The 65,016-nt window shown below is 40.2% G+C and overlaps 1 protein-coding gene and 1 long non-coding RNA gene across 4 annotated transcripts; both read left to right on the forward strand.

Moving 5' to 3' along the window:
• The first annotated feature begins 8,201 nt into the window (after nt 1–8,201).
• On the forward strand, nt 8,202–11,492 carry LOC120884340 (uncharacterized). Its single transcript, XR_005726745.2, has 2 exons — nt 8,202–10,233; nt 10,457–11,492. It is a non-coding gene; the product is annotated as an uncharacterized LOC120884340 (long non-coding RNA).
• Nucleotides 11,493–18,801: 7,309 nt separating this feature from the next.
• Gpat4 (glycerol-3-phosphate acyltransferase 4) lies at nt 18,802–58,459 on the forward strand. Of its 3 annotated transcripts, none has more exons than XM_078031258.1 (13): nt 18,802–18,822; nt 35,458–36,473; nt 47,070–47,139; nt 47,977–48,277; nt 49,021–49,095; nt 49,864–49,953; nt 50,150–50,243; nt 51,046–51,161; nt 53,028–53,083; nt 53,636–53,721; nt 54,751–54,879; nt 54,969–55,048; nt 56,464–58,459. In XM_078031258.1, exons 2-13 carry the CDS (start codon nt 36,309–36,311, stop codon nt 56,570–56,572), a joined length of 1,371 nt encoding a protein of 456 aa, XP_077887384.1. In that variant the 5' UTR covers nt 18,802–18,822; nt 35,458–36,308; the 3' UTR covers nt 56,573–58,459. The 3 variants fall into 3 exon arrangements, with proteins under 3 accessions (XP_077887384.1, XP_005340376.1, XP_013220650.1); XM_005340319.5 differs by lacking the exon at nt 18,802–18,822 and adding an exon at nt 18,977–19,129; XM_013365196.4 differs by lacking the exon at nt 18,802–18,822 and adding an exon at nt 19,025–19,139.
• Nucleotides 58,460–65,016: the final 6,557 nt, after the last annotated feature.

Raw genomic sequence — 65,016 nt, forward strand, 5'->3', positions numbered from 1 at the left:
ACTGTATTTCAATATAATAGTTTTTCTTTCTATTGCTATATGTTTTATTTTAAACCATTTAAAGCATTGAGAAGGAGTTCACAGCTTCAACAGACTGCGCAAAGGGTCTATGGAATAAGAAAAGTTAAGCATTTCTAGCCTAGAGGGAGTGAGGGAGAGTGGTTGGAGTTCAGGGCCTAAAAAGGGCAAGAATTCTGGTAAACCACTTTGAATTTAGGATCAGGAAATTTAGGAGTAAAAGTAAATTAGAAGTAAACCACTGATTCCCAGTACCACCACCACCACCAAATAAATAAATAAATAAATAAATAAATAAACCAGCCCAGTTCAGTTCTTTCAGTGTAAGAAATTCAGTATATTTAGGTATCATTGTTATTCAAAGCACCTTACCTAAACATGTTGGCTTTAAATACTGTTAAGACAATTTAGCTACTTGTTTTTTTTTTTTTTTCGTGATAGTGAAGATTGAACTCAAATCATCCTACATGCTAGGCAAGTACTCTGCCATTGAGCTACCCCTTTTATTTTATTTTGAGATAGGATCTCGATAATTTGCTGAGGCTCGCCTGGGACCTGCAATCTTCCTGTCTCAACCTTTGGAGTAGCTGAGATTACAGGCATGAGCCAAGTATCTAGCTCAGATTTTTTCTTACGTAGAATTATTATTTATTCATAAAAAGTAAATGATTTGTTAAAGTTGGGGAGTAACAAAGAAAAAATATCATTCAATTACTTAAAAGTTTATATTAGCTGCTGTCATTGGCCCAATTTTGAATCATGTGGAAGGCCACGGAAACCTTAAACTTGTAAACTGGATTAAAACTATCCAGATTGCTATTGACTCCAGTCATTTGGCAGAAGTCAACTAAAATCATGTCTGAGGAAAGATAACATCCTAGGCTCCAAAGACTTCTGTAAATATTTTTTCCGCTCTAACATCTAGCATGATAACTAGGCACATAAGGAGAAGAGATAATATGAAGGAGAACCAACAGAAGCAACAGATAAGAGAAAGAGGTACTCCAGATAGTGGAATTGCTAGCAGCAGGCTATAAAACAAGCACGTTCCCGGAGATAAAAGATGAACTCAAAATTTTTAGCAAGGAAGTAGAAGCAATAAAAAGTAACTTTGGACTGGGGGTGTAGCTCAGTGGAAGAGCCTTTTCCTAGAATGCATAAGGTCCTGGGTTCCAACCCCAACACCACAAGAAAAAAAAGAAAGAAAAAGAAAAGTAACAATGCAATCCCCTTTAACAAACACAAAAGTAACATTGCTGATTTGAAAAAGAACATTAGCAATTGGCAAGTCTGAGAGGGAGATCTCAGACTGAAGGTAGGTGGGTAATTAGAGTAAGAGAGAGAAGACTCTAGGATGATATCTGATCTGTGTAACTAAAATCAATATTAATGAATACAGGGTTATATAGAAAAATAATGGTTTTTTTTTGTTGTTGTTATTGTTGTTTTGGTACTGGGGATTGCATCCAGTACAACTTTACCATTGAGCTACATTCCCAGTCCTTTTTATTGTTTTTGTTTGTTTGTTTGTTTTTGAGACAGAGAGAGAGAGACAGAATTTTTTAATATTTACTTTTTAGTTTTTGGTGGAAACATCTTTATTTTATTTTTACGTGGTGCTGAGGATATAACCCAGCACCCCGTGCATGCAAGGCGAGCGCACTACCACTTGAGCCACATCCCCAGTCCTATTATTAGTCTTGAGACAGGGTTTTGCTAAGTTGCTGAGGCTGGCCTCAAACTTTGAATCCTCCTGCTTCAACCTCTCAAGTTGCTGGGACTAAAGGCATGCATGACTGTACTCAGGTTAGAAAAACAATTTGTGAGGTGGAGATGGAATGTACAAAATGATGAGTTCTGTCAAGGATACACTGAGTTTTTTGTATTTGTGGGACAAGAAAGTGAAGATTCCTACAAGAGTCCAAATGTCTAGAACTCAGAAGATGATCCAGTTGTGGGTATAACATAACCAAAGGACAAATACAGAATGTAGAGTGAAGAGGGTTCCAGGGCTTTTGGTTGCAGGTAATGAAACTCAATCTGAAATAGCTTCAGGAAAAAGGGAGAGAGCTGGGGAAATGTGGCTTAATTGTAGAACATTTGCCTAGCATGTGAGAGGCTCCGGGTTCCTTCCTCAGCATTGCAAAAGAAAAGAACACTTATTTGTTGCAATATCTGCAAATGGCAGCTGGCCTCCAAGAACCAAATAGATCCACAGATTCCAACACCTTTGAGAGAGGTGTGTGGGTTTCCCGTTCTTGGTTTCTTCTCTAAGTCCCATGTCTCTAAAGTCCCTACAGGTGCAGCCTCAGGAAGCTCCAGGAGGCTTTACAGTTGATCCACTCCAGCTCTGTGTGGAAAGACAGCACCTCCGACCCATCTACCTGATTTAAGTTCCAATTGACTGCTCTGGTTAGAACATGTGCCCACCCCTTGAATCAATCACTAAAACTGGCCCAACCAGCCTGGGAGATCAGATATGTCACAGAAATGCAAATGGAGAAGGACCAGTCAGATAGTAACAATAGCCATTATGGCCCTCAGGAGTGTCGCTTGTATTTCTTTTTTTTATAAATTTGATGCAATGGAATCAAATCACTTGTATTTTTAAAAATAAATTTGTTATTATCACCTGTTTTCTCTAGTGACCCAAGAATTCAAGGAACTAGATTTCCCACTCACTCCCACCATTTATGGGAATAAGTAACTAGAATTCCTAAGCAGTCTACTATCATTGAACAACTTGTAAGCTTTATTGCCATTGTCCACTTCTTGGGCCATTTGATCACCAATGCTGGGCCATATTGTTCTCACTGGGCTTCACTAAGTGACTCCCTTACTTGTGAAGCAAAGAAAATTAATAATTCCTATCAATCTAACTTCATTTTTATTTTAGTTTATTTTTATTTATATATGACAGTGGAATGCATTACAATTCTTATTACATAAATACAGCACGATTTTTCCTATCTCTGGTTGTATACATAATATATTCATACCAACTCGAATCTTCATACCTGTAATTTGGATAATAATGATCATCACATTCAACCATCATTAATTACCCCATGCCCCCTCCCTTCCTTTCCCACCGCTCTGCCCAATCTAGAGTTTGTCTATTCCTCCCATGCTCCCTCTCTCTATTCCACTATGAATCAGCCTCCTTATATCAAAGAAAACATTCAGCATTTGGTTTTTTGGGATTGGCTAACTTCACTTAGCATTGTCTTCTCTAACTGCATCCATTTTACCTGCAAATGCCATGATTTTATTCTCTTTTATTGCTGAGTAATATTCCATTGTGTATATATGCCACATTTTTTATCCATTCATCTATTGGAGGGCATCTAGGTTGGTTCCATAATTTAGCTATTGTGAATTGTGCTGCTGTAAACATTGATGTGGCTGTGTCCCTGTAGAATGCTGTTTTTAAGTCCTTTGGGTATAGACCAAGTCATCTTTAGTTTTTATTATAAAAATTATAAAATATTTCAGACACAGAAAATATAACAGATAGCTTTCCCCGCTCTCCTAATAGTATATCTTCAAGATCTTCCCAGTTGGATACAAATGTTGATACTGTCCTGAGTTAGGTGTGGTGACACACTCCTGTAATTCCAGCTAATTGGGAGGTGAGGCAAGAGGATTTCAAGTTCAAGGCCAGCCTGGGCAATTTAGCAAGCCCTTGTTTCAAAATTTTAAAAAATTTCAAAGAGCTGATGGTGTAGTTCAGTAGTAGAGCTCTTGCCTAACATGTGAGAGGCCCTAGATTCAATCCCCAGTATTGGGAGGTGGGGAGAGAAAGAAAGGGAAAAAAGAAAGAAAGAAAGTGTCCTGGATATCTCTCTCTCTCTCTCTCTCTCTCTCTCTCTCTCTCTCTCTCTCTCTCTCTCTCTCTCTCTCTCTCTCTTTCTTTTAAGAATCTCATTGCCTGGATATATCATAGTTTACTTGACCAGTTACCTGAAGATGATCACTTAGATTGTTTCTAAAGTTCTGCTACTGCAATCACTGCTACATTGAACACTCTTGTATATGTGTCATTTCATTGACACAAAGATATCTACAGGATTATACATACCCACACACATATCTTATATATTGGGCATACTAATCCTTTGTTGATCTTGTGCACTGCAGATATATCTTTTTCTAAAACTAAAATTCTGTCCTTTGTTATGCATAAATAGTCAGATGAATTCAGCCAGTGTTCTTTGTCCTGTGCTTCTTATGTGCTACATGAGGAGTCTTTTCTTATACCAAGGGTATATATGAACTTTTCAATATTTTATTCTAAAACTTTAAGGTTTTGCATTTCATATTTAGGTATTTAATCCAACTAAAATTAATTGGGAGTTATGGTGTGATGCAGGAATTGAAACTTTTTCCATAAGCATCCCAGTATCTTGGGATTTGGAATCAAAAAACTAGATTCAAATCTGGAATCTGCATATTTTTTTTCTTTTTGGAATCTGCATTTTTTTATTAACTCAGGGAGCCTTGAATTATTTTTTCCTTATCTATGAAACAGGGATAATAACAATACCAACATAACAAGCGTTGGTGCAAGGAAAAAGTAATTTTTGAGAAGTCTAAAAAAACCATACATCTGTAAATTCTAAGCACATTATTATCTTCATCTACTTACTAGACAGCTATTGCTATTCCATTGGCAAATGTAAAATCTTCAGCTTTTTCATGATCACCCATAAGCAGTGTGACCAAGATAGCAAACTAGCACTTATGACTCAGAAAATCAGTTACCTTTCCCTGACCCCAGGCTGTTTGTTAGGCAAAGATATGTCCTGGCATTGAGCTCTTCAGAAGGCACCTACAAAGGCCGTGCCTGCCTAACTGTCCGGTTTCCAATTGTGTTAAGTAACACGCTTGCTTAACTTAGATCTTTTCCAATCCTAACTTTGGTTGAAAGTGTTCTTCTGATTCAAGGTCTCTTTGTGGGTAAAAGGGTTTTAGAATCTTTGAAATTTTTACATGTTTTTGTGCTTGTATGTGTGTTTTTTTTTAATTATTATTTTTTTTTAAGAATTTTTTTTTTTAGAGAGAATTTTTTTAATATTTATTTTTTTAGTTTTCGGTAGACACAACATCTTTCTTTGTATGTGGTGCTGAGGATCGAACTTGGGCCGCACGCATGCCAGGCCAGCGTGCTACAGCTTGAGCCACATCCCCAGCCCTGTTTGTGTGTTTAACTAGATTTGGAAGATGTATTTGCTAGCTTTCTGTTGCTATGGTGAAATACCTGAGAAAATTAACTTATGAGGAGAAGATTTATTTTGGCTCACAGTTTTAGAGGTTTCAGTCCATGGTCACTTGATCCCCTTGCTGTACACCTGTCATGAGGCAGAACATCATGGCAGGGGGGTGGGGTATGTGGTACAGCTAAGCTGCTCACTTTATGGTGGCTGGGAAATAGAGAGAGAAAGAGGTTAGGGATCCCAATATTCCCTTTGAACAGCCCTAATAACCCAACTTCCTTCCATTAGACCCCTCTTCTTAACAGTTCCACTTTTAGGAAGCTCCACAGCCTGGGGCCCAAGCCTTCAATACGTGGGCCTCTGGGGAAGACTTCAAATCTAAATGTTCTCCATATGCAGACCTAAGGTTTAGGATTATGAACATAATCCTGAAAAATAGAAGTGTATATAATTGAGAAAATGCTCTTTTAGTCTATATTAGCATTTGGTTTGGTAATAATGGCAGAATCATGTTGAACTAGATGCTTGGCATTAGCCAACATAAACCAAAAAAAAAAAAAAAAAACCTCTTATGCAATGGTAGCCAATTGAAAACCTAGAGTTCTTGAAAGTATCAAAAACAAAGAGAAAAGAAGAGAAATCTAGAAAAAAACACAGTTCATTACTTTTTGTTCCCACAAAATAACCACACCCTGAAAAGAAAAGTGGGCAATAGAGAAATAAACAGAGCTATGACACACTGATATTACCAAGGCAAAAATGATGTCAATAGAAAAGTTAACAAAAACTTAAAGGCAAACACATTAGGTAGAATGAAGAGGTTTATTAATCTTTAATATAAGACAAAATTACCAAGAAGATACAATAGTACTAAACTAAAAAAAAAAAAGAAAGGGAAAAAAGAAAGAAAGAAAGTACTAATAGCATTACAAAGCCTAAACTGTTAAGATATACAAGGATTACAGAAACATATAATCGTCACAGAAGAACTGGACATTCTTTTTTCAGAATTTGAGCAGTGGGTGAACCTCATTCTATCAAACTGAAAAAATTCTTTCTTTATTCTTTTCATTTCTTTTCTTTCTTTCTTCTTCTTCTTTTTTTTTTTTTTTTTTTTTTTTTTGTGTGTGTGTGTGTGTACTGGGGATTGGACCAGGGGGTGCTTTACCGCTGAACTACATCCCCAGTCCTTTCTATTTTTTTATTTCAAGACAGAGTTTTGCAAAGTTTCTGAAAGTCTCCCTAAATTGCCCAAGCTGGTCTTGAACTTGTGATCTTTCTGCCTCAGCCTCCCAGTCGCTGGAATTATTGGCATAAGCACCCAGCAAACAAAACAAAACAAAACAAAACTTTCTTTTTTCATAAAATTTGATTACATACTAACCACCAAAGAAATCTCAGTAAATTCCTCAAAATTCAGGTCATAAAGGTTATAAAGATCACATTCTCTGAAGTAAGTCAGAGAATGGTCAGCAGTGGTCAGCAGCCTTGACAGTTTTGTTCATCTTTGTACCTCAGCATTTAATATGTTGTTTTGTGCATAGTAGGGATTTCTAAGTATTTGTTATATAAGTAAATAAGTAAAGAATGAAGACCTACAGCACAATTCACAAACAGGAAGAATATATCCTCCCCCAAAGTAATCCCTTAGAAATATTAATAACACTCAATTTTTTGTTGTTGGTTTTGTTTTTGTTTTTTTAGGGGGGTTCTTTTTCTTTTGTTTTTTGTGGGTTTTTTTTTTTTTTTGTGTGTGTGTGTGTGTGGTACTGGGGATTAAAACCAGGAAAACCAGGAATGCTTAACCACTGAACCACATCGCCAGTTCAAGTGGGCAGTTAAGGGTATAACTCAGTTATACCTAGTATGTCCTTGGCCCTGGGTTCTACCTCCAGCAGAAGAAAGGAAGAAAAGAAGGGAGAGAGGAAGAAAGGAGGGGAGGGAGGAAAAAAGAGAGAGAAGAAAAGCAGTTGAGTATGGTTGCACATGCCTATAATTTCAGCAGGGAAGGCTAAAATGGGAATATCACTAGAGTTCAGGAGTTCAAAACCAGCCTGGGCTACAGAGCAAAACCCATACCCCACCCCCCAAAAAGCACTGTGGATAAACACATAGATTTTCTTTGTGGAAAATGCACAATCTTTACATGCATTTTGGGGGAGGGGGGCAGCACAAAAGATTAAAACTAAAGAAAATAGAAAAATAAAATGGGAAAATTATCAAATGAGAACAACATACTATCTAGACAACAAGGAAATCAGAATACCTAGCACATTGAATAACAAATAAATAAATAAACAAATAATCCTCAAATCTGATCATGAAAAAGTAGGAAATGAAAACGAAGAATATTAGAAATAAAATAAAGCATATTAGAGGGTGACCTTAGATTACACCACCAAGATTCATAAGCACATTCATGAAGTGAACTTTAAGAAATGTGCCCTTCAGTTACTCAGAGAAATCCAGAAATTTGCCATGAAGGAGATGGGGACTCCAGATGTGTGTGTTGATACCAGGATCAACAACGTTTTCTGAATTGAAGGAATAAGGAATGCCCCATGCAGAACCTGTGTGGGGTTGTCCTGAAAACATTATGAAGATAAAGATGACACAAACAAGCTCTATGCAGATTATGTCCCCATTACCTCTTTCAAAAATGTAGGCAGTGGATGCGGATGAGAACTAACCACTGATTTCCAAAGTTCACATATACATTGTATACCAAAAAATAATGAGGTACTTTTTTTCACCTATCATATTGGTAAGCATTTTAAAGTTTGATCATTTTGGATTATGGTGAAGACATGGGAAAAGGGAAACTCTTGAAAGCTATTGGTGAAAGTATAAATTTTTACATCTTTCTGGAAGCTTGCCTATTGGAATTTTAAAGGTGCATACATCTTTTTTTTTTTTTTTGATAGTGCTGGGGATCCAACCCAGAGCCTTATGTTTGCTAGGCAGATACCTTACCACTGAGCTACACTCCCAGTGTATCCCTTTTGAACAGCTTCATTCTAAATATGGGTCATGGAAAAGTTCTCACATGTGTACACAAATATGCATACACAAGAGTGTTTGCTGCACCATTTTATAAGCAAAAATATTTACAACCTAAATGTCTCTAATAGAGTATGGTAGACCCATACAATGAAAGACTATGTACCAGGGAAAAAATTGAACTAATCTATAATATAATAACAAGAAAATACGTCCACTCTATCTTAAGTGGAAAATGCACATTGCCTAACTATTTGTTACCATTTTTGCATGCATAACATTTTCAAACTGCTGTATAATGAACTACCTTCCAGTTTTTACCTCCTTCCTGTGTTTAATTGTTTTTTTTTTTCTTCTTCTTCTCCTCCTCCTCCTTCTTCTTCTTTTTAAATATAGGGATTGAATTTGGGAATGCTCCACTACAGACCTACATCCCCAACTCCCCCTTTTTTTAATGTTATTGTATTTTTTATACTTCTATTTATTTTTATGTGGTGCTAAAGATAAAAACCAGTGCCTCACATGTGCTAGGCTACAATTCCAGCCCCTATTCTATTTTTTACTTTGAGATAAGCTCTCACTAAGTTGTTGAGGCTGGCCTTGAACTTTTGATCCTCCTGCCTCAGACTCCTGAGTTGCTGAGATTACAGACATGTACCACCTGATTTTTTAAATTGAAATATAACATACATATGGAAAATTATCCTGGAAACACACTGGTGTTATCACCAATCAGATCAATGAAATCAAACATTACACAGGAGTGTGACGCACAGGAGAAAGGACTGGGCTAAAGACGGACTTGGGAGCTATTCACATAAGACAATAAATAATTGTTAAAATTGGGTAAAGACCTCTAATGAAGAGGTACAAAGTGAAAAAAAAATGTAAAGCCCTGAGCACTCCAGGCACATGAAAATTTCAAGATAGAGAATAAACTGGGTCTGCAAACTAAACAGAAGGATACAGATTAAAAAACACCAGCAGCTGGGCGAGGCAGTGGCACACACGTGGAATCCCAGCAACTTGGGACGGTGAGGCAGGAGCATCACAAGTTCAAGGCCAGCCTCAGCAACTTAGCAAGACCTTTAGCAATTCAGAGAGACCCTACCTCTAAAAAAGGGATGGGGATGTGGCTCAGTGGTTAAGCACTCCTGGGTTCAATTCCAGGTACAAAAAGAAAAAGAAAAAAAGAACACCAGGAAAGTTTTGGCCGTCACTGGAGACAATCAGATCATCTCCAGCACAGGCTGCAGCCCACCAGTGGCACCTAGGCATACCAGGTGGGATTCCTTACCATGAACTTTGGCATCTTACAGCCTTGTCACTGGCCACAAAAAAACTCAAGCAGATACCCAGTGCCTAAGGATCACTGGAGGAGTTCTCTCTGTCGGTGCCACTCAGTGATCCTCCTGTCTCTGGATACACCTTAGGGATATGGAGAGCACCAACTAGAAACAGACTAGGAGGCAGTGAACAAAATGTGAACAAAAATGTGAAGGAAGAGAAACCAGGAGTTTGAGAAAAGCCCCCCAAAATATTACAATTATTTTGTAATAATCCAGAAAAACAAGAGGCAGAGGAAAGAGAAGTGCCTTGAGATCCCTTGGAAATTCTACATGCAGTATGTTGGGAAACTTCTCTTTTCTCAAAAATCTGTCCACAGCTGAGAGCTGTCCATCACTGTTCCTTCCCTCCTGATCACAGATCCCCACCACAGAAGAGGAAGAGGGACCAAGGCTGCCCCCGCAGGAGTGGAGTGCTGGTAGCCCTGGGCAGAGTGTCTGAGTCACACTTTTTGTCACATCCTTTTTCTTTCCCCAGCTGACTGTTTTAGGACGTGAAAGGCTCTTCTGATTGGCTGCCTCCGAGGGGCCACTATTTCAGTTCTGCTGGTCCTTTGGAGTCAGGGCTAAATAAATAGTTCCTGCTGGGGAAAGTGGTCTCGGATTAGAGGAGCCCACGCCCCTGCCACGCACTGCTGCCTGGAGTGAAGTGGGTAAGTCCTCCGGTCTGTAGAAACTGATGGCTGTCACTTGGCTCTCAACCCACAGCATCTTTTTATCTTTTTTTTTTTTTTAATCCAGTTTCATCAGACTCTTGGGGGTGAGGGAGCCAACCGGGTGGCGGGGGAGGGAATACTGTGATGCTGGAGGGAGGCAGAGGCAGTTGAGAATGCGGGTCCGCCCTCACATCTGAACTTCCTTCCCCCTTTCTCAAAGGTCCCCTTGCTGCTCCCTGTATACCCCCATGCATCTCCGCTTCACCCACAGTCCATTTTTCGGGCGGCAGCTGCGGCCTGGCGAAGTGGAGCTGCAACCCCAGTTGTCGTTCCGCTCATGCCTGGCAGGACCTCCTGAACGCCAGAGACCCAAGAAGCAAGTGGTGTTTGCAGACACGAGAGGGCTCTCGTTGATATCCGTACACACATTTGAAGATGCTGCGGGCAGAGCCCCTGAGGAGGGCTGGTGTCCGGTGCCCAGTTTCCCTGAACCACCATCACCGGTGTCACCAGAGTCACCAACCTGCTCCCTGGACTTCTGCACCCAATGGAAGGACCCCAGGGGATTCCAGAGGCGAGTGCAGACTCAGGGAGTGTGCTTGGAGCAGTGCTCTGAGCAGAGGCCTTCCTGCGGGGCACCGAATGGGTGCAACCGCAGGGCTTGCAGGAGGTGGTGTGGATGCGGATGCACATGGCCTTCAATGCTGGGGGCTCTTTCCAAGAAGTGACCGATGTTTATGGGCCCCATCTTTGATGCAGGTGAGATGTTGCCAAGAAGTCCCCCAACCGTCGAGTATGGTTCCAGTTTTGCTTCAGTTTTGGTTTCAGTTGTGCTCAGCATTTGGGGGACAATAATCAAGGGCAAAACTACTGACCGCTTGGTGCCAGTCTCACAGTCCTGCTCATTAGAGTCAAGCTGATCCCTCTGTGATTGCTTTTACTGTCTAAGTGAAGCCTGATTTTTTTTTTTTGCCCAGATGTGCGTGTTTTCTATCTCTCCTGGAACTGTTTTCAGACTCTTCTTGACCTGAATTCATTGTGGGAGACAGGATTGACCCAACTCATAGCCCCTGCAGAAGGCCTGGAATGCCTTGCATTCTTCTCTCACGTGGGCAGGCTCACTTCCTGACCCAAGAGAGCTGTTTTCCTGTAGGAAGATTCCCAGTTGGACAACCTTTCCCATTGCTGGGAAGCCTTTGGAGCAAGCAGGAAACAGAAGATATGTAAATAAAGACTTTATATGTAATTTTTTGAAAGACCTAGCAGACAATGTTTGTAGAGACCAAGATGACCCATGAGGGCTTGGGCAAGCCTGTGTTCCAGAGGTTGGGAAAGGGTCACTTACACTGAAAGTAGGAGAAATGCCACACTGAATTGTGCAATTATACTTACCTCTCCATATGGCACCAACTAGTTTTCTGTAACCTGAAACAGTCTTGCTTTGTCAGCTTTTGCTAAAAGAAATGTTCATTGAAACATCTGCTGGGCTTCATGCAGTAAACCCTTCTTCCCCTCCTTTCTCATCTAAGAGTTGGGTAACTTTCTCTGCCTATCTTAAAACAGATGACTATAACACACACACACACACACACACACACACACTTTTCAGTCGTTTAGAACAGGGTTTTGTTGTTGTTTTGGTTTTGGGGTTTTTTTTTTGAGGGCAATTTACCTAGAACTTGGCTCCTAAGGCCCCCCAACTTTCCCTGTTGTGTACTTATTGCCCTGTAGTGAAAGTGTTTATTGAACTATTTGCCTCCCTCAGGACATGGGAAAGCTAGGACAGGACTACCTTGTACTCTATTGGTCCCCAAGCTGGTCAACCCCTTGGAGCTTAGGACAAATGTTAGATAATACATGAGTATTTGTGCCAAGTATGCCTCTAACTTAAGTGTACAATGTTCTGAGAGCTTTAGTCATGGAAAGTTTTTGACCTTTATTCAGAGATTGTTCATTCTCAGGTTATTACTCATAGATGACACATTTTAAATAAAAGTTTTTTTTAAAAAAAATCTTAATATCTGATCTTTAACTTCTTAGGCTATATTTTTTTTGTGTGTGTTAATAGCAGGCTATATAAGCGCAGTCATAGTGGTTGAGTAGGCAACATTTGCTTTATTATTTTCCCTGAAGGACCTATTCTAGCTGAGTCTCCCTGTATAAAACAGCCAGAATGTCCTGCCAGGTGGTTAACAGGGTAAAGATAGAAGCAGCCAAACCCATGGGCTTCCAGGGACAGTACGAACACAGTTGCAGCTCCCTTGTCTGATAAGGGTTGCTGTTGGAATCACGTGTGTTTCCTCCCTTTCTCGATCCCCCGCACACCTTCTAATAGCCCTTTCTTGATCCCCCGCACACCTTCTAATAGCCCTGACTTCATTAAGGGATGATTATAAACAGGGCAGGAGGATCCATAACACATGATGTCAGAATTGGGTATCATTCTCAAAGTAAAGCTAGCAAGAGGTGGAATGTAGCTCAGTGGCAGATTCCATGTTTAGTATGTGAGAGGACCCGGGTTCCATCCCAGCACCAAAAATAACAAAATAACTCCCAAAAGTGCTAGTAAGAATCCAAGAAAAAACAAGTTGCCAGCTATGACTTACTCCTACAAGGTGTGGTCAAGTGTATGTATGTGTGTGTGTATATATGTGTGTGTGTGTGTGTGTGTGTGTGTGTGTGTGTGTATGTATATACCAATCTAGAGTTTGTGAAATCTACATCTCCATAAGCATCAGAAAAAACACAATCAGTTGAGGGGGAGATACTGGAAGTCCAGTTGGATCAGGTGTCCCATTAGAGAGTCAGGATTTAGACTTTTGATATTATCTTCAAATAAAGTTATACATACAGCCACAGAAAACTAACAGGAATGAAAAAAAAGATGCTGCTCCATATTCAGCTTTATTTCTGTTGGTGGTGGTATGGGTGATTGTGAACTCAGGCCCTCCTACTCTACCACTGAGCTACACCCCCTAGCCAACACTGTTCAGCTTTGAATTTCACATTGTCAAACCACATTGCCTGGAGTGCACTTTGTTATTATTTCTTGTCTTCTTTCTTCTTACTTTAACTTGGCTTTACTTTTGCAATACTGGGGATTGAACCCAGGGACTCTCTACCACAGAGCTATATTCCCAGCCTTTTTTTTTTTTTTTTTTTTTTGAGACAAGGTCTCACTAAGTTACTAGGGCTGGTCTCAAATTTGTGATTCTCCTGCCTCAGCCTCCTGAGTTGCTGGTATTATTGGTGTGTAAAGCTGGTAGTATTACTAGTGTGCACAGTGCCTGAAGTGCACTTTGAAATAATATTTGACATTTTCATAAAGCCTTATCTTGCAAATAGCAGAAGTTTATTGACATTTTTCCATTAAAATTGTCAATTCTGTAAATATACATGTATACCATATGCCAGTTATAATCCTGCCATGCCTTTTAAAAAATGTAGTAATAATCTCAACAAACAAAAACAAGTGGTCTAGGTCTTTCTTGACCTCTGAAAGGTCCAGACTAAGATAAACAGGTTGTTATGGTTTGGATCTTAATTGTTCCCCCAAAGCTCATGTGTTAAAGCCTTGTTCCTCAGCTGATGATGCTTTTAGAGATGTGACCTGGTAGAAGGAAGTTAGGTCACTGGGGATCTGCCTTATTTAAAGGGAATATTGGAACACTGGCCCCACCAGGTCTTTGTTTTTGCTAACTCACTGCCATAGGTGAACAGTCTTCCTCTGCCACGGGCTCTTGCTGCCATAATATACTGTGTTAGCCACAGGTCCAAAGCAAGCAGACCATGAACTGACCATGAACTGAAACCTCTGAAGCTGAGATGAAGTAAATCTTTCCTCCTTATATATTGATTATCTCAGACATTTGTCCTAGTGATGGAAAACTAACACACTAGTTTATTACAAATTTTCCTATTTGGGTGATGTTATGATTTAATGAACTCTCATGTTTTTGCTCATAAGGGCCCCTTTTATTCTTTTTCCCACACACCCCAAGTATTGTCTACCAAACTTTGTGCATTAAGTACTAGTTAAGTTCATTATTTTATTAATCGAATATATGCTTAATTTGTCTAGTGCCTGGCAATCATTATGCAGTTTTCATTTATTCAGCAAACATCTATTGAGCAAATACTATATACCAGTTGGGGATAGAAGATATATGAATAAAATTATTGGCCTTTGCAAATATATCTCTGGAACCTAAGGGAACCATTTCCATTTTATTCATATATCTTCTATCCCCAACTGGCATACAGTATTTGCTCAATAGATGTTTGTTGAATAAATGAAAACTGCACAATAATTATCACACACTAGACAAATTAAGCATATATTTGATTAATAAAATAATGAATTTAACTAGTACTTAATGCACATTTCCATGAAAAGGGGAGCCAAACATACAGAGAGATAGCCAATTAGACAATGCTAGAGGTACTTAAGATTGTTAGAGAAGATGCAACTTCATGTTATGGTTGAGAAGTTAGTCCACAAGATATGAAATTACATTTCAGTCAACTTGAGTGGCTTATTGTTTCAGGTTTATGTGTGATTTCTACTAGACTTCTTGAATTATTAAATAATTTAGAAGCTCCACTTTCTTACCTTGAGAATTCCAGAAGGCAACAGTGGTTTTAATGGAAGTGATGATGGTAGTTGGAAAGGAATTTTAGAAAATGGTAAGCTAAACAAAGAGGAGTAGTTTACCATATTCACCCAAGAGGATGTTCTGTTCAGCCAACTGTTTTATTGTTGTTGATGCAGTATTGGGGATTGAACCCAGGGACATTTTAACACTGAGTTACATCCCCAGTCCTTTTTTATTTTGGGGACAGGATCTTGATAAATTGCCTAGGTTAGCCTCAAACTTGTGATCCCTTTGCCTCAGCCTCCCAAGTTGCTGGGATTACAGGTGTGTGCCATCACACCCAGCTCAGATAACTTCTTGGCAAGTTGAACTTTGTGGTGTATCAGAGGTGAAGGTGTAGCTTATTAGTAGAGAGTTTTCCCTCCATGTATGAAACCCAGGGTTCAATCCCAGCACTGGAGGGGGAAAAAAGTATATCACATTTCCAGAGTCCTTCAGACCATGCATGCCTTTTCTTCTTTTTACAAAAATTGAGGGTGTGACTCAATGATAGAGTACTTGCCTAACATACACAGGACCTGGTTTCTATCTTCAGCACCAAACATAAATAAAATGAAAAAGGAAAGAAAATATAATTATATGTGATTTTACAATTCTACTTTAGATTGTATTTGTCTAAAGTAATTGAAATCAGAATCCCAAATGTGCGTTGATAGATGAATAAAGAGGTGTGGTATATACATACAGTGGAATGTTATTCTGCATTTTTAAAAAAGGAAGTTCTGACACATGCTCCAGCATGGATGAACCTTGAGGACACTATGCTAGGAGAAATATGTCATAAAAAGACAACTACTGGGCTGGGAATGTGGCTCAGTGGTTAAGCACCCCTGGGTTCAATCCCTGGTAACAAAACAAAACAAAACAAAACACAACTTAACTACTGATTTAACTTGTATGTCAAACTCACAGTAACATGAAGCAGACTGGTAGCTACTAGGGAACAGGAGGAGGGAGATGGAAAGTTTCTATTTAATGAATACAGAGTTTCAGTATTTTTGAGATGAATAGGTTTTGAAGATTCACAACAGTGTAAATATATTTAACACTATCAAACTACACTTAGAAATGGTTAAGGCAGGGGCTGAGGGTGTAATTCAGTGATAGAGTGCTTGCTTATTATGCATGAGGCCCTGAGTTCATTCCCCAGTACCACCCCACCCCCCAATAAAAAGAAATGGTGAAGATGGTAAATCTTGTTATATTTAGTTTACCACAATTAAGATTTTTTTAAAGAGGAACATTCCTTGTGCTTTTATTTGGCTTTTTCTCTTGGCACTTGGAAAGGAGTGTTAATATTACTGGTAGTATGGTAACAATTGTGGATTTACCTTTTAACAAATCTCAAAGGCTTTGTACTTGTGAAGATAACTATGGAAGGGAGAGGGGTTATACAGCATATGGATGGTATAGGGAATATCTTTCCAAGTTCATAGCACTGTGCACATACAACAGAGAATATGTTGATTCTAGTAGTACTAGTAGTACAGTTTGGAAATGAGTTCAAAGTTAGGATACAGTTGAGATTATTAAATCTCTCACTGGGCCCTTAAACACTGTGATCCCTTTCTTCTAATTGACCATCTTTCAACCAGCTTTTAACATTCCTCAGATAGTCTCTGAAGTACAAGCATATTTACATTCTAGAATGTGAATATAACTTCAATAATAATCTAAAGACAGTCCAAATTTACACTGATAAGAAATATAATGTGGTTATAAGCCTTATCTGTGGGCAGAAGACTTTGCCACAAATAAATCTTCTTTGCGTCTAGCTTTTCAACTTTTGTCTTATTTGTATTTCTTGCATCTAGCAATGAATGTGACAAAGATCTGCCCAGATTATTGGCCTTTGCAAACATATCTCTGGAACCTAAGGGAACCATATTAACCCAGTTTCTCTTGGGAGGAAATTTGATTGCCCTCTTGCACTAAAGAAATTTAGAGAATTTCCAAGTGAATATGCGTACTCTCACAAATATGTGTTAATATTCAACAACTGAGTGTACTATTTAGTTGAGTAAAGAATCATTCAAGGCCAGGCATCATGGCTCATGCCTGTAATCCTAGCAGCTCCGGAGGCTGGGGCAGGAGGATTTCGAGTTCAAAGCCAGCCTCAATAAAAAGCAAGGCACTAAGCAACTCAGTGAGACCCTGTCTCTAAATAAAATACAAAATAAGGTTGGGGATGTGGCTGAATGGTTGAGCCATCAATATGATTGAGAATGGTTGAGAATCAATATGATTCTTGGTGAACTTCTCATATGTGTGAAATATTTTTCCATTTCAAAACTATTATATACAAAGAACTGTAATATATGTCATCTTTTCATTATTGTAAAAAATATTTATTTAACCAGAAATTTTGAAAGTCCAAGGTCATGGAGTTGGTATCAGCTCTGTGCTGGTGATAGCCTTTTTGCTGGCAGAGTCCCAAGGCTTCACATGGCAAAAGACAGGGATTACATGTGTCTGTGTCTGTGTCTGTGGGTCTAGCCTCCTAGGGGGCACTTTACCACTGTGCTACATCATCAGTCCTTTTAATTTTGAGACAGTCTCAGTAAATTGCTGAGGCTGGCCTTGAACTTGAGATGCTCTTGTCTCAGCCTCTTGAGTCACTGTGATTACCAGTGTGCACCACTGCACCCAGCTTCTGATCCTCCTCTTATAAGCCATCAGAATGTAATCATGGAGGGTGGTGCTCTGCCCAAATGACTTCATTTAAATCTAAACCCTATCATTTCTCAAAAGTCCCACCTCCATATACCATAGTCAGATTAAGTTTCTACACTCTTATTATGTTTAACATATGACTTTGGGGATTAAACTTCATGAGTTTGGGTAGATGAGCCACTTTCAAACCATAGCGGATGGGCTACTTTTAAGATCTGACTGGTTCTGTGGGGAGAAAAGGGGACCCAATGTAAGAAACCAAGAATCAATGAAGATGGGGATGGTTACTTAAAAACCCTATCTCTAACACTGTGGAGGATGCACAATGTCCAGTATCTTATAGAATTTAATAAAGCTAGAGATTAAATATGGCCAGGCATTATTCAGCTACGTATCATTGGCATGCCCCCATCCCCAAACCTGGGCATATAATGAGAACTCCATAAAGCCTTGTTAATTGAGTGGATGACATAATGAATATGTGTTAAGCCCCAAAGGAGTGTGATAACATGTAGTGGGGACTAGTGGTTCAGTGTTTTGGAGCAGAAACAGCATTCTTATAAATAGATTTTGATGTTAAAGAATGTGAATTTTGCCCTCAAGATTTTATCAGATTATTTAGCACGGACTGATGATCTGGCAGCAATATGCAGAATAAACTAGGGGCAGGGATAGGGCCTGGTACTGAAGGCAGAAAAAAATAAAAGACTTAAAGAAAAAGGGCGGCAGTGTAGCTTAGTGGTAGAGCGCCTGCCTATAAAGGGAAGCCCTGGATTCATACCCAGTGCTAACTTTAGGGGAGACGTTATAAAGCTGGATTAGGCGTTGAAATCTGAAAAGATTGTGAGAAATACAACCGCAAAATTCATCAGAACCAGCTGACTTTAATAAGACATCAGTCCTAAATCGACACTGTGAAGGAACGTGAAGGCCGTCTACACTGATATTCTTAATTCCTTGGCTTTACTATTAAGGCATATGAGACTCAGGGATGATGGTGCTGGTGGTGGTGGCGGCAGCGGCAGCTAACATTTCTTGAGCGTGCTGGGCACTAAGCTACATTCGAAATGGAGTTATCTCGTTGTATTCAAATAGCCCCGAGATGATAAAGTGACTTAGCGAGTGACTCAAGCCCCTTCTCGGTAACAGGGCTGACTTCATCCTCTTCGGCAGCTCAGAAACGTGGGGCCCCTCTTCCGGAAGCGCTCTCCAAATCAGATCAGGAATCCGGGAGGTGCGCCAGGGCCCAGGACACCAGGTACCACTCCCCTCAGCCCCAGCCCATTCGCGGGGTCGCTGCTCAGCGCGTCGAGAGGCCGCCCGCCACCAGCGGGGCAGCACTGGAGGGGTCCCCCTACTCCCTCTCCCGACCCGCCCGCGCAAAGCGCGAGAGCTGGGCGTGGGGCAGACAGTGGGAGGGCCGCGCCGGGGCGCGGGCTCACGTCAGGCGGCGTAGACAAAGGCGGGCGCGCGCACGTCCTTACGCACGCCTTGGCCAGCGGCGGCAGGCAAGGGCGGGAGGCGCTGTCTGCGGAGGATTTGGGAGCCCTGGAGCCTCGCGGTCGGTGAGTCGGGGTAAGCCGGCCCCTCGTTGAAGGTCACTGGCCTCCGGGGAGCCGAGCGTGGGGCTTGGGGTCGGGCTCCTAGCGAGGGCCTGTGGGCCAAACGCCCTGCTGATTCCACTCGGCGTCAGGAGGCACCGTGGCCGCTGCCAGGGATTCCCGGCCGGGTGGAGCGTGCCGCCCCCTGGCCCGCAGTGGAACGGTCCGCGCGCCCTCCCTGCCGCGCTGGCCACGCGGGCGCCTAGTTGCTGGTGCTCTTCCTCAGCCCCCGGTGTGGCGCAACTTTTTCGGGGAGGTGGAATGTGGGTGGTCCGTGCTGCAAGGGGCATTAGATCACGTGGGCGCCGCCTTCGCCTCTAATCTCTTTGCCTGTGTTCTCCGACTTTCCAGGGATGTGTATTTTTTCCTCTTTCCTCAAATAGTGTTCCCCATTTTTCTTTCTTTAGGCTCTCTTAATCCCCCGAAACCCCTTGCCCCTTTCCGTGTTGAGTCCACGCCCTCCAGGGCATCCCCCTACCTGAGGGTCTTGCTTATTCCTTCACTTTCCATCTTTCATAGGGCTTTAACTTTTGCAGTTCAGAAGTTATGGAAAATATACTATATGAAACATGATGTAACTATGGAAATAAGTATCAGTGTCTCTCACCACTCAAGTCCTCATTCTGATTGATAGCCTTGAAATCATTTGAAGAATTTCGTTTCTGTTACGTTTTCTTTAATGTTGGCAGAACTCTGAGAACCTCTGCTTAGTTTCGGGTCTTAGAGATTTGGTCTCAACCCAAGTGAAAAAAAAAAGCAATTATGCTTAAACAAGACTATATGGATAAAATCCTGTAAAACTACCAGTTAGATATTCTCTCTGTTGAAAGTGACTTTTTTTTTTCCAGAATTGTGTTTTGGAGAATTTAAGACATGCAAAAACAGAATAGTGAACCAGCATATATCCATCATCTGACCTTAAGAATTTACCTATGGTTAACCCTGTCCCAACCACATCCTCATCCCTTTACCTTCCCACATGTCAAAGAGAAAAATTCTTGATAGCAGATGAGCCCTCGATTGTCAAAAAGTATCTTCAGATTCACAATAAAGATCTTCTCATATAAAGTCATAAGGTACTTTTATTGTAAAAGGCTATTATACAACTAAAGAATATGTAAGTGTTGGGGATAGATCAGAAAAGGGGTTCTGAAATGATCAATCTACTAGAGAACAGATTAAAACAAAGTATTTCTGATCTGGATGAGAACTTCGAGATCACCTTGTCCAGATCCAGAGGTTGTACTGAGGCTGGAAACAGCTTCCAATTCTGCATTTGGTCTTCTTTCAACTCTTTCATAATGCTTGTCTTTACCTTGTTTTTTTCAGGGAAAAAAAATGATTGCAAGGGCTCTGATTGAAAACTCATACTCATGAAGGCCTTGCATTGGTAAACGTGTACTTTCCCACCAAATTCCAGAATAGTAAAACCTTAGAATATACCTTAAATTATTTCTTAAAATAAGTTTGGTACAAATGAGTAAAAAGAAGGAAGTTTTTCACCAAATTCTGGAATGATAAAACTGGGGAATATGCCTTAAATTATTTTTAAAATAAATTTAGGACAAATGAGAATTTCTAATCATAGTTTTTGGGAGACATGGGAGAGTCCTGACTTAGAAATGGGATACCATAGATACTAAAAACAAGCTATGAAGGATTTGGATAACATTCATAGCTATAACTAAGCTATTAACTAAGGAAGGAAAGGAAACTAAAATGGGAATACATCCTTGTTTTATTCTTAATAGCTGAGAGAAAGAACAGTGTCATTTTACCATATAGCTGTTCTTGCCATTAATTGATAAGAATGGACCATTAGTTATAAAAACATGGTATGCATTTCCTTGCAATCTTTATGCTATTTTTTGTAACAAGAACAGGTAAATTCAGAACCGTTAGGGGTCACGGAAGGAAGGACAGAATGCATTGTTGGGTAGATTTTGTTTTTGGAACATGAAAAGGGTACACTTGTGCAAACTAAGATGGTTGAGGTGTATCACTAGGTGGTATAATCTTCATGGGAACCACTGTTGTATAAGTGGTCTATTGTTAACTTTATTATGCTCATTGACCTTATGCAATGCATGACCATACTTTTACTTGTGACTCAATTTCCTTATTCATATGGTGATATTCTCCCCCTGAGAAATACTATGAACAAGCAAGTCCTTGTACATAGAGTTCTTTGACTTTGTAAGTTCAGATTGTTTATATTGTTCTGACATATTTGTAAATTTACTTTCAGGAATAACTTTTCTTGTGATTTTGTGACCATAGTAGTTGTCATGTACATCCAACTTATGGAAATACCATTGAAATAATTGTGTAGTTGTTATGACACATCATTACCCCTGAAGGTGAGAGTGGAGGAGATTGTCTGTTTTGTTTTTATTTTGTGGGTTTGTAGCATGGGGAAGAGTGCTGTGGCCGGTCTGTCAGGATTCTAATCTAATATAAGTGTTTACTGCTAAAGAGTAAATCACTATTTTCATCTGTTGTTTATCACAAAAGGTTACTTTTTATAAAGAAAATCTCTTCTTGCATTCTGGAGGTTATTTGGGCCTGGTTAAGTGTAGATTATATTGCAGAGTTGCTTCTGTAAAATAGAACCTCATTTTGTCATGTTATTTGCTTCACCCCCCTTCACATTTTTATATCGGTGTATTATAGGTGTACTCATTTACTTCTCACTGTGTTATTTAGCTTATGGGGAGGTCTCAATTGATCCATTCCATACAGCATAAGCTACATGTTAGTGCTTTTTGTAGCATGACTGATACTTCTTAAAAGAATGGAATTGGAAAGCTAAAAGGAGTGTTCTAAGTGCTTGGAGTTTTTCCTAACTCCTTTAAGGCACTTTTTCTCCTTTAAAAGCATTTTACCGTTGAGCATGCCATAGTCACTGGCTTGTTACCTTTCTTAGGGCACTCCTTATTTTACCCTGCGTAGTATATTTAGATTGCATTTTCTGCTAAACCATAAGCTCAAGATCTGCAGTTCTAGAAAAATGCTTTGTCACAAGCAGGAACATAATATATTTTTCATTTTTGTTTGTTTATTTGTTGAGAGTGCTGGGGATGGAACCTAGAGCCTTGAGCATGATTAGCATGTGCTGCACCATTGATCTACACCTCTAGCCTTTACTGACTTTTTGAATTAAAATTTTAAAAAGGTAAGGAAACTTCAATTCATGAAGCCACATTACTTTTTTGAAGTCATATAGACAAAGAGTAACAGCTGTGCTTAGAACCAGTAAGTTGTCAACATCAAAATGGAGGAAGAACACCATAAAGAAGGGGGCTATCATGCACACAAGTCTGTGATAAAACCTATTAGGAGGACTCTCTGAAAAACCTCAACTTTGCACAGAGAGTGTTAATGCGAGTATTTCTACCAACCAATTGTCTCTTCTGGTCTGATGCCACCCTTATTGAGTCCTGTAGCCAAGAATTATTACTTTAAAACAATTTATGTAATCCTCCCCATTTTACCTTTAAAAATTGGTCTTTTACCTCCTTGAATGTGCCCTGTGATCTCTGATAGCATGAATATTCCAGATTGCAGTGTTCTGCTTATTCTTGAATAAAATCATTAAGTTTTTAGAGATCCACCTTTTTGTTATTTAGCTTGAGAGACCTAGGGATGGAAAAAATATTACCTTCCTCCCTTTACCTATCTACCAACCTATTTTGTACCCTTAGCAGTTAGTGGTGGTACAGGGTATTGAACCAAGGTTTCACACATGCTATGCAAACATTTTACCACTGAGCTAGTACCTAACCCTTTTAATTTTTTTTTTTTTAAGACAGTCTGACTGAGTTGCCCAAGCTGTCCTCAAATTTGCCATCCTCATGCCTCAGCCACCCAAGACGCAAGGATTACATGTGTGCACCACCATGCCAGGCTCTCTTTAAAATGTTTTAATCAGTGCTGACTCATAGAAATTAAGCAAGTTTATTTTTTGATACTGAGAATTGAACCCAGGGGTTCTTTACCACTGAGCCACACTCTTAGTCCTTTTTTATTGTTTTATTTTATTTATTTTTATACCATTATTTTATTTATTTATCTTTATGTGGTGCTGAGGATCGAACCCAGGATCTCACATGTGCTAGGCATGCGCTCTAGCACTGAGCCACAACCTCAGCCTTTATTGCTTTATTTTGAGATAGAGTTGCTGAGGCTGGCATTGAAGTTGTAATTCTGCCTCAGCTTCCTGAGTCCACTGCGATTATGTGTGTGCAACTGCACCCAATTATGTAATTTTAAATATTGTAGTAGCTACTTAAAAAAAAGTAATAATAATAAGCACTTGTCTAGCATGTTCCAGATACTTAGGTTTCATCCCCAGAAAGTAAACTAAAAAGTGAGAGGCTAATTAAATTGACTTCATCATTCTATAATGTATACCAGAAGCATCACATTGAATCTCATCTATACAATTATTTTGCCAAGTAAATATTAAAACAACTTAAAATCTTTTTTTTTTTTTGAGTGCTTGGAATTGAACCCAGGGCCTTGAACATGGTAGGCAAGTGCTCTACCACTGAGCTATACCCTCAACCCATAAAGACTATAAAATGTAAACAAAACAAGTGAAAATTACTTTAATAATGTATTTTATTTAACCCTCTTTATCTAGATATCTGTTAATATGTAATCATTATCAAAATTATTAATGAGGGCTGAGGTTGTGGCTCAGTGGTAGAGCACTTGCCTAGCATATATGAGGTACTAGGTTCATTCAATTCTCAGCACCAGGTTCAATTCTCAGCACCACATACAAATAAATAAATAAATAAATAAATAAAGGTCTTATGCTCATTTACAACTAAAAGTTATTAATGAGATATTTTACATGCAGTTTTTCATATTAAGCCATTAAATTCCAGAGTGTTTTATATTCACAGCACATTTCCAGTTCTCGTGGTTATGTGTGTTTCAGGGTTATGTGTATTGTGGCTGCCCTGTTGGACTGTGTAGAATCAATGTCAGTGGACCATACAGATGAAGGAGTGTTTTATTTTACTTAGTAACATTCTGTTCTGAGGTTAGTTTGTGATTGTGAACATTGGGGTTTTTTTTCTTTCATGTTTTAGTGATTTTCTTTGTATAGCTAGGATTATTTTGAATTTATGGAATTAAACAAAGAAGTTTGATGCCACAGATTTTGTGCCTGTGTGATGAAATGCTTTCTTTCTTTTTTTTTTTTTTTTAAAGGGATGATCATTTCATTTTTTTCTTTAACTGTCAACTTTTTTCTTTAACTGTCAACTTTTTTTCTAGGGGATGGAACCTAGGGGTACTGAATCACATCCCCAGCCATTTTTTATTTTTTTTTTGAGATAGTCTCACTGAGTTGCTTAGGGCCTTACTAAGTTGGTGAGGCTGGCTTCATCTTCTCAAGTCACTGGATTACAGGTATGTGCCACCATGCCTGGCTTATTTGAACTATTTTTAAGTGTACAGTTTAATAGTAATGCTTTCTTACTTTAAATAAAAATACTTAGTCATTAGGCAAAAACTTAAAAAATGATCAGTAACAACTTCGATAATAACATAGTAAATGGACGAATAAAATAAAAGGCAAAAATTTTCGACACTTTACCAAAGAAGATACATGGATGGAAAATAAGCACATAAAAAGATGATCCGTATCATGATTCATTAGGAAATATAAATTAGAATTATTAGATTTCATTTCATATCCATTAGTATGTCTAAAATTAAAAAGACTGGGACATATCAAGTGTTGGGAGGTTGTAAAGCCATTGGGATTTTACTGATGCTGGGAATACAAGATGGTGCTGTCAGTTTAGAACAGTTTCATAAAAAACTAAACATACACCTCCCTTAGAATGCGTAATTCCAACTACTTGGAATTTACCCAAGAGAAATGAAAGGATATATTCATACAAAAACTTGTGAATTATAGTTTCTTTTTTTTGGGGGGGGGTCAGATCTCTATAATAGAACATTCTCAATGTCGTTCAGTAGGTAAGTAGATTAATTGTGGGATGTTCATACCAGCGAATACTACTCAGCAATAAAAGGGAATGAACTGCTGACACATGCAACAGCATGGATTATTCTCAAAATCATTAAACGGAAAAAAATAAACCCAACAAAAAAATCTTGATTAAAAAATAAAAGAAGGCGGCCAGAAAGTTGCTTCCAATTACATATATACTACCCAAATGTAGAAACACAAATTTTGAAATGGAGCAATCAATGCAATAGTAAGGTTGGGTAATGAATGAAACATCTTGGGTCTTAAAGCCCCAACAAATCAAATTGTCCTTTTCTAAAAGAATGGGGCTGAATATCAAAATTGTTTGGAGTGAACACTTGGTGTACCATGTTACTTATTATCCAGTGAGGTCAGAATGACCTTAGATAAGACCAAGACCCTGAAACTGACTACATTCTGTCTTCTTCCTAGTGAGCGGAGTATCCTTTGGTCTTTTGTATCCTGGCTCTGTCTTGGATAATTTATTTTATCTAGGATCAATGTCAACTGTTTATGTATTCATGACTCTTCAGCACTTCAGTTCACTTGAACCTAGTAACTCTTGAGTTTTTGGAAATAATTCTGAGCTGTCTTTTTGGAAAGGTGCACTTTTCCTGCTGAGCAGCAGCATTCTATTCAAACAAATTTGTTATATTTCACTACTTCTGATACACTTGACTTTAAATACAACCAGCACACATTTCCTTTATGTCTGGGCTTGAATGTTTATATCATTTGTTTACATTATGTTTGTATCTCATTGGATTGGGGCATTTGATGATAATGTGTTGGCAACAGAGAGACCTCAGGGTGGCATTCTTTGTAAACCCACTCCAAAGCAGAGGTTAGCCTGAGGAGCAGGACCACCAAACTAAGGATCATTAGTACTCCTCTAAGTTATACTTCTGCCTGTCTGTCCCTAGCCAGTTCTATAACTTGTCTGAGTCTAAAAACTTAGACTCATCCTTCCAAGGCTCAGTTATTTGAGCCATAAAACGAAGAGATTAGACAAGAGCTCTCAGTGATCAACTAATAATGATGCAGTTTATCATCATTTTATTATTGCCTCAGCTTTATGATGATTAATAGCTGTACCTTCTGTTATTGAGCACTTGTGCTGAGCATTGTACTGATCACTTGATCAGCATTATCTTCTATTTAGTCTTCACAATGATACTTCATTAGGTTTGCCAATTGCATATAAATGGAGTCATATAATATGTGATTTCTTTCATGTAGTATAATGTTTAGAAGGTTAATCCATGTTGCAGTGTGCATCAGAACTTCATTCCATTTTATGGCCAAATAACATTCCATTGTATGGATATACTACACTGTTTACCCATTCATCATTTGATGGGCATTTTGATTGTTTGCATTTTTGGACTATTTGAATAAGGCTGCTGTAAGCATTCATGCACAACTTTTTGTGTGTGTGTGTGCAGATAGTTTTTAGTTTATTCCACCTAAGAATGGAATTACTAGCTCATGTAGTAACTCTGTGTTTAACCATTTTCCAAAGATAGCTGCACCATCTAACATTCCCACCTGCAGTTTGGACTTTTTTTTTTTTTTTTTTTTTTTGCTTTTTAAAGTGCTGGGCATGGAATCTAGGGCCTTGCATGTGCTGAGTTCTACCACTGAGCTACATCTCCAATACTGAGGGTTGCGATTCTTAATATCAACTAAAATTTGCACTCTATAACTGCCTGTCATAACACCAATTCTTTTGGCTCAGGGTACTCAGAACAAAACTGCTTTTTCTAGATGACAGCCAGCTTGATTGGATCGTTTGTGTATTCCTTAATGGCAAATGACTTCTACCAGTATTCATGGTCCTATGATGTTTTATTTTATTTTTTAATTGTTAATGGACTTATTATTATTTGGTGCTGAGAATCGAATCCAGTACCTCACACATGCAAGGCAAGCGCTCTAACATTAAACTACATCCCAGCCCTCCTATGATGTTTTAGATCCTATCATCAGCTCTCTTATGAATGTGCTTAAACCTAACCTATGTCCTCTCCCTCACTTTTTTTTTTTTTTTTTTTTTTTTTTAGTTAGGAAACTTGATGCATTTTATTTACTTACGGGTATTTGTGATCAAAGATAGTGGCAGTCTTCCTTAGTTTTCACTTGTTCTTTGCTAAATTAACTGCTAATTCTTAACTCCAGCTACATGTTAAGATCAAGTCTCCTAAAAACAAAACCAGATTTGTTTCTTATATATGAATCCATTCTGCCTTGTGATTTTTTTTTTTAATCATTAGAAGTTCTATAGAGCAGGCTTGGCACGAGGGAAATTTTAATTTATTTTAGACTACTTTAAGAGATGGGAAGGTATAGTAGTTAAAGAGCATGCATCGTCTTGAAGACCAAGGCACTTGTCCTAATTCTGTTCTACCACTTACTAGTTGTGTGACCCTGGAAAATTAATTATGGAAGCCTAGTATGTTTAGTATTCGCCCTGATTTATGTCATCTAGACTGATGACCAGGCGATTGAAATGTGTATCCTGAGTGGAGAATCAGTGCACCCAATTGTGGCCAAACAAAGAATGGTTCTGGCTAGGTTTTTCAGGACCTACACTGCTCACATCCCTGTTATTTTTGTACATGAGTATTTATTTTGTGTGTGTTGTTGTGGGGGGGTTATTGGGAATTGAACCCTGGGGTGCTTACCACTAAGCTGCATCCCTATCCGTTTTTAGTTTTTATTTTGAGACAGGGTCTTAATAAATTGTGAAGGCCAGCCTTAAATTTGCAATCCTCCTGCCTCAGGCTTCTGAGTTGCTGTGATTACAGGCCTATACCACTGCAGCAGGCTGGGTATCTACTTTCTTGATTTCAGAATTGCTGTGGCAGAATCTTAGTCTTTGTTTATGCATTCACACAGTGTGCCATCTTTAAGCATCAAATTTTTTTTTGTTGTTGTTGTTTTTTCCTGATTTCTACAGGAGTCTTTTCTTCCCCCAAGTGTGTTCTGCAGACACAGGTGTAGCTTTGTTTTTCCTCCCTGTCAGACCTCATGAAGTTTCTGGTTGGGAACCTCATGCTCCAGCCACTTTAAGGGGATTCAGAACATTTTTAGGCAAGAATAATAGCAGAAAATAGATTGTGCATTAATGGCATGTCATTGCTTTTTGGGAAACACTTTCACATGCCCCTCCTCATTCATAGTGACAGGTTTAGAATAGAAATAAAAATAATCGCTTACGCATTTTAAGCATTTTCTACTATGAAAAGAGTACTGGAAAAGAACCTTATGTTTATTGTCTCATAATCTTTTTTGGAGGGGGATTTTACTATTGGGATAATATTTTTGTATATCTTTATGGGTTGCATTATGGTAATTCAGTACATGTTACAAGGTGTAATAGTCAAATCAGGGTAATAAGCATTTCCATCTCTCCAAACATTATTATTATTTTTATCAGTACTGGGGATTGAGCCCAGGGATACTTTACTACTGTGCTATACCCAGCCCTTTTTTAATTATTTATTTTGAGACAGGTTGTTTAGGTCCTCACTAAGTTGCTGAGGCTGACCTCAAACTTGGCTAGTCTCCTGCCTCAGCCTCCAGAGTTGCTGGGATTATGGGCAGGAGCCACTGTGCCCAGTACATTAATCATTTTTTGTGTTGGGACTTTTGTACTCTTCTAGTTGTTTTGAAATATATCATAGATTGTTTTAACCTGTAATGACCTTAATGGGCTAAAGAAGAACCAAAAATACTTATTCTATTCTAATTATGTTTTTATTCCCCTTTATTGAATTTCTTTCTCACCCCCTTCCCCACTGCCCTTCCCTTAGTCTCTAGTGACTGCTATTCTAATCTGTTATTTTACAATATTGCATTTTAGCTTCCACAAATGAATAAGAATATATAATATTTGTCTTTCCAAATAATCTGAATTATTTCCCTTGATAACCTCCAGTTGTATTTATGTTGCTCCAGGTGACAGGATTTCATTCATTTTTATGGCTAATATTCTATTGTGAATATATACCACATTTTCTTTATCTATTCATCCACCAAGGTCATGTAGGTTGATGCCATGTTTTAGCTATTGTGAATAGTGCTGCAGTAAACATGAGAGTGCAAGTAACTTTGGCATAATGGTTTTATAATACCTTTAGATTTATACCCAGTGGTGGAATTACTGGATTATATGGTAGTCCTGATTTTAGTTTTTTGAAGACTTTCCATACTGTTCTCTATACTGGCAGTATTGATTTACGTACCCACCAACAGTGTTTTTTTATGGTGCTGGGGATTGAATCCCAGAGCCTCATGTGAAGCTGAACAAACAAGTGCTCTGGCACTGAACTATACCCCTGCACTGAACTGTACTCCCAGTCCTCATTGTCTCTTTCTTTTTTAACAGATGAATAATATTCCATTGTATCTTATACTCCTGGATATCTGTGTTTCTTTAGATGGTATAAGTAGTTACAGTCAGTAACCTAGCACCTACTTTTCTTTTGCAAATGAAAAAGGGGTTTTTCAGTTTCAGCCCTTGGAGTCCGTCCGCGGCCAAGTCTTTGTTGTGGGGCCTTGTCCTGTGCATTTCAGGATGTTTGGTATCTTCTCAGCCCTCTATACGCTAGAAGCTGGTAACATCCCATTTTTAGTTTTTATAACCAGATAATTGGTGGCAACGCAAACATTGCCAGCTTTTCTCATCAGGGTCAAAAATAACACCTGATTGAGAACATTGTTTTAATTTGTTCTTAGGGTAAGTTTTTTTTACAAATGAAATAACTGGATCTAAGGTTAGGTGAATTTAGAATTCTTATGGCAATTGCTAAACTTTTCTTTATTAAGAGGCTGTACCATTTTATGCTTCAACCAGCTGTATTCAAGGATATTTTCTCATTCTCACCAGTATAGTGGTTTATCCATGGCCAACAAATATATGAAAAAATTTTCAACATATCTGTTGGAGAAATGCAAATAAAAGCTACATTAAGATTCCATGTCACTTCAGTCAGAATGGCAATTATCAAGAATACAAATAGTAATAAATTCTGGTGAAGGTGTGAGGAAAGAGGTACGCTCACATTGTTGGTGGGACTGCAAATTAGTACAATTCACTTTGGAAAGCAGTATGGAAGTTTCTTAAAAAAAAAAAAAACCTAAGAATGGAACCACCATATGACCTAGCTAATCCCGCTCCTTCGTATTTATACAAAAGAACTAATCAGCATACTATAGCAATACAGCCATTTAAATATTTATAGTAGCACAGTTCACAGTAGCCAAATTATGGAATCAGCACATATGCCTGTCAATAGACAAATGGATTAAGAAAATATGGTGTATATATACAATAGAGTTATATTCAGCCATAAATAATGAAATTATGGCATTTGCCAGTAAAGGGAGGAAATGAAAAACATCATGCTAAGTGAAATAAGGCAGACTCAAAAAATCAGGGGTCAAATGTTTTTTCTCATGTGGCAGCTAGAGCAAAATAAGGGAAATAAGGTAGTGGGGAATTGAACATCAAAAAAGATAACAAGGAGTAGGTGGAGGTGGTCTGGAGGGAACAGGTAAGGAGAGGAAATGTGGAATGAATAATAACAAAATCATGTCATGTGTAAATAGGTATATACCGCAGGGCATTTCCCCTTTGTGTAGAAAAGCAGCAATCAAAAATGAATAAAAGAGCAAAAAAGGAAGATAAGTAGAGGGTGGGGGGTGGTGGAAAACTGGGACTGAAATGGAGTAGATCAAATCCAATGCATGTATGATTTGGTCAAAATGAACGCAACTACTACATATAACTAATGCTCTGATTTAAAAAAATTTTTTTTGCCGTATTTCTGTTATAGCTAACTTTTTTAAATGATCACTTGCTACTTTTACGCATGTAGCATTTTTTGGATTATGGATTTTGTGTTCTACTTTGAAATAATCTCTAAAGCTTTCTGAAAGTTTGGTATCTAGAACTGAAGATAGTCCACTGGGTTTCTTCTGATCCTAATGAAATAATACGTACTGTTTATTTGTATCTAATATGTGACAGACATTATACTTGGTGTGCTTTAAAAATGCACGTGTGTTATCCTTTTGTTCCTGTGACCAAAATACCTGACAAGAACAATTTAGAGGAGGAAAAGCTTCTTTTGACTTATAGTTTCAGAGGTTTAGTCTATGGTAGGCCAACTCCATTTCTCTGGGCCCAAGGTGAGGCAGAACATCATGGCAGAAGGACATGGTAGAAGAGTGCAGTTCCACTCATGGCTACCAGGAAGCAGGGGTGAGGAAAGGGGGCTGCAGGGAACACTTAGTGACCTGCCTCCTTAGCCACACCCCCTACAGTTACCACCTAGTTAGTCCATTTAAGTTAGGATTAGGTAAGACCTCTTATAATCCAATCATTTCATGTCTGAATATTCCTACATGAACATAGGATCTTTGTGGGGGCATTACTTTATATCCAGTCCATAACAGTATATATTCCTGTGTAGTCTTAAGCATTTATTTTTAATGAAATGGCATTTTTTTTTAACCTTTCAGATTGGTACTTGGCATCTCTGGACATATTCTGACAGTCATGGTTTCCTGAATTAGAATGTGTCTCAAAGAGTTAGCTGGGAAGTATTTGATCCTGCAGTTAGGAGAGATAACAGTTTCTACCACATACTTGATGAAGGGGGTGTAGAGGCCCTAATTATTTATTTATGAATGTCACTGGGAATTGAACCCAGGAGCACACTACCACTGAGCTACATTCTCAGCCTTTTTTTTTTTTTTCCCCTATAACAAGGCCTCAAACTTGTTCTGCCTCAGCCTCCTGAGTCACTAGGATTAGAGGGTACACCCCCAAGCTCAGCTTTGAGGTCCTGATTTCCATTAAGTTTCCTCTAATTTTTCCTCTTGGACTGTTTTTTTCCTTCTTCAAAATCTTGAAAATTGGGCAGGGGATAGATATCACTCAGTAATAGAACACTTCACGAGAATGTGTGAAACCCTGAGTTCAATCCCCAGTAGTGCAAAAGTACACAGAAACAAAAATCATGAAAATTTGTTGTGACTTTATATATGTTTACTTGCTTGATTGTTATCTCTAGGAATATTTGTTCAACAATAATATCTAACCCTGTAATAAATATCTGGCACATGGTGTGTGCTCAGTGAATATTTGTTGAATTGAAGAACTAGTCACTCCAAGAACTGAGGCCATTTGGAGGCCTCCAGGCTTAGATTTGCCATTCAGCATGTTGAATAGTTTAGTTGGCCTGGAGATGGGCTCTGTTGCCTTCCTAAAAGGTTCATAGTTAGTTGGCCCTTATGTTTCTCTCTGGAACATTTGAGCTTTTGAGGCAACTTTGGTCCAAATGATTCTTTGTGAGTTTGGCTGGAATCCAGATTTGGAACTTAAGTTATTTCTAGGAATTAATGTTTTCCACTACTTCACACTTTTAAGTAGTCATGGTTATATTTACCTGAGTTAAAATAATATCCTCTCCTAAATCAGCAGTTATCCAGAAATTGTACTTTGATTGAATTCTTTTCAGATGTGAGTAGTGTTTTGATATTTCCAGATATCAAAGTCTGTATTAAGGGGTCCATGAGACACCAGATACCTCTGGCTTTAATTATTTTTATTACTAATTCCCCAAGTTGTTTGGAAGCTTATTTGATAACCAGTCCCAGTTTTCTTGCTGTTTCCTCTACTTCTGAGAATTTATGTGAAGATTAATGTTGGCTGGATAACTTGTTTGGCTAGTTTCCTGTTCTCTGAGAGGCTGGCACTCACAAATGTGAACTCAGGGTGAGGCGGGACAACGTGGGGAGAGGTCACTACCTCTGGGGAAGGAAGGATCAACTCTGTCATGGGTTGCAAACTTTCTGTAAAGGGGCAGATAGTAAATATTTTAGGCTTTCTAGGCTGTGGTCTTTGTTATAATCTTTTTAAAATTCTCTCATCTCTTTAAAGACGTGAAAACCATACCTATCTCAAGGTAAGATGTGGATCTATCTCAAGATCCATATAAAACAGGCCATAGCTAGAGTTGGCCCACACATTGTGATTTGCCAACCCCTGAACTAGGTGAAGAAATTAGTTTGTTGCTACATGTATTTATTGTTTTGGAGACATTAACCCAGAATAACATTGGGAATTCTAAATTGATTGTGATTCAAAGAAGCGCCATCAAAACTTTGGCATGTGGGGTCAAAGTCGCCCTAATGACAGTCACCCTGGGTCCCTGAAACTCAGAGTAACCTTGGCCAGTGGGACAGAGGTTTCTTGCTGCATCTTTCTCATGGGCAGGTTGAGATGAAAGACTGGAGTGGAGGTACAGCTGTAGAATTAGGCAGGGATCTGACAGGTAAAAGGAACACAGTGACGCAGATTCCTCAGCTGCTTTGGAATATAGTTAGAAATCTGGCATGCACATTTAGTTTGGCCAGTTTATAAAAATGAAAGAGCATGTCTGTACTTTGGATTCTGAGAAGAACATCAAATCTTGATAAGTGAATCCAGATCTGCTTTGTGGTTTTTCTCTAATCACAAGAAGTTCTGTAGAGAAGGCCTGGCGTGAAAGAATTATTTCAGGATAGTTGGTGAGATAGGAAGAGGTCAGAGACAAAGGCACTTGTCCTTATCCTATTCTACCACTGTGAATAATCTCCTAAGTCTCAGTATTCTTGCCTGTAAATGGCCTTGATAATAATAATTCTTCCAGAGTTGTGAGAACTAAGTGAGAACAATATATGTAAAGTGCTTATTACTCAGTGCCAGTCATCTTGTAAGCATTCAGTAAATGTTAGCAATAATAATGAGGTAAAAGTAGAAGAAAATGAGGGAACATGGGGATCAAAAATGGGAACTTTTGCTGGTGATATAGCTCAGTTGGTAGAGTATTTGCTTTGCTTGCACAAGGCCCTGGGTTCAATCCCTAGCACCAAAAGAACAAAAAAAATGGGAACTTTTATTTGTGACTCATTGTCACTGAACTGTCATGTCCTTGTTGAGTATTTGATCACTGTGTGGAAAAGTGTTGGAGCTGTATAGAAATGGATCTATGTCTACCTCTCTTCATTTCCTTATTTAGAAAATGGAATAATACATGTTGACAAATTCAAGGTAACGAAATGCGGTAACATGTTTGAGTTTATAAAGCATTGGACAAAATTTAAAATGAAGTCAGTACCTGTTCAATTCTTGAATTTCTAAATGTTTTAGGACAGAGCTAGATGATGATTTGTGAGAAGCCAAAATCTTTTTGCCAGGGACTCGAGTTGTAGCGAGTGCCTAGCACGTGTGAGGCCCTGAGTTCGGTCTCTACACCATGAGGTACAGGAGATGTTTTGCCTAAAAGACTTGATAGGATACTCCCAGGTTCAGGACTTGATAATTTGTGATATGAAATGAGTACTGTAAAATTGTAATGTTTTTGTGAGATATTCGAAATAGTGGAATTTTAAAATGAGTAGCCAGGGTAGGAAGATAGACTGCAGGGGTTTAATCTCTATGGAGGAAATAAAACACTGTTTTGCAATGTATTTCCTTTTCTCCTGCAATTCTGTTCTAGGAATTTATCCTAGAAATATATTCACCATGTGCATTTTATGTACTAAATCTCACATGCATATGGTTATTCATTACATTTTTATAAAAAATAAAATGGAACTACTAGGAGTCTCTAGCTTTAGGAGATTGGTAACCTAGGTCCTGGTGTATTCTTAACAGTTGAAAACTATATATACCTGCAAAGAGTGCAGCAGCTCTGCATGTGCTGATGGAACTATTTCCAGGATATGTTAAGCTAAAACCAAATAAAAAGCAAGGTGAAGAACAATGTTTGTTGTATGCCATTGTTGTTGCTGCCAGGCCTGGGCAGAGGAACAACTATGACTTCCTTGTATAAGCAGAGACTATCAAGGGCAGATTATGAAGCTGGTACTATGGTTGAGACTTGGAGAATTTTGGGTAACAGGACAGGTAGGAGGGAGATTTACATTTCATAATATACCCTTTTGGTCTTTTGAAATGTGTCTTTTTGACGTGCATGTTCTGTTCAGAAAGTTTGAGTGACCACAATTCCTATCATTGGAGTTGAAACTAGATGGAATATTTGTTTTCCTCTCATCAGTGTCTGCCATATGTGGCCCTGCCTGGTTCCTCTGTCTTCAGTGGCTTGAGAAGCTGGCTCTGACGATAAGCTCATGGTGAAACAACCCTCCCTGCCCGTACACAAAGCACATTGACATTTCTCCTCTTGATTTGTGTAACTGACAGTGTTTCTCTTTCCACCCCTAGATCTGGCAGCATGTAAACAACTTTTTGCCAAGAACCCAGGTCACCGCTGAAAAGGGGGCCTTAAGGGAGAAGAATATCGAGAGTACATCAATGCCAGGCGCGTCTGGAATTACACTCACCACAGGCAGCATGACACATTCAGTGCCAGCATCTGTGTCCTACTGGAGAAGGTTGGGACTCTCCACGTAGGAGGGTCCTCGGGGCAGCAAGCACCAAGAGCCTCTCTAGAGGGAGAATGGGGCCAGATACGAACTCTCTACAATGAACTTGATTTTCAGCTTATGAAGGAATTTTAAGTAAAACGATTATTTAATTTCCACATATTCACGTTCAAAAAGCCTTCTGGGTGAAGTACTAGCAGTCACCCTCCTCTACGGGAGTTTTCAGGATTTTTCTGGCACCAAGGTGAACTCTTCTTGGTACTTCTGGCAATACAGATCTGCAGGACAGATTTATCTACTGAATGCTCTGGAGCAGGAAAAGAAAGAAAACCTCTGGAAGCAGGAAAAGGATAGCAGAGCAGAGACCCCTCCCTCGGTACTCACTTGCACAGAAACTCAGTCTGGACTTGGATGTTTTAAATAAAAACTTATCCTTCCGCATTCACTGTGAAGTCTCTCTATTCTGGGGAAACCTGGCATTCTTGGGCTGCCTCCTGTGGCCCTTTTGTACTGTCATTCTGCCCCCAACCCTTCTATACAAGCAGTTGAATGATGTGAACTTTGGAATGGAGTATTTTACTCTTGGAGGACTGACTTCCTTTCATAGGCTGCTGGTGTCAGAAAGGACCATCTGAAGGCAGTTATTTGTGCTTGGGGAGGAGGGCACTGGCCTGGCCTGAATCCTCCACCATGTTTCTGTTGCTGCCTTTTGATAGCCTGATAGTCAACCTTCTGGGCATCTCCCTGACAGTCCTCTTCACCCTCCTGCTTGTTTTCATCATAGTCCCCGCCATTTTTGGAGTCTCTTTTGGTATCCGAAAGCTCTACATGAAAACTTTGTTAAAAATCTTTGCGGTAAGTTGAACTGTTACAGTAAGTTTGTTTCACAGAGGAAGGAAGGGGACATGCTTTTAGGCTAAAGAGTTCTTACCTGGCCAGTGGCTCTCTCTTCATTGAATAGGGAGAAAGTGAGGAGAATAGGAAGTGGCATCTGGTGAAAAAAGAATAACTAAATGTGTACTTTTGAAAGCCTTTGGTAGTTTTTCTCAGTGAGCTAAGCTGCTTGTGTATTTGATTCATGCTGAGCAAAGGGACCTATTCCATGACTCCACAGCTTGCCTGTTTATTTCATAGAAAATGGGGCTTAGAATTTTAAAAATCATTGCCAGACTCTATATCTTCTTGTATAACAGATAGTGGAGCACACAGCTGTAGCCAACATATCCCCTCACTGATAACCTTTTCTTTCCTTGGTTTATTTATCTTAAGTAGGTTCTTGTATTTTAGACAAAAAAGGGCATTTGAATTGTTTTGTTTCCTGAAAGAGAAGGATAATAAATTTCTGAACATATGTCAGAGCTTGGATCTAATTATACCACTAAACAGAACTAGTCACCTTACAGTGAAAACAAAAAGAGTGATATTTCCTGAAGTTGATCCATGCAGTGAAACTTTAATTTTTTGAACCCAGGGACACTTAACCTCTGAGCCACATCTCTAGCTCTTTAATTTATTAAATTAACCAGCCGGTTAATTTATTAATTGCAATGTCAGTAGTTACCGGATCTTCAGGAATTGTTTTCCACAGCTGAAACCATGTATACTTTTGAGAAATGCACCCTTAATGGTAATAATAACGCAGCATTACTTGTTCATATGGTATCTTTTGGTTTTGTTTTGTTTTGCAGTGCTAGCCCAGGGCCTTTCACATTACTAGGCAAGTGCTGTACCTCTGAGCTGTACCCTTAACCCAATTTATAGTCTTTAGAATAAATATTTTACTTTCCTTTGGTTCCTTAGAATTTTGTGGTGAATAGGGTAAATATCTGCATTTTATCAATGAAGAAAGGGACAAGTGAAATATATGAAATGTTATATTACAGTGGAAATATTTTTATGTATATTATTGTGATATATTAAGTATATTCGTGGTATTTTACAACCACTGCCTCTATCTTGTTCTATTACATTGTCACCAGTTCAAAAAAAAAAAACTTCTTACTCATTCAGCAGTCAGTCCCTATTTCCCCTTCACTCAGCTGCTGGCAACCTATGTTCTGTCTCTGAGGATTTACCTATTATGGATATTTCATGTAAATGGAATCATACCAAATGTGCTCTTTTGGATCTGGCTTCTTTCACTTAGCATAACACTTTCAAGGTTCATCTGCATGATAGCATGTATCAGTGCTTCTTTTTTGTGTGCGTGGTTAAATAATAATATTCTATTGTTTGTCTATACCATAATTCGATTCAACTCATCCACTGAAGGACATTGATGGTATGTTTCCACCTTCTGTCTGTTGTGGATACTGCTGCTTTGAACATGTATATACCTGTATTTGAAGTGTCAGTTTTCAAGACCAATTTTTTGAGCACCTCTTATGATAATGTCTGGAGTTATGGGTATGTGGACGTAGCCCTTGCTGCTCGGCAGACCTGGAGATCAGCAGCATATTTACTGCCTAGGAGTTGATTATGAATGAAAATCTCATGCCTGCTGTAGACTACTGAATTAGAATCTGCTTGCTTTTTTTTTTTTTTTTGGCGATGCTAGGCAGGAACTATACCACTGACTACATCCCCAGCCTAGAATCTGCATTTTAAACAAGATACAGATTTTTTTATACATTAAAATCTGAGAAGTAGTTATCTAGATGGTCTTTGAGCTGGCTGTTTTACTAATGTATAGTATCTATTTTAATCAGTCAGGAAAAGGGATTTTCATACATTTCAGGCCAAGTAAATCTTTAAAGAACACAGGATCCCTGTAGACAATATAAATATAAGGTAATATCATACCCTTTAGTTGTGGAAAACATACACCAGGACAGAGATAGTAGAATGATAAACTTTTAGGAGACAATAAGGTGTGTATCTAGTAGCTTTTATTCAAGTTTATAGGCAAGTGATTCATTCTTGAGCCTATAGAAATTGTCATTTTTAGTTTTTGTGTTATTTATTTTGGGAGGTGCTAAGCATTGAACTGAGGCCCTTGCACATGCTATGCATGCACTTTAACATTGAACTACAACTCCAGCCCCCTGAAATTGCTATTTTTCAAAAAAAATACATTTATTTATTTATTTATGTGGTGCTGAGGATTGAACCCAGGACCTTGCATGTGCTAGATGAGCACTCTACTGCTGAGCTGCAAACTCAACTCTGAAATTGTTATTTTAAAAATGTGTAAATAAGAGTTATGATCCTAGTGTTTTCCTGTCTAACTTGGATGGCAGTGGATGGAATAAAAGGCCTAAAATCCACGTTTTTGAAAATGTCTCCCAAATTTAATATTTTAAAAGTTCAAATATGCCAAGTAAATCCATCTCATGAATCTTTGTGTGTGTGTGTTGGGGGGGGGGTTAACTGGGCATTGATTCCAGGGGCGTTTTACCACTGAGCTAAATCTCCAGCCCTTTTTATTTTGAGATAGGGTCTCATTAACTTGCCAAGGCCAGCCTCAAACATGTGATCCTCCTGCTTCATCCTCTTGAGTGGCTGGGATTACAGGTGTGCATCACTGTGCCTGGGCTATGATTTCTATTTTTTAAATGTACATTCTTGTGATTTTTAACATAGTTTATAATTATACAATGGAAAATTCATTAGGTGTTTAGTGTTAGGCCAATTTGTAGAACATGTAATCTTCAGCCTTCAGAAACTATAGACCACATCTTGACAATCACTGATTTGTACATAGCAGTTTAGAAATGGTGATGAAAGTAACATGTATTTGTAAACTCAAAATTAAACATTTAAAATAGTAGGTGTTGGATGGTGGAATGTGATAGACATCATTATCCAAAGTACATGTATGAAGACACGAATTGGGTGCCAACATACTTTATGTACAAACAGAGATACGAAAAATTGTGGTATATATGTGTAATAAGAATTGTAATGCATTCTGCTGTCATTTTTTTAAATTAATAAAATAAATAAATTAATAAAGTGGTAGGTGTTGAGGGTGTACCTCAGTCTTAAAGCTCTTGCCCAGGAAGCATGAGGTCCTAGGTTCAATCCCCAGCATGGCAAAAAAGGAAAAAAAAAATTTTTTTCTAAAAATAGATTTTACTTACTAGAGATACGTATGTACTGAGAACATAAAGGGTTCAGGGTACCCTGTAGTACCTGTCCTGTGGAGCTTCACAGACTGAGTTGGCTATACGCTAGAATAAGGGTTGAGCTAGAAAGGACTGGTGCATGCTTGCAGGGGCTTACGGAGATTCTGGGAGAGTGTCCAGTTTATAAGAGTGTCACCTTTGGTTTCTGCTCTGAGTTGATTTTAATAGAAAACTCAATACTACTTTTATCAGTGATAATATTTGATAGGAACTTGATTTGGCCAAGCCAGTGTTAAGCCTTGGAAAAGATGTATCTTGTGTTCCATGTATATATCTAAAAGACACCCATATTTATGGGTGATTTTTGTTTTTGTTTTTGTTTTTATTTTTTTATTTTTTTTTATATATAGAGAGAAGAGAATATTTTAATATTCATTTTTTAGTTTTTGGTGGACACAACATCTTTGTTTGTACGTGGTGCTGAGGATCGAACCCGGGTCTCACGCGCTACCACTTGAGCCACATCCCCAGCCCTTTTGTTTTTATTTTATAGAGGAGTGTCAATCCCCCCTGTAAAGTAAATTACCATAGCAAACTGCCATATACTAGGTGACCTATGAAATTTACTTCTCATAGTTCAGGAGGTTCTGAAGCCAAGAGCAACATAATGGCAGATTCAGTGATTGGTGAGGGCCTGCTGCCTGTTCCCAGATATCAGTCTTTCTGTGTCCTCAGGTGATAGAAAGGGAAGAGTGAGCTCTCTGGGCTTTCTTTCTGAGGGCACTAATCCCATTCATGAAGACTCTACCTTTATAATCTTAATACTGTCCAAAGACCTCACCTCCAAATATATCACATTGGGGATTGGGTTTTAAGATTTTGGCAGAGGGAACATAAAGGTTTAGTCTCATGGCAGAGATTTTCCTTCTACCTTTTTTAGACTCTTCACTTTTTCTATATTAGGATGATATGCGTAATTTTAAAACTAGAAGACAGTTCAGAGATTATCTTAATGCAGTTTTGGGAGTAAGGGAAGTCTTGAGGCTGAGGAGACCTACTTGGACCTTCTAGGCTCTTGTCATGTTATAGAAAGAAATTTAAGGAGACCTCAGGGTTTTGTTTTGTTTTTTCAAATTGTAGATTGACATAATACCTTTATTTATTTTTATGTGGTGCTGATGGTCAGACCCAGAGCCTCACATATGCTATACCACTGAGATATAGCCCCAGCCCCATCTCTGGTTTTAGTAAAAAGAAATTTTTATTAGAGAGTAAAAGGTGGAGACATGCATTCTGAAGAATTGGAGCTACTTAAGAGCCAGATGCGCTTTTGGGGTCTTAGGCTGTTCTTTTAAAGAAGAGGGGTGGGCATGGGAAGGCATATTGGAACAATGTCAGCCTGGGGAACTCAGTTCTTTGATCATGGATCACAGAATGTTTATAGTGGTCTGGGCTCCAGGACCTTCAGGCTGACATTGTCTCCTCTAATAAATAATGTTTAGAATGTACCTGTATTATAGGTACATTCCCTTTGTTTTATCTCATTTGAAATAAAAATACATCTCCCTTTGTTTTATCTAATTTGAAAATACATTGTGTAGTCTAACATAAGCATTAATCAAATCAGATAATTTTCATAAATAATTGAATTTACAATAACTTTAACATCTTATAGAAATTTCCCAGGGATTTGGGAGTGATAGAGCTATAGTTTCCTTTTCCTTTTGTCTTCTTTCTTTTTTTTTTTTTCTTTCTTTCTTCACTTGTCTCTCTCCTGATATATACATTTTTATCATTTAGGGAAGCTTTTTGTTTTTTGTTTTTTGTTTTGGTACTTTTATGTTTTGAGACTCACTGAGTTGCTTAGGGCCTTGCTAAATTACTGGGCTAGCCTTGAACTTGATATCTTTGTGAGCTGATGAGATTACAGGTGTGTGCCACCGCATCCAACAATATTTTTTTAAAAAGTAATTTATTTGGGGGCATTAAGATATGATTTAATTGGTTCTGGAGATTAAATCAGGGGCATTGCATATACCCACATAAAGGCAAGTGCTTTACCACAGAGCTATATCCCTATTACTCTAGGTAGACTTTTTCCCTAAATACTCCACCCCCAGGTGATTCTGTTGTTCATCTTCAGAAGTTGGATCTGGATTACCCACTCTTGAATGTGAGCCTAATTAGTGATTTGTTTCCAAGAAATAGTAGTGGTGAACTTGAGGGGTTGCACCTTGTGATATTAGGTTTAGAAAAGGAGATATATCTTCTATCTGGCTTTTTTTTGGAACCCAGCCACCAGATGTGCCAAAGGTAGGACACCTGTAGGTGTCTCAGATCACAGTCCCAGCATCTCATGCACAACATGGTAGGGTGAACCTTCCAAGGATTCCAGTCCTCATTCTTCCATCCGCCCTATCTATAGTCTGTGGATTCTTGAGCAAAATAAATGATGCCACTAAATTTGGAGAATAGTAATGTTACAAAGCCAGTCACTAGAGGCTATATATTTTACTGGTTATTATTACAACCAGATAAATAATATATCAATAGATAATTTTAAACATTCATCCATGTCCCACAGTTTATAACACCTTTATTTGCTTATTATATTTCTTTTCAATCTTTGATGAAAAACACACATTGATATTTTGACTGTGTTAATAGTGTGGACATTTAATTTTGTGGATATTTTCTTTTGTTATTAGATATTTTCACATTTTACTACATAATCATAAAGATTATTAAAACTGAATATATGATAGTTCGTGCAGTGTATATACCTATGGTTTTGACAGACCTAAGCAGCTCTGGCTTAACAGCTCTTTTTCATATTTCGTTCTCTATAAATAAACCCAGAGAAGATATTTGTATACCTGCCACTGGGGGAGATGAAGAGGATATAAGTGATGGGATCAGTGTCTGTCTGTCCCTTCTCTTATGCTGAGTTACTGAAGACTGTCTTGTGCAGAGAGCAGCATGTTGTCTTGGTGTTTTGCTTCAGATGTCCTCTGCACAGTGGTGATGATATTTTTTGGAGTGGAATTCCTAGGAGAGGATTTCCAACTGGGTTGAGAATGGCATGGGAAAAGGGAGAGAAGAATGCCTGGGTAAAAAGGAGAAAGATGAAAATAAATGACCTGAATTCTGCCTGAGGTGAAAGGAATTGATCAGGTCAGGTGAGAAGATGAGACTCTTGAAATCTGATCAGTGTTCAGCTCCAAAGTTGAGTATGTTGGTAGAGAGTCACAGAAACTGGTGGTGGTGAAGTTGAACACAAGATAGTGGGATTGCAGTAAATGGGCATTTGTTTTGGGGTCAGGCAATCTTTACCTTAAATACTTTGGGCATTCCCTACCAGCTCTAAAATTTGACCTCAGTCATTGAATTTTTCCATTTTCTATTTTTTCATCTAAAGAGTGGGTATGGAAGTTCCTGTCTCCCATGGCTGTAGTGAAAGAAGTGTTGCTAATTATGTATGTCTTTCCTACCCTGTGAGAAGTGCAATTCTATTATAACCTTGAAGTAGGCTAAGAACAGACTGAAGGAGATGGGACGATTCATGTCAGGAAAGTCTTAGGTTTGTTACTTCAGGTCTTTTCTCATATGGAGAGATTGGTGAAGAGAAATACTGGGAGTTGATTAATGAAGTGGACCCTTTATTGACTACCTGCTTAGTGCAAGGCACTCCCAGACTCTGCCAGAATGCACACATGAGTAGTTGGCTCCTTCCTTTCAATGTATTTGTAGTCCCATTGGAAACACAAATATGCACTCATAACTAATTCAGCAAAGGTTAATTCTGATTGCAGGAATTGGGGTAGGTAACATTTCATCTTAGATTTGGCATTTGAATTGAATATTAAAAGTGAAGAAGCCAGAGCATAATTGAAGTGCAGTGAATAAAGATGAAAGTCTTGTTTAGAGACAGCACACCACACACTAGAGCAAAAACAACCAGTTCGTGAAGAAAGGGGGTAGGTTATAATATATTTTTTTTCTCTCTGTTTTTTGTATAATATAAAGATGGAAGTCAGAGCTCTGCCACTGAGCTGTATCCCCAGCCCTTCTGTTTTTTGTTTTTTTTTTTTTTTTTTTTTGAGATAGGATCTCACTGAAGTGCTAATGCAGGCTACTAACCTTTGGTCCTCCTGCCACAGCCTTCTGAATAGCTGGGGTTACAGGCACATGCCATTTTATTTGGCCTGAATATTTCTTTAGTCATTGAGCTTTTCTGAGCAAGTGAATGACAAGATCAGATTCTGGAGGAAAAAAAGCAATTAGTGTAACAAGAGACTAAGGGAGTGAATGATGAAGTGGCATGAAACAAGCGGTAGATGTGTGAGAGAGGGCTATTTAAGCAGTGACTTGCTAGGGTTTGGCAACATAGAGGGAGCCTGAAAGCTGGAGTGGTTAAAGGGAGAGGATACCATCACCAAGATTGGGAGTAACACTAGAGGAGGCTCGCTGTGAATCAGGAGCAGGTGTGCTGCCTCTGAATCTGCTTGCTGCACAGGGAGGGCTGCCTGGACTTTTTCATTGCAAACATAAAGTTGGCACTTCTGTAAAATTAAGAATAAAGTTATAGACTTGGCAGTAGCAGGAAGGAAGGAAGAGATGTGTTAAAGGTGGAGTGTTTGCATGGGAAATAGAAGGGGATAGATGATCAAAGCATCACTTTTGTAAATACCAGGTTCTTCAGTTTCTAATTCATGGGAAAATGCAATGGAGACTGATTGAAAAGAAGGGGAAAGTTTCTGCCGAGATTAGTTTTGCCAGGACTGTAGCTCTTAACTAATTTTATTAGTTCCTAAATTATAGTGTTTAATAGAATAAATAACTAGCAAAAATGCTGCATGAAGAACCATCTATATTTTACCTGCCAAGATCTCCATTCAGATTAATGTTACCTAAGATCACTGTATTGTTAATACCCTTAAATTGTCTTGGGCTGAAAGAGGAATATGTAATTAAATATTGAATAGCCTGGCATCTCAGTTCAGAGGAAGAGCTTTTTATGGTGAAATGAACTCTGAAGCTAGGTTGGTTGGTTGTTTGTTTATTTAGCAGTACTGGGAATTGAACCCATGGCTGTGCAAGCACTCTACCCCTGCCCCACAAACTACTTAAAGTGACAGCTCAGAGAATCCAATTGCATAGTTTCCAGACATTGCTATTGTATTGTGCATTGTCCTGTGTTATCATAGTATAAAATGTAGCTAGTCTTTGTGCTCAGTTCCTGTCACAGAGCTCCTAAAACCCTAGGAATTTGCTGAGTGATAGTAGTGGCTTTTATTATTTGCAGTGAACTTCCCACCCAACAACCCTTTTATTTGTTCAGTTCTGGGGATTGAATTCAGGTGCTTGAACACTGCACTACATCCCTAACCCTCTTTATTTTGAGATGGGGTTTCACTGAGTTGCTCAAGTTGGCCTTCAATTTGTGATCCTTCTGCCTCAGGCCAGTGCCATTGTGCTTGGCTCACATTTCACTCTTCTGATCACACCCAAGTTTATGCTAATGGTGTAACTTAAAGTGGGGATCCTAAATATTCTCTGGATATGGCACTAGTCAACCAAACAACCCAGTCATTAGATTGTTGGGAATTTGAACCCCACCCACTGACCACTGAGCTGTTACTTAAAGAGGTGGAGAATCTCAGAGACACCCTTCCAATTAAAGCAAAAACCCACAGCCTGATGTCATATCTCACCTACCTATTGCTGTCTAATGTATCAGTATTGTCATAACAGAATCAAATGTTTCTGTACTGAACATTGTTACACCAATACAGAGTCTTGGGCCAAGTGTAAAACCTTAAATTTTGGTTGAGTAACCTGTTATCTCTATGTCTAGGTTTGTCTTGCCTCTTTTCTTTTTTTTAAACCTCTTTCCTTGTTCCAGGAAAACAGGTGGAATTTACCTTCCTCCATTTTAGGAACTATTTTAACATTTTTTTCCAGAGGAGATAATCCATATAAGCATAAAGCCAAAGATATCAGCTGCCAAATATCTGAAATATAGAAAATGGGTTGCGTTTTCTGGCCTTCAACATTTTTGAGTGGATGACTCTTGACAACCACCTTTTTTTTTTTTTTTTTTTTTTAAAGACAGTGGCATTTGAAGAAATTTCCATTTGGGATCAATTCACTGATTATACTCATTTCCCGCTTTTGGCTTTGCTAGATTATGCAGAGCAATCTAGCTGGTACTTGAGGCTCTACCAGCAGAATCTACATCAGATACCTTGGGCCAGGTGTGTTTTGCATTTGCATGGCACCATAGGGTTCTCTCTCACCTTGCATAACTGTGGACACAGAATTTTGAAGACATCTTTTTAATATTTTCTTGATTCAATGTGTAAATAACTTTCTATTCAATGATAACATATTCCAATAGGGAATGAGTGAGCTAGCTCTTGTTTTTGCCTTTCATTATGTGATAGTGGAAGGACTCCACCTCAGCCTCTGATTCTATTTTACTTCAGTTAAAAATGTTTTAATGAAGGTAGAGAGCTCCAGGACAGCCACTTTCTCAGTCTCTTCTAGAGTTCATGGATTTGAGTAATATGAAGACAGAGTGCTTTGTGTTTCCATGTTCTGTCACATGCATGATGTTGTTTGATCCTAAAAGACCCCATAAAGTAAGAGGTGTCACGATAGTGTTGATCTTCTATTGCAGGTAAACAGACCAAGATTCTGAGGGGGTGGGGAGATCTTGAGTAAGACAGCTAGTGAGGGCTAAACTTGGGCGTTGAAACTGAATGATTTAATTTGCAGTGCTGGGGATTGAACCCAGGACCTCATATATGCTAGGCAAATACTATACCACTGAGCCATACCCTTAACCCGAACTGGATTTTTAAAATCTCCAAATACCCACCACATTTAATTCAGTGAAGCAGTCCCAGGGCTTTCTGTGTTGGTGTGGGTTTCTTCTGCAAAAAGGTTACTCTTGTTGAACTCCAGACATACACATTATTTAAGTCCTTTATATCCTTGAAAATTAAAATTGTTGCTTTCTGAATTAATTTGAAAAGATATGTGATTTTGCTAGTTGGGTACTGTCAGTTGGCAAGTTCCTTAAGTATACAGAGAAAAGAGGTTCAGGCAGTGAGAAACAAAGCCTGAGTGACTTGCCCAGGTTTTTTGGGTTTTCAGCTCTTTCCTCTCAGTAACTTGGAATCCTAGAACCTGCTTAGTGGGGTCCTGGTTATCAAGGAAGGTCTTGTTCTGAGAGGGGTGTGAGTCCCCTTTTAGAAGGTGTGCTGCTTGGCTCTAGTCCAATCCCTTTCACAGAATGGAAAAGGAGGTGCTTACTGATTGAAAAAGGATCTCATTCATGCTCTCATATTTTGCCATCACCTCCCTTTTCTCCCAACAGTGGGCTACCTTGAGAATGGAGAGAGGAGCCAAGGAGAAGAACCACCAACTTTATAAGCCCTATACCAACGGTAAGATTGTGTCTTGATTCTTAGCCTGAAAGAGCTCTTTGAAATATGTTCCTAAGTGCTTTCAATTGTACACTTAGTCTGTTTTCTGTTCCTATAACCTGAGAGTGGGTAGTTTATAAAGAAAAAAAGGTTTATTTGGCTCTTGATTCTAGTGCATAGGGAAATACAGGGTGCAGTAGCACACGCCTGTAATCTTAACGGCTTAGGGGAGCTGAGACAGGAGAATCTCAGTACAAAACCAGCCTCAGCAATGGCAAGGCGAGACACTAAGCAACTCATTGAGACCCTGTCTCTAAATAAAATACAAAATAGGGCTGGGGATGTGGCTCAGTGGTCAAGTGCCCCTGAGTTCAATTCCTGGTACCAAAAGAAAAATCCAGATAGCATAGCATGGCATTGCTGAGAGCCTGGCTGCTTCACGATGTGGTAGATGGCATCACATGGCAAGAGAGCATGTGTGAGGGAAGGAAGAAGTGAGGAGGTGGTACGTGATGAGAGAGTACCCAAGAGAATGGGGAGGGTCTGATCTTGCTTTTTGAAAATTAGTTCCTTATCTTGCAGGAACTAATCCACTTCTGCAGATCTGACTCCCCAAGATACCAGTGTTTGTCCTCTGACCAGGACATGACCCCATGACCTAATCACCTTCCATGAGACCTCACCTCTTAAAAATGCATAGCTCTCAATAATTTTTTGAATCTTTAGGGGGACACATTTAAAATGTCGTTAAACCATAGCACACAGGTACCCTTCACTATTTAAAATGCAGTATTTGTACCCTATTTCTAACATGCTCCTTCCTAACTTGCTGCTTGACCAGGGTATTCTCTTTTGTAGGAATCATTGCTAAAGATTCTACTTCACTAGAAGAAGAGATCAAAGAGATTCGCCGAAGTGGTAGTAGTAAGGCTCTGGATAATACTCCAGAGTTTGAGCTCTCTGACATTTTCTACTTTTGCCGGAAAGGAATGGAGACCATTATGGATGATGAGGTGACAAAGAGATTCTCGGCGGAGGAATTGGAATCCTGGAACCTGCTGAGCAGAACCAATTATAATTTCCAGTACATCAGTCTTCGGCTTACTATCTTGTGGGGGTTAGGAGTGCTGATTCGGTATTGCTTTCTTCTACCACTCAGGTGAGGGCAAGGTCTGGTGAAGATAAAAGACTTGACCTGCTTTCCCTAAGCCCGAAGCATGATCTGCCTATCTCTCTGTTTTGTTTTCCCATTTTAGAAAGAATAGTGTGGTTCTTTCATTTTTCAGTCCATCTGACTCTTGAAAAAAGGTACCTTGGTATGGTTATCCTTTAAAGGCTCTTGGATTCTCTGCATATCAGACGGAAATAGTAGGGTTTTATGAAGATAGATTGCTTGTCTAGATGGACTGAACACAGGGACAGGGAACATCATGTGCCTTCTGGGCATGGCCTTTCTTCCTGAAGCTCGCCTCTCCAACACAGAGGCGCTGGCGATTTCTGTTTTTCTGTGCTGTGTGTTCCGAGGATGCCTTGAGACATGCCAGTACCTTTAGGCTCTGCCTCCTATTGCTTCAGAGAGGCTTTGCTTCAGCCAGGGTGTAAAGCCAGAGGGCAGGGGGAAGACAGCAGGACAGTAGTTGCCCAAGGGCAGAACAGCTTGCTTTAGGGTTTCCTGTCACTCTAACTGCCTGATGCCTGAGGTGCTAGTCAGCTGAGAAACAGATTCATAGTTGGCTTCCCATTTGGAATTATAGTGATCCCTGGTTCTGATAGTCTGCTTGCATTTCTGGGTGGAACTTGCCTGGTCTTAGGTGCTCAGATCTTGCAGGTGGTTTTGGGGATTCCTGCTTTCATTTTCACACATTCACTTGGTTTGCTGTGTTATTTGTCTTCCTGTTACAGGATAGCTCTTGCGTTCACGGGGATTAGCCTCCTGGTGGTGGGCACAACTGTGGTGGGATACTTACCGAATGGGAGGTAAGTAGAGCACAAGTGCTCAGTTGTGGTGCAGTCAGTTCTGGGAATGGTGGCTGATACTGCAGGCCAAGCCACTCCTTCAGATACTAACCCAATCCATAAAGTAACCCTGTGGTAACAATAAAGGCTTTCATTTAGTGATTGATCTTGACCTGTGACTATTTTGTTTGGTTTTGGGTTTTTTTGTCCTTCAGCCTTCCTACTCTTCCCATTTTAAGACAAAAAGGCAGAAACCACAAAAACATAGAGTCCAGGGCCCAAGTGTTAACAGTTTTAATAGCATATCACTTAATTTTGAGCATTCTGCTAAGTTGATAAATTGATGGGATAAGGAAGAGGGTAAAGTTTTAAAAAATAATTAGGAATGCAAGTAGATTTTGTCTTTTTTTTTTTTAAGCTTTGTTCTTTCAGGGAAGTTGTAGGGCTAGCAGACTTCTCTAATGCTGGGACTGGTGAGGAGGTTGAACTCTGGGCTTGGCCTGCCTCTGGGAATGACTAGGGGAAAGGATTCGAGGAGATACCCTGGCCCACCTGTGTTGGGAGTTATAGGCTATGAATACTGAACCAATAACGTAGGGGAATGTAAGCAAGTCTTGTTGCCATTTCTTTGTTTCATCTTGTGTGACATAAAGAGGCTAATACCTTACAGGGTTTACAATACTCAGTAATATTTATAAAAGCATTTTGCAGACTTAAATAGTTGGAGTCAAACTTGTCCCATCTTCTTACATGTAAGATAAAACCTCAAACTTTTTTCTATTATTGCAGGTTTAAGGAGTTCTTGAGTAAACACGTTCACTTGATGTGTTATCGGATCTGTGTTCGAGCTCTAACAGCCATCATTACCTATCATGACAGGTGAGGCAACTTTGTTTTGATGCAAAGGGAGATGGTGCTGGCCCAAACTGTGACTTGGACTCACCTGCACTCAACCAATTGCAAATAGACTTCTGATCTTTAAGTTAGAGCTGGTGAAATTTGTGAGGTGAGAGATATGCTCTAAGTTAATCATTTCACACTCACTTTTATTGCTTTGCATATTTTTTTACACTAGGAAAAACAGACCAAGAAATGGAGGCATCTGTGTGGCCAATCACACATCTCCTATTGACGTGATCATTTTGGCCAGTGACGGCTACTATGCCATGGTAAGTTTTTTCCTCCTATTTTTTTGAGGCAGGACTCCTTAAAGGGTCAGAATTGGTTGACCTCTGAACCTTTCACAAAGCACTTTCTTAAGGGTATAAGTATGTGAGCATATTGTTACCCGTGGACCCTAATCTAGATTGTCACTTTGGGGAACTCCTTGGACGGGGGACTAGGGACTTGGAAATAGGAGGTATTCTGAAGTGATAAGATTGTGGCTAAAGTTGGTACTTCGTCTTTTTTTTTTTTTTTGGCAAACCATGGAAGTAAGGGTACAGGATGAGGATGGGGACTTGAAAGGACTGGATTCAAGGGCATTTGAGAATGGCCAGAGGGGCATTTTATTCATTCATGCATTTGCAATACTGGGGATCAAACCCAGGACCTCACACATACTTAAATAAGCAGCTCTACCCCTGAGGTATGTCCCCAGCTCCTTTTTTATTTTTGAGACAGGGTATTAAAGTTTCGCAGGCTGTCCTTGTCCTTGAAATCACCCTGCCTCTGAAGTAACTGGGATTATAGGTGTGTGCCACTGCACCTGGCACACACCTGGGAGGGACACATGGGATCACTCAACTTTACTATTTAGTTTTAGGGTTTTAAGTTATGTCTTTAATTGTATATCTCTGGTTAAAAGGAGACATTTAGGATTCAGAGTGGTTTTTTGATAGTGAGAAATCTGCAGTTAGCAATCATATCTATGAAGGTTGGAGTACTCATTTTTGGGACCTATGGCTTCTCCCTAGAGTTGGGGGTATTGTGAGAGGGTGGCTTCCTAATTATTCTTTTGTCTGAGATTAGGTGGGTCAAGTGCACGGGGGACTCATGGGTGTGATTCAGAGAGCCATGGTGAAGTCTTGCCCCCACGTCTGGTTTGAGCGTTCTGAAGTGAAAGATCGCCACCTGGTGGCTAAGAGGTAAAATGAACAATGCTATTTGCCCAGTTGGAACATAAACAAGTTTTAGGAGTAGTTATCCATCCAATGTAAAGTTATAATTCACTGTAGAGTATAGTTCTACACAGGGCCTATACTCTTCTCATAATGAATTTTTTCCTAAAACAATATGAAAAGTATAAGCTGGTTGTGATGTATGTACACCTGTCATCACAGCAACTTGGAAGACTGAGGCACGAGGTTCACAAGTTAGATGCCAGCCTCAGCAACTAAGTGAGACTCTGTCTGACAATAAAGAATTTAAAAAAAAAAAAAAGGTCTGGAGATGTAGTTTAGTGGTACAGCACCCCTGAGTTCAATCCCCAGTATCATAAAAAAAGTTAATTAAAAGTATGAACTTTCTGGCTGGGGATGTGCTCGCTGGCATGCATGCAGCCCGGGTTTGATCCTCACCACTACATACAAACAAAGATGTTGTGTCCGCTGAAAACTAAATAAATAAATAAATAAATATTAAAATTCTCTCTCTCTCTCTCTCCCTCTCTCTCTCTCTCTCAAAAAAAAAAGTATGAACTTTGATTGCTATTAGAAATCTCCAAACAGATTCGTTATCATACACACACACACACACACACACACACACACACACACACACACACACAAAAACTCCTCTGGAAAAGAAAAGAGAAAGAAACACACACAAACTGCTGCTCAGTCTCCTTCTGGTGCATGTAATGAAAAGAGTTGCAGTAATGACATCAAGACTCAGTTGAGTTTATCTTCCACAGGTCTTTGTGAACCTCCCACTAAATTCTTTTTGCTATACCTTTGCTTAGGGACAGAATATTGAGACAAGGGACTGTCTGTTTTCCCCAGTTTTAACAGAGTACCTGAGATCGGGTAATTTATGAAGAGAAGCTTATTTTGATTCACAGCTCTTCGTGGCTGGGAAGTTCACATTTGGGTGACCACATCTGGCAAGACCTTCATACTTCACCATAACATAACAGAAAAGCAGAAGTGGCAACAGGCAGGTGCAGATGAGACAAAACACAAGAGGCTGCCTTGCTTTCTAATACCCTACTTTTTTTTTTTAGGACAGGAATAAGTTGTTTAACAGACATTACTCTTTTTTTAATATTTATTTATTTAGTTTCAGGTGGATATAATATCTTTATTTTATTTTTATGTGGTGTTGAGGATCGAACTCAGTGCCCCGCACACACCAGGCAAATGTGCTACCACTTGAGCCACATCTCCAGCCAACAGACATTACTCTTAAAGAAACTGATCTAGTACCATGAAAACTGCATTAATCCCTCTTAACAACTTAATTACTTCTTAAAGGCCCCGCCTCCCAACACTGTCATAAGGCAATCAGATTTCACCATAAGTTTTTTTGTGTGGGAGGACAAGTACCAAGGATTGAGCCCAGGGGAATTTAACTGCTGAGCCATATCCCCAGCCTTTTAAGTTATTATTTTTTAAATTTTGAGACAAGGTCTCACCAAGTTACTTAGAGCCTTGCTAAATTGCCACTGTAACTGGCTCACCACGAGTTTCTGAAGGGATAAACCATAGCAAGGTCCAACCAAGCATGGCTGTTGCAACAAGACTTCTGAGAGTGCTGTTTGTGAGCCTCCTGCAGATAGTACTAAGTCTGAGCAGCATCCTTTGTGTGTAGACTTTAATACTGAATTGAATGATTATATGGATTAAATAGTAGTACTCTGCCCTTATAAATTTTCTTCATGAGTTATAGATTTGGGGTTTATTAAAAAACAAGGGTTTATTAACATGCCCAAGCTAGTGTGACATATATTAATCACTTTGATGATGATTGGCTTGAGGTTATCTATTTCTTTGTCTTATTTTTTTTTCCTAAAGACTGACTGAGCATGTACAAGATAAAAGCAAGCTACCTATTCTCATCTTCCCAGAAGGTAAGAAGGAGTTGGTCCCCACAGAGCTGCAGTGTTGACCACTGTGCAGGATTGCAGCTCTATGGTCACCTTTAGATTGGTTGTGGGACTAAAAACTCAGGGAAATTCAGAATTTGGACTAAGAGATTCACAGGGTGAATTTCCTCAGTGCAGGAATATCTTCTGTGGTACTGCTGACAGTAAGTACCCTTTCAGCTTCTTGTGGAGTCTACCAAATGTCTTTGGCCTTCTTCTAGGCTGGTGTGTGGGAATCAGGGAAAGTGGCCTGTAAAGAGAAGGAAGTGGGGCTGGGGATATAGCTCAGTTGGTAGAGTGCTTGCCTCGCATGCACAAGGCCTTGGGTTCAATCCCCAGCACCAAAAAAAAAAAAAAAGAAAAGAAAAGGAAATACAACATTTTGCCTGACTCTTGTAAGTGTTCATTTTATAAGTTGAGGTTATTATAGGTTTTTCCTATTTTATTATTATATTTAGTGTGGAAGAAATTCCTAATATTTCAGGTAAAGGACCAGAAAAAAAAAAACAGCGTTTTATATTCTCTCTTGCATTTTAGGAACCTGCATCAATAATACATCAGTGATGATGTTCAAAAAGGGAAGCTTTGAAATTGGAGCCACAGTTTACCCTGTTGCTATCAAGGTACAAGACCTCTGAGGATGCATGCTGTCTTTATCACAGCCACCAAGGCCGGATACAGCAAGAAGGTGGAGGCTGGAGCTGATGTACCAGTCAATGAGTTGCTCTTCTCCAGTATAGCAATGCTGGGCTACCGTGGGTCCAGTGCTAGCAGAAGGAGAATACCAGTGGGTTGCCACCCTATCACAAAGGACTGGGGAGTATTCAGAGGAGATAACCACCCACTTCCCGATTTAGGAAATGAATTACTTTTTGGTTAGAATGAGGACCACAGCTACAGACCCTTTTCCCACAAAATGTCATTTCAACAGCCATTTACCTCTATTAGAATCATTAACAAATAAAAAAATTTATGATACGCCTACTACTTGGTGGCAAGTACAGTGCCTACATGGTTGAGACCTCATGAGACTCTTGGTTTGTGACCATGTGCTAGTGAATATTAAGCTTCCTGCCTGAATGGATAATTTGCTTTGATAGAATTATAAATACAGAAACATAAGCTTTCGAATTGTTTGAGTCTAGGCCAACAAAAAGAGATGGAAATCCCTTTACTTCACAGATGCACACTAAATATATTTATGAGTGAATGACATGCTGTTAGAGATAGGCCTTACATGAGGGGAGAGGATAGATGAAACAAGCATGATGATATGTTGACGATTTTGAATCTGGGTAATGGGTATATTAGCTTAGTCTCTGTTTTGGATCTGTTTGAAAACTTTATTAATAGAGTGTATGTGCCTATGGGTGAGACATGAAGCTGTCCAAGGAGAGAAGACATTTGTTTGATGATGGCTGTTAGAAGAAGCTTCCCTGTTGAGGCAGAAGCTGAGAGTAGTCTGGGGAGATTAGCGTGGCTAAAGTTCAGAGCTACCTGGGTGTAGAGTTGCTTCATAAGTGTTCATGTCGGGGGTAGGGTTAGGAGCAGCTCTCTAACCCTTATACTGCCTCAGTGGGTTCATTCACGAGCATTGCTGTTGATACCACATGTTCAGAACTACTCACTTCTTAATGTCCATTGTGTTTTAGTATGACCCTCAGTTTGGTGATGCCTTCTGGAATAGCAGCAAATATGGAATGGTGACATATCTACTGAGAATGATGACCAGCTGGGCTATTGTCTGCAGTGTTTGGTACCTGCCTCCCATGACCAGAGAGGTAAGTGCCTCCAGCTGTCAGAGGTCTTCATTTAGCTACATGTGACCATGAGCCATGGCTGAATGGCCTTTATTCATTTCTTACTACAGAAAGATGAAGATGCCGTCCAGTTTGCCAATAGGGTGAAATCTGCTATTGCCAGGCAGGGAGGATTGGTGGACCTGCTGTGGTAAGTGCAAAGTGATGTCGTGGAGTCTAGGGGAACTTGTGTTTCTGAAGCAGATGCAGAGTCATCAGCTTCCTTTACAAAGGCTCCTTTCCTTCCTGGTGTAGTGAATGAAACCCACCATCTCTGGAGACAGAGCACTATGACTTCTTTTCCCTAGTCCCGACTCAGAAGTACGCTGTGCCTTGATCTCTGGGAGCATGGAATTCAGGATGCCTAGACTGAAGCGGTGAATTTCATGTACCTTTCTGGAGTTGTACCACTATGTCAGGGTACCTAGACAGTTCTCATCTTTAGATAGGGATGACCTGAGGCTGATCTGAAATCTCAGGAGTATAACGCTTCTTCTGATTTCAGTGTATTTGACGGAATTGAACCATCCTTAGAAAGGCAAAAGTTTCATTTATTACATTTAATTTATTACCTACTAGAGCTGGAGTTAACATCTTTTCTATAATAAATCAGTAAATGTTTTAGGCCTGTAATGTCTGTCACAGCTGCTTGCTTCTGCCATTATAGTGTGAAAGCAGCCAGGATTAGAACTTGAGTAAATTAATATGACTGTGTCCCAATAAAACTTTATTTATAAGAGCAGATGTCAGGCTGGATTTGGCCCATGGACATATTTTATCACTTTTTATCCTAGGGTCTGAGGTAATTATGCTTCATACAAGAGGAGGTTGATCTGTATGAATGCTGGTTCAGAACATCATTGCTACATTCTGAAGGGCATGGAGGGCATGGATCAGTCATGGAGGACATTTGGCTAGGTGGGCCTTATGAAAACAGAAAGTATATAGACAATCAAGTTTTAAACTGAACTATGGATTTTCATGTAATAGCATGGCCTTGGGAATATGGCCTTTTAAAAAATATGAATGTTTACTGAGCACTTAATTTACCAAACACTGTGTTTCTGATATGCTGTGATGTTCTTGTTTCACCGTCTTGAAAACATGGATATAAAAAAAAATCATTATTCCTTAAATTAAGAAACTAAAACTCAAAGAAGTCAAGTCACTTTTCCCCAAAGTCACAAAATAAGCACTAGAGATAGACAGTTTTTACAGACAATTGAGTTTCTGTATTTCTTGAAGCTTAGCTCTCCTCCCATAATGCCAGAATACCCCTTAGCTTCTGTAAGTTGAAGGTGAATGTCAGAGCAGAAACAATGTTAAAAACTGCTTGATAGGTATAAGCAGTTACACAGTGCTTTTAGAAGAATCATGAATGTCAACCTCTGGGCAAGAGAGAGCTGTCTAGGCTGGTTTCTATTGACATCCTAAAGAAAAAAACTATGGAGTATCATTGTTTCTGACCAGTTTTTCCTGGACTTTGAGGAGCAGCACAGTGCGTCTGCCATGATGTGGGTGGGCCACAGCGCCTTCTCTGCTTTACATGGGTCTTTTTCTCATCAGGGATGGTGGACTGAAGAGGGAGAAGGTGAAGGACACGTTCAAAGAGGAGCAGCAGAAGCTATATAGCAAGATGATTGTTGGGAACCACGAGGACAGGAGCCGTTCCTGAGTCTGTGGCTCACATTGGCTGAAGCCACCATGCCTGAATCCTGACGTGTGAGCCAGCTGGATTTGTTGCTGCCACTGCTGCACCACCGCCACCGCCCCCACTGCTGCATCCTTCCAGACCCTGGGGCCCTCTGGGGCTGTTCCAGATCTCAGGACTCCAGCCGCTTCAGAGCCTTTTGGGGATCCCTGGGCTCTGGGGCAGCACAGCCTGCCCTTTGCTGTCTGAAGTGAATGCTGCTGGGTGTTGCTACCCAGGACAAGATGCCTTCTTGTTCTTTTACAATAAGTCCATTGGAGGAATGCCATTAAAATCAGCTCTCCACTCTGTGTGTTGTGCAGGGCTGAGCAGTCGGGAAGATTGGCCACATTCCCTGTTAAGACGTTGGGTGTTAGTCTGTAATTGTTGCCCACATGCCAGGGACTGTGCTGGGGAAGGTCCACTGGCTCCTGAGGAGAGGCACTGCCAATGCCTAAATATCACCCCCCCCCCAGTCTTGGAACTCTGTACACTTGAAAAGAAAATTGTTGTCTGCATTCACCAAAACGAAGTTTTAAATTCTTGTGCTACTGCTTATGGGAAATCACCAGAGGGGATGGAAAGAGACCAGGTGTGGACCACTGACTAGTCTGGTGAGAGCCAGGAGTTATTTTCTGTTTAAACTCCAGGCTGAGCCTGAATTTCCTATGTGACTTGCTCTATGTTTAATGTGTGCCTCATTTCCTCATCCATCATGTGGATCAGGAGGGGAAGGGTGATGATACCTACCTCACAGGGTTGTTGTGGGGATTCAAGTGCTGAGGGACATGTAATGTGCAGTGTCACAAGTACAGGTTCATGGGATGTGGCAGGACAAGGTCTGAGCTCAGAGCTGCTGCACAAGGCGTTGGACTTGTTTTTGTGAGTAATAAAACTGAATGGTGAATGAATTGAGGGACTTTTCCCTTCACTCACCCTCCCCTGCATGTAGCCCTGAGTAACGTGTTTTTTGTCAAAGTTACAATTCTCGTACTTGACTTGTGACCCTGGGACCTCAAGGATCCACTTGGCCTCTGGATGAGTATTATTTTGTTCAGGAGATAAACATCTCACATTTGCACATTTCTGTTAATTTAGAATTAACAGCATAGACACAGATTTCTCCACAGTTGGGAACCACAGGATTTGAGGGCACCAATTTGTAGAGCTTGTGGAGATTGGACAATGTTGGGGACTGTTTGGATGTGAGGACCCTGGGAGGCATGAAATATATACAGCAGGGAAAGGGAGGATCAGAGGTCCTGGAGAGGGTTGGCAGGTGAGGCAGGATAGGCAAGGATACTAGTGCATCACGTGCTTCTATACAGCTGATGGGTAAACTGCAGGTCTCCCGGGCCTACCAGGTCACTTTGCAGTTACTGTAAAGACACAGCCAAAGCCAAACCATTCTCATTGGTTCTTCTGCAGTCCCAGTTTTATATTCCTCTGAAGAGAGCGTTGCCTCAGCCCATTTATCCATCTTCCCATCTCTCCACCATCCCCTCCTCAATTATGGCACAATCTTGGCACTTTTCAGGATTCTGCCCCAGCTGTGGTGTCATATTTCCAAGGTTGCCCACTGGCCTGGGATTTGGGGATGTGCTGGGAGTGAGATCAGGCTCCTGAAATATGAACTCAACATCACTCATGCTTGAGGACCCAGTCCCCTTTGACCCTGTGATGTCACTCATCCTTGTCATCTTCCTGTCATCTCCCACGTGGCCTCCTGTTTCCTCCTACCTGCCTTTTTGCCTAGTCAGTGGAAAACTTTTCTCTCTCAAATAAAAACCCTGTTATGACTCTTCTTAAGAAAAGTCTCTTATGAACTGTTTTATGTAATGTTCAAGAATAAAAAGTGACTTTCAGCTTTTATAGGAGGTGATGTTTGTAGTGTCTCAATGCCAAGTTGGAATGACCTTTAAAAATTGGTCTTGAAGGTCAAGATCCCTTCAAAGAAGTTCCTCTAAAATTTCATTCATGTTCTATCTTATTTCATGGTTTGCATAGGTTTTTCAAAAATACATTTTGTTTTTGTTTTCACTTATCTCCACATTCTGCACACCTGACAGGAGAAAGGAGGTGAATTATTCCTGCAAAAATGAAGTCTGTGACATTCTTATTTAGTGCTCATTAAAGGCTTTCAGACCCTTCCTACTGCTCCATCTTATTTACTGGTGCTTCTGCTGGCCCCAAGTTGTCCATAAGTCAGAATACTTGGTTTGGGATTGCTGGGTTGGTCTCATGTGCTAAAACTGCACAACACCTAGAAATATAAAACAACATAAGGTATAAACTATACTGGCTCTTGAGGTCTCAGCCAAGGTAAAGATGGGCTTTGAATAAAATCAAGTGGCCTTAGTGGAGGGAGTGTTGGCCAGCTTCAACCCTTTCCAAAATTACTGCTCCTTTGCTATGTTACTTTTATTTCTATTGAGTCTATATCTTGATTGATAACTAGGGACTTGGGGTAGGACCTCTGAGGCCATTTCCATCTCTGGAATTTCTGTCATTGTAAACCCGTATTTCAAACAGCTTTGAGCTCTAAAGTAGTCTGGGTTTTAAAATAAAAGTCAATTTTCAACCCATTTGCTCGCTCTCAGGAAATTTCAGGCTAGTGAAACTAAATCACTAGAGAGTGTCCCCTTGTGTAGAGTTGAGTCCCCAAGTGATATAGGAAATTGTTGAAGCTGGGCCCGCACTTCTTGTAGGCTGGGTGGATTGTGGATCTGGGACAGACTTTTCACTCAGGCATGAGACTTTTATCCAGCCCATTAGAGGAAGAACGTTCTAATAAGGCTAGTAAAATTCCCCTGACAGTGAAAACTCAATAGAAGGCTGTCGGCCAGGCCAGGCTGGGTAAGCTAAGCTTGATAGAGCAGTTTGAGATGACATCCTCATGATGGTAAACTAACCTTGGAGCTTGCTTATTTAGTATTAGCCCCTACTCCCTATTGCCACTCTCAGGTGAAAAAAGGCTTGATTGTGTGAGGTGTGGTTGTCAGGCCAGCTATAAGGGGTCTTTGGGCACCATCATGTTGTAGACCTTCATGGCAAAAGCAGTGGTGGGCACTAACCCTGCTACCTTGTGGAAATATGTGTCTATAAACCCTATCATTTCCTTCCTGAAATTAACCAAAAATGCAGTTCTCAATGGGACAGTGCTTCCTGCTGCTCCCCTATGTGTGAAAGGTTTCAGTGTTGCAGGCTCCATCTACCTGCTGCATGTCTTGGGTGGCCAGACTCTATTTCTCTAGGTGTGCTCATCCTGTGTGGCCTGGGACACCCAGGCTGGAAGGGCAGCTGCATGCACACTGACTCTTGGACAGGTTAAGAGACGACCATCCAGCCATCCATCTTCTACTGCACTCACACCCCTTCTCCCCCCAGTCAATATGTCTCTCTCCGATGGGAAAGTTAATAAATTTTGCTCTAGATTAAAAGTATTGATCATTTCATTTGTAAACGATAAATAAAAAGGGGGAACTTTTCATTGCACCAGGGGTAGCGTCTGGTGTATTTTGCTGGTGAAATTTCTCTAGCTGTTGGAGGGGTGGGCTTCTCATATGCATTCCGGCCGGCCAGCTGCATTGATTTCCTATTAGTCTCCCAGCACCACCCAGTAACACATCATTTCAGTACCTGCTATTAATGGTCTTTTGATAAATAATCACTTGTAAGTCAATAAATTTTTATTAAACAGTGTGGCTCTTTGATTTATTAAAATCCGACCGTGTTTGTCTGGGAGAAAAGGGATGCTGAATTGAAGTGGAGGTTTTCATACATCTTCCTGACGCCAAGCAGTCACCATACACTCCAGAGAAAAACAATTGCATTTTAACAGAAACAAAACAGCCGAGTTTGGAACTTGGGCCCAGGGAAACTTTATCTCCGTCAGTGTGGGGCTTACTCTGCAGGGAGCAGCCTTAGACCCACAGGCCTGCAGGCCCGTGGGCACCACTGTGTCAAGAACTTTGTGTTTGCTTCTGAGAGGTGAAGTTCCTGGGCTTCTGGATCCCTACATGACTGCATTCTGGGATAGAACCAGTGGCCTATGGGGGTCCCACAGAGCCCACAGGTCAGCCTTCTCTCAGCAGGAAGGTGGACCCTACAGCAGACACCCTATGCAAGTAGACATTTGAAGTCAACCCGAGAGCTGGGCTGCAGGTCCTTTTAGCTGCCTTGGCCAAGTCTCCACCGAAGTCACATCTTGGGACAGGAAATGCCAAGAGACAGTATATGTTACGTGGATTATTTTTTAAAGTGAGCCCCAAACTGAAGATTGGAGATTTTCATTGGCATAAAATTTGCTTCGAAAAGTTTGAATGTAGCTCAGTGGCAGAGCGCTGGCCTAGAAGCCGGGAAGTCCTGGGTTTGATCCCCAACACTGCAAAAAAAAAAAAAAAAAAAAAAAAAAGTTTGACCATTAAGATGGGGCTGCAAACAAATTATTTTCTAGCAAGCAACCCAAACACTGAATACAGAATCAGAATTCTCAGCCTAGAAAAAAGTTAACAGAAAGGGGGAAAGTCTGTTTGTTAAAATGAATAGTTGGAATTCCTTCTCCTGACCCTGTCCCCATTCACATTAAGTGTGGCAGGTAGTAACAAGAGAAGGGCTTTTAAAAGTGGGAATTACTAGTAAATAAGTTTTAATATTTCTCAACCTGCTACAAGCTTTCTCTGTAGTTGTTTGGATTTCCTTTTCTATCCTCATCACAAGGGTGGAAAGTGCTGGCAGCAGGAGACCCTGAAGGTGAATAGGAAGCTGGGGAGCAGGTAAGTATTTGTGTTTTCATGAGCAGGGCTCGTTTTGTCCCCAGGTGCGGGAGTTTGGTCAATGAGCCCAGCTTCTCTTCCAGGGACCTGTGAGGCCTGTGCCTACAGCTCAGTTAGGCCCCAGCTCCAGGGACATACTAGTGGTGAGCCAGGCCTCCAGGCTGGCATAAATACAGCTTTCTAGAACATGAGTGACATTAAATGTGTCTTGCATTTTGCATGTGCAAAATTCAAGTTTACCTTTAAGGTAAAATGAGATTTTTCTGCAGAGTTTTACCTGGGCCGTTCTCTAGGCTTTGTTGATTCGTTCTCACTGTTCTTCCCCTGTTCAGGTTCATTCCATTTGTTAGGAGGACTTTGGTGGGAAGCTGGAAAGGAATCTTCTCAGTTTCTTATGTTCTATGAATCATTAAGTCAAATGTATGCCTTTGGGAGAGGAATGACTTTCTTGGCAGTTTCCATTCTAGTGGCTGGTAGAAGGCAAGTTTGGACAAAAGGGTTCCCAGGAACAACTGGGCCATCATCCAGCAGGTGCCTGCACCACCTGTTGATGTCACCAAACAGCAGGAAGTCAGAAAGTAGAGGTTAGGAGGAAGGAAGGAGACTTGAAGCTTCCAGAAAGAAAAGTCGGGCAATCCTTGGGCAGCTGTGACAGTTTGTTTCGTTTCCTTGACCCCGCAGGCCCTGGAATGCATTTAGAGTGTGTTTGAATCCCTCCGCTTATTGCTGACTCGGCTCCGAATGGCTGGAGCTGAGATCCAGGGAAGGGTAGCTAAGTGCCTTTCTCCTGATCTCATCTAGAGTTTGGGCAAAGTTGCTCCTAGGTTCCAGGAGCTTCCTACCTTGGTTCCAAGGCATGGACAGGCACCTTACAACTCCCTACATAAAGAGCCAGTGGACACTGGAGGCTGGAGCCTTGCTTGGCCTGTGCAGCAGCGGTCCTGGAGGTGCCCAGCCCTCACAGGGTCCCTGTGCCTGCTGCTGCAGCAGTGGGCCTGGGAAGGGCTGCCTGCACGCAGATTGATCCACCAGCTGTGATTTGTCATTTCTCCGAGGCAGGCGCTGTTTTCTCTTGCTTCAGGAGGCCCCTTCGACACCTGCTTTATTTTTCTTCCTGCGCTGACGTGACGGGAGACAGGTGTTAAACTACTTAATCACTTTAAAATTGTTTTAATTTTCTGTTTTTTATTGATCTCTCCAGCACCAATTAATCAGCTCACTGGACCAGGCAGTTAGTACATTAAAAATTGTCAGGAAGGCCGTGCATCTTGCAAAATGTCTAAAAAATATTCGGCTAGCAAATTTTGTTTTTCTTTGGCATGCAACAGTCCTTGGCCCGTGGAACTCCCACTCGAGAAGAGCTTCCTCCTCTGGGGTTCCTATGTCAGGAAGTATTCAGGGTAGAGAAGGAACTCTGGCTTCCTGGAGAGGCACCAGAAGAAGCAAGTACCCTTTTCAGTACCAATCTGCCACCTTCCTGCCACATTTGTTCTGTTTCTCAGGCATCTCTGGGTCTCTTTTCCCCTGGGGCATTGGGAATTGTTGTGGAGGGGAGAACTTGCTCTGCTCCCTGCATCCTGACACTAGGAGGGCAGGACATCCTAGCCTACAGCTGCCCTTGTGGCCAAACCCTGTAGTCCTATTTCCTCTCCTTGGGACATCAGCACCTTTGTCTGTCCAGCCATGCCAAAGTCACCTCCCCTGGGGCAGGGGCCTTTAATTTGGTAAACTCTGTTGGCAAGCAGCTGTGTGTCCTGCTGCCTCATTATGTTACCTCAGTGTTGGGCCTGAAGACTTTCTTCAGAATATTCTGGGCAACTGCACCCCCATGGTCACTATCATCCTGTCCTGTTCTGCAAATACTTGCCACTTGTCTTTTGTCACCCCTCTTGCAAATGATTTATTAATTGTTTGGCTGTACTTTCTGAATTAAATATACAGATAGAATAACTCCAGGCTTCAATATCACTTCTTAGGAGCAGAAATTTTTTTTCCCATTTTCACCTGATTTTCTGTCACTTTCTAAGGACAAGCCTTCTTTTTTCTGGGGGGGCAAATTAATTTTCATCTTCCAGTCTGCATGGTCTGGGCTGCTGATTCCTTTCCAAAGCATCATCTACCCACTTGCCCTTCTTCCTGCACACCCAGCAACCAGTGCAAATGGGGGAGGATTTTATCCCCTCCCCCATGCCTTTCTGTTCACATAGGAGCAACCCCAGTCTCTTTCTGGGAAAGTCAGGGTGTGGGTCCGCAATGGACCAAAGCTAGAGAGGGTGTGAGGCCCACCCAGGGGCAGGCACTGTGAGCCTTGTATTCTAGCTACCCGGATTTATCTTCCCCCCAGCCCCACCCACTCGGTATTAATCGGTATATGATTGGGCTAGGACATATAATCTAGTATTGATTTTCTCTCTGGACGCCACAGCTTTATTTGCTCACATCTGCCTTGTGTTTAATTGGTGCTTTGCTCTGGAAACGAGAGATCTTATCGGCCTGTTTGGTTTCTTTTCCTGGGGCACAGAGGCACGCACACACCCTAACACCCTCTAGTTCACTGGCCTGGCCCTGCCTCTCCCTGACCCTCCCACCCAGAGGCATTCCTGGGGCAATGGGGGGAGTAGGAAAGGACCCAGAAGGGCTTTCTATACACTTGACCTCATAAGCTATGGCTGATACTTCTTGGTGTAAAAGGTGTGTGTGTGTGTGTGTGTGTGTGTGTCTGTGTGTGTGTGTGTGAGAGAGAGAGAGAGAGAGAGAGAGATAGAGATAGAGAGAGAGAGAAATGATTTGTAGGGAGGGAGGTATCTGGCTTTGGAGTTGGACCTGGGTTCAAATCTACTTCCTTCCTGTATATGGTCTGGAAGCTAATTAATTGCATTTTTCTGCTCTGTAATGTCTCTTCCTTATCTGAGAAAAAAGGTAGAACACCTGCTTCGTAAGATTCTTAGAGATCATCTATCCGTGATCACACAAAATGCCTGGTGCTTGGTAGGTCCTCACTAAACAGCAGCTCCTTTGTCAATAATGTTGTCCATTCAGCCTGCGCAGCTGTGCACATTGCCTGCCTGACACAAAAGAACCCCGAGCCTGTAGATGAGAAAGAAGGAGCCTGCTGGCCACCTTTGTCCATGGGGCGGAGTCAGTCTTCTTGGAGGCCCCGGCCTGGCTATCACACCTGGCTGCTCCTGCTTTTCAGGATTTTGGTTTTTTCTCCTCGACTCTGGTCTGGCATTCAAGCTGGTCTATCCTGGGCTTTTTGTAGTAAAGGGAAGATGTAAAGGCCAGAGGTAAACACTAATTTCCTATTGACACAACATTAATTCTCTGGCTTGGACAGGTGAATGTGCTTTCACTCACTTTACTAAGATTAATGATGTTTGTTTGCCTGCTAAGAGAGGCCTAATGAGGGGCTTTTGAACACACACCTTCTGGGTTGGCCGTGGGGAAAGGGGCTGGCCCACGGCTGGACATATGCAAGGAAAGCCAGACTTGGTCTACCACTTCCAACATCGCCTTTCCTATTTAAGTCTAGTGTCTTCCTTCCACAGAAACAATAAGAAAGGATTCCTGTTTAGGCATGTGAGCCTGTATCATGCGCTGTAGTGTTACTACCCACAAGGACGCCTTCCCAGCAGACCTGCAAATTGAGTTTGA

This window comes from Ictidomys tridecemlineatus, chromosome 14, assembly GCF_052094955.1.
Source record: "Ictidomys tridecemlineatus isolate mIctTri1 chromosome 14, mIctTri1.hap1, whole genome shotgun sequence".
Taxonomy (NCBI): Eukaryota; Metazoa; Chordata; class Mammalia; order Rodentia; family Sciuridae; genus Ictidomys; species Ictidomys tridecemlineatus.

Excerpts from the sequence above, each read along its gene's own strand:
- Gpat4 (XM_078031258.1), top strand. The coding sequence starts at position 36,309 with ATGTTTCTGTTGCTGCCTTTTGATAGCCTGATAGTCAACCTTCTGGGC. Across the intron at positions 49,954-50,149 it reads ATCATTACCTATCATGACAG|GAAAAACAGACCAAGAAATG; the intron begins GTGAGGCAACTT and ends TTTTTACACTAG. Across the intron at positions 53,722-54,750 it reads TTTACCCTGTTGCTATCAAG|TATGACCCTCAGTTTGGTGA; the intron begins GTACAAGACCTC and ends ATTGTGTTTTAG.